This window comes from Sander vitreus, chromosome 1 (assembly GCF_031162955.1).
Source record: "Sander vitreus isolate 19-12246 chromosome 1, sanVit1, whole genome shotgun sequence".
Classification (NCBI taxonomy): Eukaryota; Metazoa; Chordata; class Actinopteri; order Perciformes; family Percidae; genus Sander; species Sander vitreus.
Genome location: NC_135855.1, coordinates 28,995,639 through 29,067,343, shown reverse-complemented (window position 1 = coordinate 29,067,343; position 71,705 = coordinate 28,995,639). Strand labels below are relative to the sequence as shown.

The 71,705-nt window shown below is 39.9% G+C and overlaps 4 protein-coding genes across 7 annotated transcripts; 1 reads left to right on the top strand and 3 right to left on the bottom strand.

The window, feature by feature from the left end:
* Positions 1-15,114: 15,114 nt before the first annotated feature.
* LOC144518912 (AN1-type zinc finger protein 3-like) lies at positions 15,115-33,085 on the bottom strand. 2 transcript variants are annotated; one of them, XM_078251803.1, is made up of 6 exons: positions 32,714-33,085; positions 26,244-26,284; positions 25,049-25,240; positions 23,404-23,466; positions 20,265-20,471; positions 15,115-17,213 (listed from the first exon to the last, which is right to left on the bottom strand). In XM_078251803.1, exons 1-6 carry the CDS (start codon positions 32,794-32,796, stop codon positions 17,059-17,061), a joined length of 741 nt encoding a protein of 246 aa, XP_078107929.1. In that variant the 5' UTR covers positions 32,797-33,085; the 3' UTR covers positions 15,115-17,058. The 2 variants fall into 2 exon arrangements, with proteins under 2 accessions (XP_078107929.1, XP_078107921.1); XM_078251795.1 differs by having other exon boundaries at positions 23,404-23,469; positions 32,714-33,084.
* A 10,217-nt stretch (positions 33,086-43,302) lies between these two features.
* On the bottom strand, positions 43,303-57,886 carry slc7a9 (solute carrier family 7 member 9). 2 transcript variants are annotated; one of them, XM_078257922.1, is made up of 13 exons: positions 57,786-57,886; positions 56,956-57,075; positions 52,456-52,603; positions 50,646-50,888; positions 48,325-48,450; positions 48,105-48,204; positions 46,641-46,685; positions 46,310-46,433; positions 45,960-46,063; positions 45,597-45,693; positions 45,146-45,295; positions 44,316-44,490; positions 43,303-44,115 (listed from the first exon to the last, which is right to left on the bottom strand). In XM_078257922.1, the coding sequence occupies exons 2-13, from the start codon at positions 57,067-57,069 to the stop codon at positions 44,054-44,056; spliced, it is 1,488 nt and encodes a 495-aa protein (XP_078114048.1). In that variant the 5' UTR covers positions 57,070-57,075; positions 57,786-57,886; the 3' UTR covers positions 43,303-44,053. The 2 variants fall into 2 exon arrangements, with proteins under 2 accessions (XP_078114048.1, XP_078114039.1); XM_078257913.1 differs by lacking the exon at positions 57,786-57,886 and having other exon boundaries at positions 56,956-57,087.
* Positions 57,887-60,083: 2,197 nt separating this feature from the next.
* nudt19 (nudix (nucleoside diphosphate linked moiety X)-type motif 19) lies at positions 60,084-67,038 on the top strand. Of its 2 annotated transcripts, none has more exons than XM_078251782.1 (3): positions 60,084-60,949; positions 62,662-62,869; positions 63,698-67,038. In XM_078251782.1, the coding sequence occupies exons 1-3, from the start codon at positions 60,182-60,184 to the stop codon at positions 63,913-63,915; spliced, it is 1,194 nt and encodes a 397-aa protein (XP_078107908.1). In that variant the 5' UTR covers positions 60,084-60,181; the 3' UTR covers positions 63,916-67,038. The 2 variants fall into 2 exon arrangements, with proteins under 2 accessions (XP_078107908.1, XP_078107901.1); XM_078251775.1 differs by having other exon boundaries at positions 62,662-62,941.
* Positions 67,039-69,377: 2,339 nt separating this feature from the next.
* On the bottom strand, positions 69,378-71,219 carry LOC144522653 (regulator of G-protein signaling 9-binding protein). Its single transcript, XM_078257899.1, has one exon. It carries the CDS (start codon positions 70,911-70,913, stop codon positions 70,173-70,175), a length of 741 nt encoding a protein of 246 aa, XP_078114025.1. The 5' UTR covers positions 70,914-71,219; the 3' UTR covers positions 69,378-70,172.
* Positions 71,220-71,705: the final 486 nt, after the last annotated feature.

The window sequence follows — 71,705 nt, the reverse complement described above, 5'->3', positions numbered from 1 at the left end:
TGGATGCAGCACTTTTTTTGTTGCATTTGTTTTCGGGGATTGTGTTCTTTTCTTTTTGCATCGTTTCTGTTTTCGGAGTTTGTGTGCTTTTCTTTTTGCATCGTTTCTGTATTTGCAGAGCATTCATGTATTTGGTTGTGTTGTGTGTATTTGCAGCGCATTTGCTAAATGCTGCGCATGTGTTGTCAAATTAATGAAGATGTTTTCTTAATTTGTGTGTGTTTCATTAAGTTGCAGTGTGTTTGCCCCTGTCGGCCACCGTACATTTGGGTTAAGTGGCATCGGCACATGCAGTTCAACATCACAGCTCCTTAAGTCCTAATATTTCCTCATTTATGTCATCAACACATCCTTGATTCATGGAAATGTTGTGTAAAACAAGGTCATATTTTCCTTGTATATGTATGGTTTGCAAAAATGGGAACTGCTGGGTCCGTGAGATGAGAGAAGCAAAGTGTATGCACGGTGTGCACACTCTACATTACAGCCAAGCATGCGTCCTTAAAATAGCATCTGAATAACGCACCACTGACTTTAGACTAGGTTTTTCCTTGTCTGTGGTGGAACTGTCTTCTGAAACTGCAAAATAGCACTAGGGAACGTTTGCGTCGGAACACGCCTCCTCTTTTTGCTGAACCGCCCCCGGGAACGCAAGTTCATTCCTTAATTTACCGACGTGAGTCTGTTGAAGGAAAAGTCTGCTGTACGTCGGGTGCAAAATAGGAATGATTCATGCGTCGGTGTACAAAGTCAATTGCGCTGGGTGCAAGATAGGGCCCTAACACTTAAACTGTGAAAATGTGTTTTTGTATTGTCTTTACTAAAAATAGAATGCGTCAAAGGATTGTGAAGAGAATGATCTGACCTTTATCTAACTAATAAACTAAACCTTTCTTTTAAAGAGGCTATAATCAACACTTGTATAATAATGTATCAAATGACGATGTGAAAGAAGTCGCTTATAGTGATGAACCTACAGTTTTACGGAGCTCCTTACTATATTTCCCAAAACAGAGCTAAAATAGAATCAATATTGGACTTACATTCACCACAGAAACATGACTCCAAATTAATTATGTTGCTCTGTAACAGCTGGTTATGTAAATAAGCAACCGATTGCTAAAAAGTTTGCCATATGAAATTGTTAATGTTGTGTTCATAAGTTGTTAATGATTCTCCCAAGTGGCTAAAAATCTGTTATTGCAGGTTTATACATAAGGAACCCAATCATTATATTTGGGCCATCTACATCAGACTTCCAAAATAGCCTGGAGTGTAATCTGCAGTGAAAGTGATTGCCAAAGGCATATTGCCAAAGCACATTATGCTTTGGCGATGATCAAGGGTCATAAATGTTACCTGCTCAGCAAGAGTGATTCCTGGGGTGATTACTGGGGTAGTATTATTCATGACCCTCAATCATTCTTGAGTACTTGCAGCTGATAGCAGAAGAAAATTATCTCAATGACAACAGCTGTTTTGATCAGCTTTAGTGAAAAAACAAAAACAAAACATCACTGAGTGATGAGGGGCTACAGGAAGATGACTTTGTGACATCACGGGTGATCAGTATGTTAGCCATGTTTGTTATAGCTTTATTACTTAAAATCAAACATCATCTTTTTCAGAAAGATGAAAAGCCAAAACAACGTGTTTTGTTTTCACATTTATATGCCTTAGAGTGGACATGATGGTACACACATACATACAGATCCGCACATACGTCTCTCCGTCCGATAAAGTTGCCAGATCAGCAGCAGATAAGGAGAGCAGTGTGAGAGAGAGATTATGGTGAATATAGAAGGTCAACAAGGGTAAAGAGGTAGGGAAGACATAAATACAGAGAGCAGAGAGAGTGAGTGAGTGAGTGAGTGAGTGAGTGAGTGTGTGTGTGTGTGTGTGTGTGTGTGTGTGTGTGTGTGTGTGTGTGTGTGTGTGTGTGAGAGAGAGAGAGAGAGAGAGAGAGAGAGAGAGAGAGAGAGAGAGAGAGAGAGAGAGAGAGAGAGAGAGAAAGATTTGAGAAAATCATAGATAGATAATTGTTAGATAATTACTGGTCAAATTTCCCTGGATGTGCAGGAGTGCAGGATGTTGATGGGACAGAGAAAAAGTTGTATAGGAAGATTTGTGTTTGTGTCTGTGTGCATGCATGTGTATAAGTGAGTTTAAACTCTATGAGGTGTAGTTTAAAGGCTATTTAACATTTAACAGCTTACACAATAAAATAACTAATCCAAAACCTGTGCAATGAAAAAGTTGAATTGAAAGAAAAATTCACCCAGGCTGACATTTACCACATAGACATACACACATACACACAAGGAGCAGATGCACATGCATAGACTGAGACAATACTCACACATACAGTACATGAACATGAACACACACACACACACACACACACACACCCACCCACCCCATGGGGTTTATCCTGGGTTATCTCGGTTATCCCATTTTAGGAGACAGGCCTCTGCTTGCATTGCTTTCCAACTTAAGAGAGAAAGAGAAGGAAATGGATCGTAGAGCCGTCCTCTGATTAATAAACCATGTATGCAGTTTCCTTGGCTTCACTAACCCTGTGTGTGTGTGTGTGTGTGTGTGTTTGTCTTACTATATTCGTGGGGTCCAAAAACCGGGGAATACAGTATACTTGTGGGGTCTGCACAGCCTTGTGGGGCCCAAAATGCTGGACCCCACAAGGTTAAAGGGCTGTTTGAGGGTTAGGCATTTAGTTGTGATGTTTAAGGTTAGGGTAAGGGGCTAGGGAATGTATTATGTCAATGACGGGTCCCCACAAAGATAGTGTGTGTGTGTGTGTGTGTGTGTGTGTGTGTGTGTGTGTGTGTGTGTGTGTGTGTGTGTGTGTGTGTGTGTTCATACACTTCTTTCATTCAGCTCTTTAGCTCTCTCTTCTATATTAAGAGGACGTAAAATTAGGAGTGCCACTCTGTTGTGTCTTGCATGTCAAACAAGGACATTAAGATACAATATTTTTATTTTGCTTTGCAAAAGGCTGGTACCCTATCATAGATCACACGGCACAAATACACAGCTTTAACACTTGTGACTTGACATGAACCAACATAATGTCAATGGAGCAATAACTGTTACTGTTCTCTTAGAATTATTATTTTAAAGTGTGTGCTCAAAAGTAACCACCCACATTAAATAAAAGAAAGAAAGAAAGAAAGAAAGAAAGGCAGAAAGAAAGAAAGAAAGAAAGAAAGTTATGGCCTCAATGGAACAGTGAGTTCTGGATATTGATGTGCTTGACATTTATGGGAATGGATCACAAGCACAGTCTCAAAAAAGAAAGATATTTTTTGGTTTAGCCCCATCAGAATAACAGGGTAACTCAGGACAAATGCTGCAGGTATTTTGCAGCCACTGTTACAACACACACCAGCTGTGCTTAGTTCAGTGAAAACAACAAAACAAAAACACTTCATGAGACTTCAATGTGACTGCAAATTCAAGCATCAACACCAGATCTTTTCTGTTTTGTTCCTTTATCTGCATCCCATTGGCCAAAATGTCTCTGACTGCAATACACAAAAAGCAATAAGGTGACTTCAACAGGAGTAACTATTCAGGTAATTTTCACAAGTGTGAATTACTAGCAGCATTCAAGACTCTACTCTTTCAATGTGAATTGCATTGTATGGCATTTAGAGGTACACTTGCAGACTGAAGATGTGACCAAATTATGTCACCCAGTACTGATATAACATTTTGTAGCCCTTTAAAAGTAAAAGAAAAAAAATAGTATCTATCATCAAAGGCCATGCGATTGTATAATGCACTAAGCTGGGAAAGACTGATAACATTATCTGTTCTTTCAGCAGCTGTTCTAAAGGAGCGGCATCCCCAACTGCTCCGCTCAGGTGCTAACAGTGGAGGATTGTGACTGAGCTGGATAAAAGCAATGTGTGAATGGCTGGATGCAAAACCTGGAGGACATTAGGAAACCTTGGCTAATGCGCACAGCTACTTTTTATATTAAAAAAGCAATGGTAAGAAATGATTCCTAAGTCCACTGTTGACCAGGGCATTTCTACTGGCGGCTTGTGATTTGCACATATAAATCACAGATGGAAGCTGGAACACACACAATGAAGAGTACCTCTATGAAAAAATAAACTCTTTAGTGGCAGCAACTAATTAAATAGAAAAATGTCTTCAATAGAATAAAGTTAGTTAGTTTTCATCTTCATTCAAAAAAAGTACACATTTATAAGTTAAATCTCTAAGAATGTAATTTTCCACAGAATATGTCGGTGTAGGTAACATTTTCTATGAAGCACATATGTATAATGTACTATGACTATTATATTACATGCAAAATATATCTCAATAATTTATATAATCAATTATTCATGATGCATTATAATGTCTTATTATAATAAGTCTTAAAGCATTGCCAACAAACAGAGATGGCAAAAGTACTCACTTCCCGTACTCAAGTAGAAGTGAAGATACTTGTGTTAAAAAATACTCTGGTAAAAGTAGAAGTACTGATTTAACTTATTTACTCAAGTAAAAGTAACAAAGTACATGCTTGGAAATTTACTTAAAGTATAAAAGTAAAAGTAGCCTTACGACTGACAACCATTTTTTTATGCAAAGCTACCTGGACCACACAAATGTTACTAGAATGCAAGCTGAGAAACTTCAGTGGACATGGAAAAAAGTCTCTTTATATGCCATTGCTTACATTTTAAATGGATGTCTGCCAATAGACCTAAAACATCACATATATGATTATTGTGACAGAGACTGGGACTCCAGGTTAAAGGTGTTGTAGGTAGGATTGTGAAGACCCAGGACTTAGCCAAAGAATTTCAACATCGACAACTCCTCAGTCCCTCTCCCCCTTTCTGCTAAAGCCCAAACGGTCTACAGTCTAAATGCTACTGGAACACGGGGTCAGTTTCAGCAAATAAGACAAAAAGTTAGTTTTATAAGTCTTACCTACTGCATCTTTAATACGATTCTGACTAAGTAGCAATACATGAATTCAATTGTGATTCTGTGAGAATTCAAACATGAGTCCTCTAACTTCCATCTGAGAGGTTGGAGACATTAACGTTAACATTAGCCCAAAATAAAGTCGATTTGAGACAAGACCAAGTAACGTTATTGTTAACTTAAGTGGTATCGAAAACAAGAACGGCCTTGAGTAACGTTAACGTTACTACAGCACTGTTACACTAAATCAAGTTACTGAATTTGTTTTTAATGTAAAGCTATACATGCAGATATTGTATCAGCTAGTATTAGATTATTTTCAAATAAACAACGCTCACTAACCTTAATGTTACTTGGGTTACTTAACTAAGCGAACCAAGGCATCGTCATTGCTAGCAGGAGAACAAATGTAACTGACCATTAACGTAAACTTAATAAAGTTACTGAAACAAACAACAAATAGCTTTTGATAACAACAAAAAGATGTATTTACCTCTATGTGTTTTATTTAATTCGATGGTAAATTCTTGAAAGCCAGCAGTTCGTGGTGTTTCGGTTGGCACAATTTGCAGCACATTATAACAATGTATATTCCCATCCAATTAGATTTAATTTGGTTTTGATGACGCGAAAAATAATAAGGGTAACTCCACTGAAATTATTTTGAAATAAAGTAACGAGCCAATTTTGTATAATTTAAGGAGTAGAAAGTACCGATATTCGTGTTAAAAATGTAAGGAGTAAAAGTAAAAAGTCGGCACAAAAATAAATAGTAAAGTAAAAATATCTGAAAAATCTACTTGAGTACAGGAACGATGTATTCTTCCCATCTCTGCCAACAAATAATACATATTTTGGTTGCTTCAAACTAACTAACTTCTGCTGTGCATGGCCTTTACAACACAGCACCAAATGTCAAGATCTAACATGTACATTTCATCATTAAAAATAAATTCCATTCGTCTGTAGGAATATGAGCCAAAGCAGAGTTAGAGAAAACCAGTCGCAGTATGAGTAGCTCTCCAATTCATTGACATTTATACTTGTATTTTTTAAAGTTATTCCCAAGGATGTGTCAGTTGGTGATGTTCTTTTGACAAGGCGGTGGCTCCGTTTGTGCCATCACTCTCCTGAGGTTATGAGTGTGGACTGTGGTGTTGGGGTCGACAAACAGCATGACGGTTGTGTCCTACCCGTCAGAGCCCTACAGCAAAGTGTGTTCACCGTGAAACCAACACAGCCTTTCTCAACATGAAGCAGAGAATGAGCTTTCACAACCACATTCTTCATCCATTATGACTACAGAAAGCACACTGATGACCACAAGACTAAATATAGTCTCGCATTGCCAGACCTTCCTCCACAGGGCTGCGGAGGAGGGTCTGGCTAGTCCACACAGCAATCCGGGATGGGAGAAAAACGTGCTCTGGTTTATTGCCATTTCGTTAAACCAATCACAATCGTCTTGGGCAGGAACTTGTTTTGGTGGAACGTGTACGTTCAAAGGTTGTTTTAGTCGTGCAACAGAAAACTCAGATTGGACAGATAGTCTAGCTAGCTGTCTGGATTTACCCTGCAGAGATCTGAGGAGCAGTTAACCACAGTTCTCATAAATCGCCCGGAGTGTAAAATTACAATACAAAGAAAGCCGAAGGTAACGGACATCCGAAAAGAGTGACATCCGGCGGAATTTCAGGCAGAACAGGAGCAATCCCGGAAGTTGAACATCATGGATATAGACTAGACTAAATGTAACAATTTATGGATGTCTTATAATTGATAATGCCTGTAATCCTAATACACTATGAAGGCTTAAAGCACATTTTATTAGTCCTTACACAAGTTTGTAACGCAGGGTTTCTGAGAATCCAAGTCAAGAGGTAATGCTGATGACATCATCAGGGTTATTTTTTCAGATTTTGAAAAGCTCAAGAGCCACAAAAGACATCATACAAATGTTTTCACGAGCAGAGTAGTCTTTCTTCAGGTGGAGTAAACAGATTTAGTGTGTAAAATTGTGCCCCTTTAATGTTGTATTTTCCATTGCATTGAAACACTTAATGCACATGTAATATTAACTGGACGTGTCAAATAGCACTAAATCCTAAAAACAGAGAAGCATTACGGTTACCATACTTCTAATCAGATGTCAGACAGTTGAAAAAGGGGGTATTTTGTCATAAACCAACAAACAAAAGCCAATGTGGTCTTTTAAATCCACTGAAGCACAAAGTGGGCAGCATGTTTTGCTGCAGCTGTCAAAGCTGTCAAACCAAACTGGATTCAACTTTTTTTAACCTCTTGGTCTTGGAAACAGAGCAAGCATACCAGTGACAGAAGTAGAGCAGAACATTACACCAATGAGTGAGAAAGAGGGGAAAGCTAAGACAGGACAGTTGAGAGATAAAGGTTCGGAAGATGAAGCATAGCTGAGAAAGACGGTGGAAGAGAAACAGAGAGGGGGGAGATCCATACGAGCTGCCCAGTTTGGCTTCTGCTTAGAGAATTGAGAAACAGGAAATCAATAGCGGCGGCCACCCAGGCAGCCAAATAAAGGAGGCTTTACTGTACAGTGGCACACAGCAAACGATGAGGACTACACATTAATAAGGAAAATGCTGTTTGGGGCAAAATGAGACGGTATAGTATGCCGTGGCCTGGTTGTGAACTGAGAAATAGACATAGAGAAGGTGCTGCAAAATTATAAAATGCAATGCAAACACAAAGCAAAAAATGCTCATGTTGATGATGGTTGCTTTGTGCAAGTAATTAAAAAGATGACAATGTGCCGTTTACCCTATGGCTTTATCTCAGAGTGGTCTAATGTGAAATCAATACTGTATGTGCAAGATTGAACAGCATGAAATGTTGCAAAGAAAACATTAAAGGTTGGACAGAAAGCCTTCAATATATCTGCAACCAGCATATAGTTTTCTGCTAAGTCTTGAACTATTTTTATTAAGGGTTCAATTAAATTGCTCTAGTGGGAGTGGTTTTGAATATGTTTTTGAGTGGGGGGGAGTGTTTAGCCTTCAGTTTCTTTAAACCATCACATAATGTGTAAAGCAGGACATCTATTTAGGTAAATAAGGATATACATCATCTCTATACTGAAGTTTCTTTTCAAAATTAACATAAATTTAAAGCATTAACATTTTACACACGCAGGTAAGGTTTTAGATGAATAATATAGCTACGTGAAACTGAGTTTGTCATTTTGCTATTTGAAACCTACAACCCTGTCCTTTTATATTTTACAGGCCTCTCTCACTGTAAAGTCTCACCCTTTCCACTGGTTTACCTCACTCTGTTGAAGTCTTCCAGTAATTGAAGAGAAATGTGCAGTCAGCTTCCTTCCTTAAAGGTCACATGGAGAAAGAAATTGTCCAGCTGACAGTAATGGCTACACTGGGATTGGATCTTCCACTGTTGCTGCTAATGTCTTCTTAAATCTGACCAAATGTCAGCAGCACGCCTGTTTGAGGCTCCTGCAGCAGTTTGTAGCGGATAAAGACGGTTGGGATGTTAATGAATAGTGCTATGGTATGAGGGGGAATTATGCCTTATGTGTCTCAGTATGGAGTTACACTCAAAGAATATTAAAGCTATAGTGCGTAGTTTCTATTGCCCCCATGAAGAATTCTAAGTAACGACAACAACACTGACATGGCGTCCACATGATACAAGCCTTACGTGATCGTGCACGTGCCCCCAGCCCTCCTGGATGCAGTTGCTAGTAGCTGAGGAGGACACGAGTTTCTGCGCGGGAAAGTCACTGGACGAAACAATCTTCTGAACATAGCCATACTGAGAAATACAGAGAGAGTTGTGTGGAGCTGATAGTCTTAATTAGCTTTGTAGCAACTCATTTGGCAATGGCTCGAATGTACCGGACGTTTATTAACATCAAAAAGTTACTCACTAAAGCTTTAAGGAATGCATCTCAACTCATGATGTATGCTAATTACATATAGGTAACGGAAGGCATGATGATGAATGCATTTGAAAGTGATTATTAATGATAGTTTAATTATTTTTTTTCCCCACAAGACACTTAGTTTTAGCAGTAAACAGCAGTGAAGAGGGCAAGTCACAAATGCTGAATTTTTCACAGAATTTTCTGTAGACACAGACAAATAAAAAAATATCTGGATCATCACTGAAAACTGTAAAAAGAAAAACGTTTGGGTCTGCAAATGACTGATGAGCTGGCACACAGTTTCCCAAACTTTCTACCTGCTTTGGAGGAGATGTACATGGTGGACCCACGGCTTGATGACATTTTCACATTTTGTGTTTTAGCGGAGCTATAACAAAACAAAGTTACCACAGTTTAAAATATGTGTGTATAAAGTAGTGCTGTCAAACGATTAAAAAATTAATGTCATAGTTAACTCGCAATTAATCGCACATTTTTATCTATTCTAAATGTCCCTAGATTTCTTTTTGTCCAATTATTTTTTCTCATTTTAATGCTCTTAACATGGAAAAGTGGATCGGCCTGGCTTTGTGCTTTTGTCGCCTAGCTTTGACGTGGGGGTGGAGAATTCGCATCAGCTCAAAACGTAACGGTAGCCTACTACTCTTTGGCCGGCGTGTAAGCCCAACAGGCACGTGTGCGGCGTGCCTGTTGTTTTGTTTCCGGTCTAGCTAGATCCGGTGTGGTGTTGTAGTTTTTCTAACGTTACTAGTTGTTGCAACAGCAAGTGAAAAAAACTACAAAGTTTGCTATGCCAAAAAGAACGTTAATCTTGCGATAAAAAAAATGGACGCCGTTAAAATGGGTTTGCGTTAATGCCGTTAATAACGCGTTTAACTGACAGCACTAGTATAAAGCTGATGTAACTTTGTATCCACTTGGGGGCAGCAGAAACAAGCTGTGAACACAATGTCGACATAAAGGTTGATATGGTGAACTTACAAACAGTTGCTTATTCCACATTCAACAGCTACGGAGCAGCTTTATCGTTCATTTTGGAGTCGTGCTTATGGAAACTTAAAGTATAATATTCATTCTCTTTCAGCTCCTAAGGGACCTTTTTGGCACTTTAGCTGCTAAATGCTACACCATAGTGTTCACCAGCTAGGCGCTAACTTTGTCGGTCTGCCATTTGGTGCTGGGCAAGTGTACAGTGGGTGCATCAAAACTAAAAGCAGCTGCCGAATGCACCTGGACACAACGCTGTAAGAGTGAACTAATATAACAGAAAACATTTTTAGATTAACCTTTTGATCCCCACCATAGATTGTTGGTTTTGTTTGTTACTCTCTCTCTACTTTCCCAATATGAAATAATATTCAGTCTTCTTGAATAAATGTATTGAAATATAACCAAAAAGCAACACAGCCTCTTACTTATACGGTATATTCATTGCTAAATTCATATTTTTAACACATTTGAAGCATAGTATTACCGTATTAAATCTTTTTTACTCAAGTACATATGCTGTGTTGTGAAAATTTGACGTCTGTTGTCCAGAGGCCTGTACTACGAAGCAAGATTTGGCGTTAACGAGCTAACTTCATGGTTCAACCCAGGATTTTCTGTACCACGAAAGTGAATTAGTTGTTATCGGGTTCAATCGCCGTGGTAACTCATGCTGAACACCTAACCTGTATCTGCTCGGGAGCAGGTTAAGTTGGAGATTAGAGATCAACCGGTGTTAAAGCACCGCCTACTGACCAATCAATACTCGGTTGATAACGGCGTCACCGTTATTAGAAGATCAGGCGGAGCTCGGCGCGCAAAGAGAGAGAGAGAGAGATTTGAGAAAACCATAGATAATTAAAGGTTAAAACATTTAGAGACCAACAACCCCGTTAACATTCACTGATGGGTATCTTTATGAAAGATTTAGATTTTTAAGCGGAGGGAATTACGTATAGGCTATTTGTCGGCTTCTTCAGCTGTGCATTGCCAATGCGCACATCGGTTAGAATTATGTTTTGATATTTTTTTTTATTTTCTCTCACGATCGCTTACCGCTGCCAGGGTTTCAACTGAAATAAAAGGCTAAAGCAACGACAGTTCATGAAAAGCAAAAGTGTAATAATGGTCAGATATTGTGCCTGACTGATGGGGAAGTGACCAGTGTAGTCTAATGTATACTATTATAGTGGGTGTACTGTAGCCTACTGTATATTGGCCAGAATCTGCCTTTGGGGGAGGAAGGGGGCATATCATAGTGGGGGGGCCTGGGTGTCCTCCCCCAGGAAAGTTTTAAGCATCAACGACTTCATTTCCTGCATTCCGATACACTTTAATGCACCAATTTACGGTATAAAAAAAAAAAAAACCTTTATTCAGCCTCTAGATGTTAAGAAAAAAGCACGGATGACAATTCAAAATGTATCAAAAATATAATGGAAAGTAGCCTGTGTTGTTACGTGTCATTGGGCATTTTTAAGTGGGTAGCCTATATAGAAATCCTGGAGCTTACTATCACGTAGACTACACCACTGGAAGTGATATTGATAGGATAAGCGTTGTGATTTACGTAAAACAGCGTCAGCTTTTTTGCCAGCTTTCCTTCCTGCATTTTGCCTGTAAAACGTGTTTGTGTTCTTCATATTTATGTAGAATTATAGTTAGCTCTTCTTGTTTAAAATATGCGGCTCTGGTAGGTGTTTGCGATTGGTCGTGGTGCGCAAACACGCCTCTTTTATGTGAACGCGCACGCTGCTGGATTGGGAAACCCTGGGTTGACTGAACTAGTTGTTAACCAGCGTAATGACACAGGTTATGCGGGACCGCGGTTGTTAGGGTTAGTGAAGCCGGATAACTGAAATAAATCCAGGAAATGTTGATCTTGATTCGTAGTACAGGCCTCTGGTCTGTCATTTATTTGCATAATAAATGTGGAAGGAACATCATCTGTCTTAAGTGGATGTAATGCATCCGATGTAATTACAGACATGCTTTCATACTGACAAGTGCTCAACAAATTGAATAAGACTAATAACTTGACTTTACCATTACACTGGGTTACACCAGCGCTGCCTGGAAAATAGACCATGACACATGAGATCGTGAAACTGAGCCTGTGATTACTTTGGACATTGTTTCCTTCCATTGTGTTTAGTGCCTATCTGAGATCATTCTTTCTCTAATGTAGGATTCAAAGTGATGCCTGTTTTTTGTTTTTTTAAGTAGGAACTAAAACATCACTGCTTCCCTCACTCTTGTACAGTACAAAATAATAGTTTCAACAATCGAAACATGAAGGCAAAATCCAATACAATGATGGTGTACTGTATATAACTGATGTTAGCCAATCAAGGCAGTAAGAATGGCAGGCTTCCTGAGCTGTAAGGAGATTACTTACCACTGGCCATGAGATCTTATTCCCCAAATCCCTCTCTAAAACTAGGCAGCTCCATCAAATACAGATCTCATGCTCCTTGTTGCCACCCAACCCTGGCACTGTGCTTCATCCTGTGTGTCAGGATATAATCAAGACAACATAAAAAGCAATAGAGTGCAGACACTGACAACTTAAACAATGAGAGGGCTCTAAAAAGCCAGAGGGGGACTTAAAAGATTAGAAGAAACCCAAATGTATTCCAGCCAAATTCAAAAGAATGAAAAACAGAAACATATGTACTCATTAGAAATAACAGAGTCAGTGTCGGAAAAAATATTTCAGCATTAAGAGTTATCATAAATTGTATTTCAACATATGACATGCTTTTGTACAAACAAAAGCATAGAGGGAGCCCTGAATGGATCATACAGAAATTGTATTTTTCCAAGTCTATTTGTTGATCAAAAAATGTCAAACAAATACCAGTTTATCAGCTTGGAGAACTCCTTTGATACTGTCTGCATGTCAAATGAACCAATGCGGGGTCCCACACCAAGGCTGAGAAACTCTGACGAAAAAAAAAATCAACAAAGGATGTAAAATGAGAATTACACAAGGACGTGCGGGCAGGTTTTAAGAGATCTAAATGATCAGTGAACCCAGCAGAGTTGTTCAAAGTTTCAACCACCTTGACAAAGGAGAAACTTATAATACTACTACTTCACATTTGGGTAACTAACTAAGCTAACTTCCTTAGTTTTGGCTCAGTTTGGGTGAGGAGGAGGGTGAGAGATTATGCTCAAGTTGGCGGCCGGCCAACTTCAACGTTTGAAGATGCTATTTGATCATGGCTACATAAGTTTTCTTTTTTCTTAAAATTAATTAGTGCAGTCAGCCCACAAGGCTCATCGCTGCCATTAGCGAGCACGTTTGCGCGCGCACACACACACACACACACACACATTTGTTAAGTAAATGAGAGTAGCTTTAAGGCAGCCCTCTGTGAGCAGTAAACAGATGTTTACAGCACTGTAAAAATTAGCAGCATGTCTGGACATGGCAGAGAGCCAGCATCATGGTGCAAGAAGGCTTGGACATGTACAGTGGTGTGAAAAAAGTGTTTGCCCCCTTCCTCATTTCCTGTTCCTTTGCATGTTTGTCACACTTAAGTGTTTGAACATCAAACCAATTTAAACAATAGTCAAGGACAACACAAGTAAACACAAAATGCAATTTGTAAATGAAGGTGTTAATTATTAAAGGTGAAAAAAAATCCAAACCATCATGGCCCTGTGTGAAAAAAGTGATTGCCCCCTAAACCTAATAACTGGTTGGGCCACCCTTAGCAGCAACAACTGCAACCAAGCGTTTGCGATAACGTGCAATGAGGCTTTTACAGCGTCCTGGAGGAATTTTGGCCCACTCATCTTTGCAGAATTGTCCTAATTCAGTTACATTAGAGGGTTTTCGAGCATGAGCGGCCTTTTTAAGGTCATACCACAACATCTCAATAGGATTCAGGTCAGGACTTTGGCTAGGCCACTCCAAAGTCTTCATTTAGTTTTTCTTCAGCCATTCGGTGGTGGACTTGCTGGTGTGTTTAGGATCATTGTCCTGCTGCAGAACCCAAGTTCGTTTCAGCTTGAGTACACGAACAGATGGTCGGACATTCTCCTTCAGGATCTCTTGGTAGACAGCAGAAGTCATAGTTCCTTTTATCACGGCAAGTCTTCCAGGTCCTGAAGCAGCAAAACAGCCCCAGACCATCACACTACCACCACCATATTTTACAGTTGGTATAATGTTCTTTTATGAAATGCAGTGTTCCTTCTACGCCAGATATACTTGGACACACACCTTCCAAAGAGTTCCACTTTTGTCTCATCGGTCCACAGAATGTTGTCCCAAAAGTCTTGGGGATCATCAAGATGTGTTCTGGAGAAATTGAGACAAGCTTTGATGTTCTTTTTGCTCAGCAGTGGTTTTCTCCTTGGAACTCTGCCATGCAGGCCATTTTTTGCCCAGTCTTTTTCCTGATGGTGGAGGCATGAGCGCTGACCTTAACTGAGGCAAGTGAGGCCTGCAGTTCTTTGGACGTTGTTGTGGGGGTCTTTTGTGACCTCTTGGATGAGTCGTCGCTGCGCTCTTGGGGGGTAATTTTGGGCGGCCGGCCACTCCTGGGAAGGTTCACCACTGTTCCATGTCTTCGCCATTTGTGGATAATGGCTCTCACTGTGGTTCGCTGGATTCCCAAAGCTTTGGAAATGGCTTTATAACCCTTTCCAGACTGATAGATCTCAATTACTTTCTTTCTCAATTGTTCCTGAATTTCTTTGGGTCTCGGCATGATGTGTAGCTTTTAAGGATCTTCTGGTGGACCTTACTGTGTCAAGCAGCTCCTATTTAAGTGATGCCTTGATTGTGAACAGGTGTGGCAATAATCAGGCCTGGGTGTGGCTAGAGAAATTGAACTCAGGTGTGGACAACCACAGTTATAGTATGTTTTAACAAGGGGGGCAATCACTTTTTCACACAGGGCCATGATGGTTTGGATTTTTTTTCTCCTTTAATAATAAACACCTTCATTTACAAATTGCATTTTGTGTTTACTTGTGTTGTCCTTGACTTTTGTTTAAATTGGTTTGATGTTCGAAACACTTAAGTGTGACAAACATGCAAAGGAACAGGAAATGAGGAAGGGGGCAAACACTTTTTCACACCACTGTATATAAGTTAATTCCACCCCTACATTTCCTCTTGCAGAGTGCAACTGCAAAATCAAACCAGAGTGGGTTCATCTTTTCATCCATCATGTCAATAAGCACACTAGAGATGTTCACACTTATTCTTATCCAGTTTATTCTTTCTCAGTAAAAGAAAACGTTGGAACGGGGAATCATAAAGTAAAACAATGGAAACAAAAATATAGAATTTTCCACGTTTATCTTCCCATTTTATAACCACATTACAACCAAAAAAAAAGCAGCTCTGAACTTAAGTGTAAGTGAGAAGCAAAAAGGGGTTAAATAAGGTTTTTTTTTTTAAGATACAGAATATTCATTCATTCATTATGCATTTTCTGTTCATTCCTTCTATAGTCCACCAGGAAAACGTTATACCAGGAAAGTTATTTGCTGATTTTAACTTTCAGCACTCTGCTCACCCCAGCCACCACCTCCCTCCTCTAAATCAAGAAAGAAGGGGGGGGGGCAGAGAGGTTGAAATAAGGAAAAATAGAGCAATCAATAAGGGGAAAGATGAGAAAAGGAAAATGAAAGGCAGGAGAATGGAAGGAGGAGAATGCATGTGAGCTCATCGTGCAAGCTGGAAATGAAAACATGGGGCATTAAAGGAAATAAGGACATTAAAGTACTGAAAACCAAAGAATAGTCTTTTATCAAGGTACCTTTAAGATGTGGAGATTTGAAATGAAGGTCTTAAACAGTATGAGAAACCTGAACTATAACAACCATCATTCATCTTAAGCAGGAACCTCTGAGTGACACTCTGCCGTCTCAGCTTTAGTCCAAACTCAAGTTGTACAGCAATGGTTGATCTTGCCTGCTTGTGCTCAAGGTGAACAGCTGAGCACATATAACAACATAAAAGGTGTGAGAGAGAGTATGTTCATTTGCATTGCCCACAAATCTCTAGACTTGTACAGACATTTCAGGTCCAGTCACAAATCATACACACACTTTGATGTACGTCATGCCCTGTAAATATCGTCTTCCTGAAGTTTGGAAGCATCCAGCACACATAAGCCACGTTGCTAAAAACAGATGTGTGGAGAGGGAATAAGGGGATGAAGAAAGGAAGACAGCGAAAATCTGTGACTAATTAAGTCTCGATCAATTACATCCCAAAGTTGAAGACAGATCTGTGCGAGATCCAGGGCCTATCCATGGACAACCGGCTCGCTCCCATCAGCATAATGTGTTCGAGTCCAGCTCACACTGCAAGTTCTGAATTTGGACTTACAGGATCACCCCAGTTTCATTGTCCACAATGGCCACCTCATTCTTAAAACAAACAAAAGAGTAAAAAGGGGTCCTGTACAGGGAAAAAGAAGGATGCAAGTTGGTGAGGGGAGGGGTGAAGATTGTATTTTGATATCCTGATAACCTGAGGTGGATGATTAACAGGTGTTTCTAAAGGATTAGGGGTAGTGGACGGCCAGGGGGGTTAGAGACACTGACTTAAACTGAGGCTGGCTTGCTCGTTTTGCTTCACAAAATCCATGCTTGGCGCAGTGTACAAAGGAGCTCTGTCTGATTTTGAGGTAAAGAGCACAGTCTATAAACAGCGTGTACACAAAGGATAAGCATCCTTTTCTCCTCCTCGTCTTTCTTTTTTGAGGTAAAGAGTATAGTCTTAGACTGGCTTCCGGGATAAACATTTGTATAAAGCATTGTATTTCTTCTCGCCATCCTTTTATTCGTTCTTACTCTGCTCACACTTGTGTAGTCAGGAGCTTGCAAAAAAAGTGAAGAAATTGTATATTTCCTTTGTTCTTTATTGTTCTGTCATTTCTGGGTGTGGATTTTCCAAAAGGCATCTTAGCAGCAGGGATATGATCAAGCCAACAGAAGCTGAAAACAACCAGGATATGGGTAACAGTGGGATTTAAAAGAGCGAGCATAATTTAAAAGAAAAAGGATGGAGGTTTGTATCCAAAAAAACCTGCAAAAAATCTTGAAAAAAGAAAACAAAATAAAAAAAATCGGATCCCTGTTGGTGCTAAGACACCGTCTGAAAGCCGAGATTCTTCGGAGGGAACGGCCGCTCAGGAGCACTCTTCTCCGATGCGCTGGCATGAGCGGCCCACCTTGCGGTCGAGCTTGACCATCTTTAGGACAGCCTCCTGGCGACCACGGCCCAGGTGGTCAAACAGACACTCATGTTGCTCTGGGAGCCGATGGAGCATGCAGAAGACATAACCTGGAGAGTGGGTGAGGGGTATGGGTGCACGAGAGGGAGAGTGGTTAATTTGCCAAGATCAGCAAATGTACAAATATCACTGGGACTGTTGAAACTTATAACAACCTGAATAAAAACACAGGACACAGAATGCAAAAGAACGTAGTAAAATAGATGCACAGTAGACTAATCATCTCTAGAGGCCGATTACTTGAAAATCTTTGAACACTATAGAAGCCAATACAGGTGGATAAAGATTTCTTTAAATATACAAGTCTTTTTAAATGGCCAAGAGCAGATAATATTTAATGCTTTGCAACCATGCCTTTGTAAAAGGTCTTGTTACCAGAGAAGACATTCTAGTCAATAGCTTCCTCCTTTGACTCCATTCAACAAAGGCAGACAACCCTCATCTCTCTCATTGACTCTCTGTCTCTACTGTAGCGCTCTCAACAAAAGGCCCTGCCACTGTAGGAGGCTCGTTAAGCTCAGAGAAGCTCGTTAGCTCTCATCGTCTTAAATTCATTCATTAATACACATAATAACACTGCTGGCATTCAATGAGCGCTGATTAAAAGCCCAGTTTGACAGCTGGTTGCTACGCAATTAAAACCTCTGTGATTACAGCACACACAAATGGAGTGGAACGGAGAAAGTGGTGTAATATGTGTAGGCTTTTAAAATGGATGGACCGCTAGTCACTGCCCAAAAGAGGGGGGGGGGAAGGAACCCCATATCAAAATGTTTCCACGTAGTTGACTTGTTTTTGTAACTGAACTGTGAATCGAGCTGAGTGTTCAAACATCAATGAGCTGGGAGGAAAAAAATGTATTCTACCCAAGGTAAAATTGAAAAAAAAAAAAGAAGCAATTTTATGAGTAGCTTAAAAAGGCAGACACACACACACACACCAGATATCCTTTAAACATAACCAGTTGTTGTAGTAAAGACGTTAATTAACAGGCTAATTATGTTAATAATGTTAGAGTGCTTTTTACTATCCCTGCTGCTGCACAACGTGCACACAACAGCATGCTGGCAAGGCCAAATAGATTGCAGCCATTGTGTGATTATAATGTACCGTATGACTGAATGGTTACTTACTCAACCTATGGTAGCTTCCTGGATCAGCAAAAAAGGTTTCTGGTACTGGAAAAGGTATTGTAGTGTTTCTCTAATATTAGGACCATTGCTTGCAGAGTGAAAGACAGGGGAACGTGCCAGGCAGGAATAAGGTTGTGGCACAACAGAGGAGAACCTGTATGATCTAATTAGCTTTTTAAAGTTCCTGTGCCTTCACTTCGTGTCATACTAACACCTAGTCAGATGAATATTATATATTATTAACTTCTACTGTGTAACAGCAGAAGTCTACAGAGTCAGTGCATTTACATGCACAGCAGTAAACCAGGGTATAACCCAGTTAGTGAATAACCTGGTTATGCCAGTTCTCCCCGTATACATGAGCGGGGAGGAATGGGGAGAATGACAGGAGTAACTCTACCTCCAGTACCGTAGGTGACGCTCTGCCAACACACAACTGGCTTTTTATTCCAGTTGACCTATGTCAACATTACACGTATTGGCCTTTCAATAAGTACAATTTAACACCTTAATGTTTCATTTACACATTCTTGTCACAGCGTAGGAACGCATAGTGTTCACGCCAGACGACTGACAACTTGTTCGGCTGATTATAACGTTATCTGTAACCAGTGTCGGGTGGAATGCTAGCTAACTAACATTAACGTTGGCCAGCAGCCGCTGCTCGGGTTGCTCGGCCCCTCCACTTTTTTGCCGAGACACAGCGTTGACAGCCCCATACAATCCGGCAATCGGTTTAGCCATCTACCGGACTTCACTGCTGCCTCGGCGGGCATCGGCATCTTTCTGCCGATTTCTGTTTTGTTGTATGGTGTCATAGCAACGACAGCTACTCGCAGCGGTGACTGATTATTTCCGGTTCAAAAACCACTCAAGCGGAATGGGGAGAGGCAGTAAAACAGGTCATAGCCCAGTTAAGGTGTATGCATGCAGGGATACTCCGGTTACTCTCTACTTACCTCTGTTAACCGGGTTATGAGAACTACGATTTTAACCGGGGTAAGGTGTTTACATGGCGTTTGAGAACTCAGGGTATTGCCTTAACCCGAATATAATCGTTTTTTTTAAACTGCATGTAAACGCACTGAGTGTGACGACAATGGATCAGATCATCCACCGGAACTCTATTTTCTCCCCCATTTACTATCTGAAAAGCATTTATGCTTTCAGCTAATTATCAGACCTTCTTGGCTTACACTGTAAAACATTCTGCAGAACCATTAGTAAAGTAATCTGCAATTACAGCAGTAGTCAGAAATCACTGTAATTGCCACCATTTCCCCTTCAGTCTGTGTAAAGCTTGTTTTCATTGTAAACATTGGACTATTAAGGATGGATGGCCCATGCATTAAGCAGCGCCTGGTGGAAAAAAAAAGGCAAGTCAATTTCCAATTTAGAAATTATTGTGTGGGTTTAAGCAGATGGTCTTTAAGCAGCGAAGAGCTGTGACTTTTTAAGTTCTTTAATTTGTATGCAAACAAGTTAATTAGCAAGCCAAGTATTGCTTTAAACTGCATTAGTGTTTGTGGTAATTGGCTTATGTTTTATGTGCAATGTGAAACATTCAGGCTTTCTGTAATGGTCCCCAAAGGCTAGCAAAGGCACTCTGGTCATCGCCATTTCCGAACACATGCTCAGGTAGTAAATGCATGCTCAGGTAGTAAATGCATTTCACTGCACTGGATGTAAAATTAAGATAACCAACATGCTTTTATGTATTTAGGAGGCCATTAAAAACTTGTTAAACAACACAAAAAAACATGTATTGTATTAAACAATGACAAAGTCATTTATTTCCTCATGCACATGCAGGACAAAGGTCTTAAATAATAGCTACCACTACTTAATGCGTATGGCCTTGTGTATGTGAGTGGGCCTTTGCGTGTATAGTTATTGGCATATATCTGGTTGTGGGTTAAATTATATGTTCTTGTGTACGTTTATGTGTGTAGAGTTGTATCATCGTACCACAGCGACAGGAACCAAGCTCTTGCTGAACCAGCTCCAGTTTGGTTTGGCAGCGATGGCAACGTTTGCGGCTCCGCTGTTTAGAGCCGCTGCGAGACGAGGATGATGGTGATGCAGACAAAGACGACGATGAAGACTCCTCACCCTCTGGCATATCACCCACTCTTGCTCGCTTCTCGGGTGAAACATCGCTTTCTGACTCTGAGGCTGGAGACACGTATAAGCAACAATAAAGAGAAAAAAAGAGGCTGTGAGTTGCAGTCGCTGTGCTCCATAACTCCAACTCCATAAATTATTTTTCATATTTAACATTTTTCACAAAATTGAGAAAACGCACAGCAGGAGTTCCTGGATGTACTGTTAATGCGGTAAACAACTGTAAGTCTGGAGCCAAAAATGTAAAAATAAAACCTTGATAGCTCAACAGACATTTATTCTATTTCTATTAGGCAAATAGATAACTATGAAGAAATCTGTTGTGGACAGACACAAAAGCATGTGAAGGTTAATAGACTTGCAAGAAATGGTTTTAAAATAATAAATCTACCAATATACTTACAGCCAAACCTTCTCTACCTTTTATTAGTCCCCCCCGCCCACAGATTAATCCAAAAAGCATTCATCTCCTGTGAGTCAAGGACAGCAGCGTTGACTAGAATTTCAAGAGAAAACATAAGACCTCCAATAATAAGCTCCATAACAACTTTGATTTAAATTGGGAGAGAACAGATGATGGCCCGCTGAAACAAAAAAAAAAACTCTTTGTGTTAAATAGAAAGGTGCTCTGGAGATTAACGATTCTCCTGCATTAGATTACATTCAGTCCAGCACCTGAGACAGGGAGAGCATGTAGCGAGTTCCACTGGTCGGCTAGAATTTCAACTCAGCTTTTCTCATCAATCCTGCAGACTTCTTCCCTGGCCCGGCCGAATGCTGATCAGTGCTCAATAAATCTCTGAGAACTAGGCCAAGCTGAGCAGCCAGATCCCCCTAACCTGCCCCATCGATCCCTATATGTGCGAGAGCATGTGTGTCTGTACATGTGCAAGTGCATGTTGTGCCAGCCTTTTGTTATCCTGATAAATCTCTGTGGCCAATTTACTCCGGCTGAACCGTTAACAACTTGCAATGTTTTATTTATTTTTCATTAAATAAAAAATGTGAACAATGAACTGATTTAAGAGTGTAATTAGTTGCACAAAAGTGTATCCAGGCTTTATACTTAAATAAATACATTTAGAGAGACTAAAAAGTGAAATGTCAACTTAGCCATAGCACAAGGTTTAAAGGTTTAAATGATGCTGTCCGTGCTCACATGAGCATTAGGGAAGGAATCAACATGTTCACATACCATCGCTGAGCTTTGCCTACTCTGCAATTGTCATGTGCTAGTTTTCACCTGTGTGAGTGCAGCATGTTGTGTCACCTAAGGGCGAAAGCACAATAAAAGGAGAGTGTGCAGTGTTTTAGACAATCGTTCAGATTAAATTAATCAGTGCTGCTTATAATGTAAGCCCATAGGGTCTACACCAGCTCCACGCATGCTCCATGTTTCATCTCTGTCAGAAGGGCGTCATTGTGACCCATGCATGCATGTCTATTTCTTAAATTTGTAGAGTCAAACACTGGCCCTTCTTGTTGTGATGTGACTAGGGTTGGGTACCGTTCACATTTTTATCGGTACCGGTACCGATACTGGTACCTGAAATTCGATTATGGTAACCAACAGTACCTTTTTCGGTACTTTCGCCCTGATAAGAAAAAAATGATTTCAGTTTTAAAAATAATTCCAAACCTATTTATCCCATTTACTTTTTATTTAGAACATTTTACACTCAAAACAAGATAAACAAAACTAGATAAAAATAAAACCCCTCCCTCTCCCTTCCCAAACCCGTCTATATTGAATCAAATAATTATTCTTTTCTTACACTGCACTGTAACTTTTATTCTTGCATTTGTATATTGTTCTATTCTAGCCTGTTTTATTGTCATGACCGTTTTTAATTGCTCTTGTGTTAGTGGTATTTTTCAACAGATAACGGACATATTTCTGAGAATTTCTCCAACGTGGGTGTGACATAGATTTTATGATAAATTCTAAAGGAAAACAGTTGAAACTGTTTAGGATTTTGCAAAGTTTGCCTGATTAAACTAAGCCTTATAGCGATGGCTATATTGTAGGTAAAGAGAAGTACTTCCACTCTTGTTATGGGTAACAAGAGTACAAAGTCATAGTACAATGTCCCTGCGGGGCCCGTGGTGGATGAGATGGTAAAGAAATATGGTCCTGCCTGTTTTTTTTATTTATTTATTTTTTTCATCATTTTTAACTGCTCTTAATGTTTTATGTAAAGCATTTTGAATTGCCCTATTGCTGAAATGTGCTATACAAATAAAGCTGCCTTGCCTTTTATGTAAATCACTTTGAACTACCTTGTTGCTGAAATGTGCTGTAGAAATAAAAGTTGCCTTGCCTTACAACCTCAGCCTGTCAGTCAGTCACCAGGGCATACAAACCACTGTTGTGCCTGCTTGTCTCAGAGGAAGTGTAATGTCAACAGCACCGCGACCGCTTTTGGCTCGCCATAAATGTCATATTGCAGCGAACGCTGTCTGCTGGAAATTTGAAAAGTGTAACCACACTTGCAACCGCTTTACGGGCATTGCTGTGACTCACTGTGACTTAAACAAAACTGCAAAAAACAACGTAGTTTGCTCTGTCCGCACCTCTGCGTGTGTAGGACCCCGCTCTCTATCAACATGCAGAGAGGACAGATAAACTTGCGCTTACTCGCTCTCAGGTACCGAAATTTGGCACTGTCTGAGTTAGCGTGAATCGGTCCACGGTAGCACCAACGTAATTCGGTCGGTACCCAAAAAAGTACAGAGTTCGGTACCCAACCCTAGATGTGACAGTGGTAATTACTGAGCTACACTGCTCCTTTCTGTGTGACATTTACCATTTTGATCCTTCCCTCTGCCGTTTCCACTGGAAGTAAAATTAACCTGGCTATTTTGGATCAATCCAATGGTGTTGATGCTAATGGTTCCCACTCTCCAAGTCCTTAGGTGGACATGACAAGCACGCAGTGCAAAACACAATTATGGACATTGCAATGGTAGAGCTGAGGCATACCTGACTCAAAGGAGCGTTTTGTGGGAGTGGAGAGTGAACTGAAGGCCGTGTCTGTGCTGGATACTTCTGAAAAGAGATACAGTGATAAAATCAAACTAAATACGGAAGCCAAACAACTGTATAAAAAACTGGTAAACTGCAACTGATTGACAGATTAGGTCATGTGTTAGGTTGGCCTAAATCATAACCGCCTGAGGACAGAAGCTGTTGAAGAGTGTTCTGGTGGTTGCCCGGTTACTGTGGTACCACATGGTAGCAAGATAAAGATCGTGACTGGGGTGTGTGGTATCCTTTATTATGCTGTGAGCTTTTTTTTTTTTTTTTTTTTTTTACAGAAACTGTGATAGATATTTGTGAAGGAGAGACTGCAGTGAGCATGTGTGCAGACTGAAACCAGCCAAGACACGGCTAACTGAAGATACCATCTACCAAAACAAAAAACATAAAATGTAGAGCTACAACAAAAAAAAAAAATTACTTTCATTATCAATTAATCTACTAACTGTGTTCTTGATTAATTGATTAATCCATTGGTCTATAAAATGTCAATATCAATGTAACAATGTTCTAAACTCCAGTGGTGAGGTCTTGAGATTTCTTGTTTGGTCCATCCAACAGAAGATTTTCAGTTTTCAATGTTACAAAAACAGAGAAAAGAGAAAAACCATAACAATTAAAAATAGCTGTTGCCATTTTTGCTAGCAAAAAATCTGTTCATCAATTTCAAAATAGTTGCAGATTAATTTTCAATTAAAAATGTCATTGTTTCAGTGCTAGTAACGTGAAATGTATTAGCATCAGTCTAACAGTCAACTGAGGGAGATGGGTATTCAGTCATTAATTTTATAGGATTCTTTACTAAACTTAATTGTTGGATTTAAGATTAAGTTTTAACTAGGTTGATGGTGCGTGAATGAATAAATATGAACGAATGAGTTTGTCAGTTTGTGGGTGAATTAAGAGCCAGTTCCATGAGGGGCTTCTTTTTTTAAATCTAAAAAAATCAGCAATAATCAGGTACTTGTGTATTGTACTAAAAAGCTCCTGGCTGCTGTAACAGAGGACCAGGATAGTTCCACACATCTATTTGATAGCACCTTTTTTTGTCCTGTCCTGGATCGGCCTCCACAAATAACCTTGTCACTGTATAGCAATGACCGATGAACTGGCAATTGTAGGTGTCCTCTTAAAACCTTCACTTCTGAATGGATACCCTTTTCTATCATACTCTCTATCTGTGCCATGGGGACAAATATAGCCAGGGAAGGGGCACCGCAGCTGCTGCTGGTAGAAGCTAGTAGCAGTCTTCTGCAGAAAGGTGCTCTGGACGAGAAGCTATAATACTCTTGTTTTAACTACTCAATTTAGAGATTGTACATTCAAACACACGTCTTAATTTGCAGAACATTATGCATAAATTACTTCAACGTGTAGGGCAAGCATTACAAACCAAACACGACCACATTACGTAGACTTTAAGTTCTACACTTTCGAGTGGGAGAGCTCCACTAGGTTATAATAGGTTCAAAGAAAAAACGAGATAGATATAGAGATATACTCATCTGAAATAATAGAGACCCTGGCCCTAAATCATATGATCTGAAAAGAAAACATTTCATTTCTTACTGGTTAACTGCTGTCTTACCGTCCTGAGCAGAGAGGGATGGCACTCCCGTCTCTCCTGGTGAAGGGTCTTCTGATGTGTTAGGCATCGACATCAGTGAGTGACTAATGCTGCCGTTTGTTTCATTACAGAAGATGTCTGCTTGGCTGCTGCTGCTGGAGCTTGAGGAGGCCTTTGGGGCACAATCATTGTCTGTCTGTTTCTTCTGAATGTCTATGGAAAAACAAAGTCAAATGGTTTGACATGTGTGTACATCCATCAGGTACATTATTGTATGATGCACAATTTCATTTAGAAACGGTGGTACACTAACATTTGGTCTGAATCTTTTTTTTAAATGGACATAGTTTTCTACTCCTATCTCTGGCACTGATTTTGACAGATGATGAACTAGAGTGAACTGAGTGAGAGGGGACAAAATATGATGATGAGACTTGAGCTAAGCTCCCACAAGGTTTCTAAAAAGTAGAGTATTAGGAAGTTAGGGGTGAACATAACACTGCACTTTCTTTCTCAGACTTTCTCCACTTTTTGTCACTTCCAAGGCCTTTCCAGCTACACAGCTACAGGAGTGGAGACATTTTTTAACCCCCCCGACACAAATGGGGTATGTTAAGGTCATTTCAGGCGAGTAAACGCCAGGCGAATAATACGTGGTAACCACGGGGATTATGTGCACTACTGTATCAACTGAGTGACATTAGTTGACTGTGGTATGATATATCCCTAATCACAGGTCTATTTATAGCAAAGAATGGCAATCCTAGTCTTTATTAACCACAGACTGTTATTATTGATAGCTAAAGTTAGCTAAATTAGCATAGTCGTAATTCTATAGCCTCATTTAAGTTCAAACGTGACGTTACCCGATAAATCCAGTCTTGTGCCGTCTGACAAGCAAAAGCCCCACTGTCTATGTCCTGTTTAGAAAACATTTTAGGGAAATCACAAACCGCAAGAATCAGTCTCTTGTTGACGTGCACTGCGCGTCGCTCGCGTAGGGAAACGTTCAAGACAATTCAACTGTTGCAGTGGGGGGGCGTGTGCGTGTGACGAGCATGAACGCAACAGTTTCACGGGTCAGATTTCTACCAGCCCGCTCGCCTCTCATTGAAAATGAATACCGAGGCCGGTGCGACAATCACTCCCCCTCTGAAAAGACCTTTAGACACAAGATAAGTCGAATAAACAAGCACACAGAAGAACAACCACCTACCTGCAAAACATTTTGAGCAGAGATTCATAGTTTTGCTAGACCTGAGGAAAAGAACACAGAGAAAGCAAATGTGTTAATCAAAAGGTTTGTATAAGAGTTTCAAAAAAAAACATTGAGTGGGATGCAACAACAAAGCCTTTTGCTGGTGGGTATCCACGCAGCAAGAGTAGCAACATGTTTCCATGAACCCAAGTCCCATGCTGAGACTTTATTTCTCATTTGGGATGCTGGTGAGGAAACAATTCAAGATAAAGAGTGTGACAGGCTACAGTATTAAATTACTCACCCAAAGCTGCCATGCTATGTACGGTCAAGGTCTAAATAGCAGACTAGCTAGGAGCCATTTTTTCAATATTACCATTCAATCAGATGAGTCTTATTGTTACCGGTAACTAACTGTAGAGCAACATGGTAACCATGGACACTTGATAAACTAATGTTGTGTCGGAGCTGTGTTTCTGTGTCTTTGAACTTTTCGAAACACAGAGAATCTTTGGAGACTGCGTTTTGGATTCTTTGTGCCACTCTGCTTATATGAGCTGAATGAAAGTCACCTGTTGGTGCCTGTCTGTTAAATATAATTACAACCATTCTATTGATTTAAAGTTAGCTTTTCATTTATTCTTTTTGTGACTTTTTTTAGGGTTGGGTATCGTTTGGATTTTTACAATTCCGATGCCGAAACGGTACTTTTAAAACAATTCTGATTCCTAAACCGATTCTTCAAAAACTGAAAAATGACATCAAAGAAAAGCTCTTTTATAGAAATTTTTTTTTAATTGAAAATGATTTAAATTTAAGAATATATAAACATTTACGGTAGCTAGCTAACGGTAGACTACAGAGAAAGTGTGATATTTTTACATCCGTTTCGGCGCGACAGAGGGAAAATATTTATATACAAACACATTAAGTGGAACAAAAATGAGGAATCGAAATTTGCGTTCTAATCCGGTCCAATTCCTACCAGTTGCGTAGGAACCGGTTCCATAGTGGAACCGGGTTTCGGTACCCAACCCTAGACTTTTTACATAGAAAAGTCAGGAATTTAATTAGACCTATAGTTTAGTTATCGGTAGAAGTAACGTAATTAAATAGTTATAGGTTATGGTTGTTTTTGACCAACAAACATTGATTCTGTACAATGTAGTAGCAGTGGGGTTGAAAATGTCAGTATGGTGGAACAAGTTGGCTCAGTTTTGCAAACAAACTGTTGATTTCCAAAAAAGAAATGCGTGGCCTCTCGCCGGTGTATGTACATGTATGTAACGTACACACAGCTAACATGACAACCACTCAGCTGGACTGATGAAGTTGAGCAAGAGGCACAACTGGAGACAAATTTAAAACCGCATTAACTTGCCCTTTTTACCAGCTACAAAAGCTTCTAAACATACTTTATCTTAACATGGATTAAGATCTTTGATATAGCTGTTGTTATGGAACTGATCACCGAAGCCTTGCCGATTTCAGTGGCACAACTCTATCACAACAGATGGCTCTAGCAGTCCTGTGACAGGGCTACTCTCATTTCCTCTCCAGTCCTCGTCCTTACTGTCTGTGCATCGAGCGTGACGGTCGCTGCTATCAGTCACATTCTATTTATTTTGGGTACTTCGTTGCACACCGTTGTCCTCATTTCTAAATGTAGGGTCAGCTACAGTCAACCTGAGAATTGTCTGTCAGTATTCTGGTGTGTGGTCTTGGGTATAAAAGAGAAAGGAGGAAGCAAGAAGCAAGGATAGAGAAGAAACCTCATCATGAGACACAGCCAGGGGAGGAAGCCAATACTAGGTAAACAAGTCATATCCTGTTGTCAACCTTATTAATCAGAAGGTAGGCCTAATCAAATCACAGATTAATTAGGAACTAAAAGAGGTGAGAAAGGATGAGAAAAGCACATACAGAAAATAAACTGCTGCATGCTTGTTAGGCTAGAGGGAATTTTGAACAGAGTGCACACAATCAGTGTATCTCATAGTTGGCCCACTGCTGTTACTAATGAGAATATCTGATTGGAACAGACAGACAGATGGGCTCCGTCGCCTTGGTAATGCAAATTGAGAGACACAAAAGAGCAAAAGTATGGATGGGTGATAAATGTTTTAAGGGAATTGAGTTCAACTAAATACTACTGACATGAGCTGTAAAGTGCAAAATAACTTCACAATTAGAGATAGAAGTCTGTTCATAGAGAGCATTCACAAGCATTTAGTTGCAAGTATCTATGTGGAACAAAACAAACAGAAGGGCTCAGCTGTGCTCTATGTAACAAGGGAAAGATTGTACATTACAGTTCTACATTTGCACCTGGAACATGTAGTTTTGCTTTGCTTATGGGCCCTTTAATAGAAACTGTAAGGGCAGCACAAGCTCATTCCATCCATCAAGGATTCAAAATGGCAACTTCCATGTTCAAATCCATGCATTCAATACTTTTGTTAATCTAAAACAGTTTTGTTATGAATAGCAATATAGGGCTGATTAATAAACTAATAACGCAATTGCTTGACTAATCCTGAAATTCTCTATAGCCTTGGCAACAGCAATCGTCATTACTTTTCAGCGGTATACATCTTTTGTGCTAATATTAAATCATTACAATAGTTTGGTAATGTAGTAGTATGGATTTAAGAAATCAATTTCTTTCTCATGTATCCCACACAGTGTACTTCAGACAGAAAACACAGCACATGATGCACAGCATGTTTGGGCAATATAACGCATATATATCATGAGGGGAGCCACGGTCAGTACAACTCTCCTAAATTACTTTCTAAATTTCGATTTGACTAAAGCACACAAGATAATTGATCATCAATCCATGACATGATCATCATTAAGAGATGCAGAGAACCTCTCTGATACTAGAAAAAGTGATCAAAAGGAGGTGAATAAACCGTTGCTTTCCCCTTCTTTCTTTGCCTCCTCTGTCAGCCTTCATCTCTCAGGGACAAATAACAAAAGGAAGAACAAGCATTAATCGCTTGCTAAATGTCAGATGCAATTATGGCTTATGAGCCACAGAGCACCAATCACAACCATACACGGCAGGACGGTGGACCAGTGGATAGCACTTCACCCTCACTGCAGGGCCTTTCTGTGTGGAGTTTGCAGGTTCTCCCCGTGTTTGCGTAACTAGGACTACAGTTGGAAATTAGCCGTCTGGCTAACACTGGCGCATTTACAGAAATGTTGATTAATGTGCATTGTCCTAATCAAATAAATAAACATAGTGCACCTCAATGTGCCCCTTCAAAGATTGAGGTAGTGCTGGGCGATATGGAGAAAATCAAATATCACGATATTTTTGACCAAATACCTCGATATCGATAACGCAACGATATTGTAGTGTTGACTATTGGTGCTTCCACAAAATATTTACACAATGACATTTTTGATAAATAATCATCAGTAATGTGGATATAATGACTAAGTGGGTAAAGGCAAATAATAGAACAGTTACAACAGTCTGGTAAGTTCAGAAAATGACAAAACTTTACTGTAATGCAGCCTTTAAAACCAGGAAAAGACAACACTTATGTCATATTACGATATTACGATATCCAAAATCTAAGACGATATCTAGTCTCATATCATGATATTGATATACAGCTGAAGTTATCTTTATTATGATAGATGCAACGAAACTGCAAAGAGGATTCTAAATGAGCCGTGTTTGTCATGATCCATCACAGTGACGGCAAGTGGACTTTTAAGCGGAAATAACGAGTGGATTAACCATGCTGTTTCAATCAGCAAGAGAGGAATAACCTGGATGTATTTTACCAGCCTTCTTGGCAAGGAGGTTGGATTATATCATCATGGCCAGGCACAGGGGAGAAGGCTACTAACGTTACATTAGGTAAGACTCAAAGTTTTGTTTTGACAACATTTAAATTAACATTAACTTGTTAATAGCAATCAGCTGTCAAATCCGTGCCGATCTGGTCCGACATTTCTCGGTTCTCGGTTCTGTGTCCAGGTCCCAGCTTTCAAATAATAGATGGGACCAGTTCCATTCGGGGTTGTATATTTCTGGGTCTTTTTGGGTTTGGGCACAAATGGTTGGACCTGTTAAGACCTCTAATGTGAAAGTCAAAAAGAGCCACACGAGAAGTGAGTGCAATGATGCTATAACACAACCTAAAGGAACTTTCAAATGTTATCATCATGCCTGCTGACAAGTCTGAAGCATACAAAACAACTCAAAGGTGATTCCAACCAAAGCCTACTTTTTCCATCCCAAACACAGTGACATAATGTAATAGTCCTCCTGCCCTATCAGTGATCCAAGGACTCACAAACTGTTCACAACAAAGCCTATAAGCAGGATAATCTAATTCAGGGGCTGGATTTCTATATGAAATCCATCATAACCAGGCAACATGGCCTGCCCCATTTCAAAGATCCCTCCTAATACCGCTGAGAAATTCAGCTTTCTTTTGCCAAAATCTGAGGGCACCGTCAGTGCCCATGGGCGTGCTGGTCTTACAGGGAGGTGTGTTCAGGTGAATTCTTGGCATATTGCTATCTTGAGGCAGAGGGAAGTGATCGCGCCATTGACCAACAAAAACCTGGTCTAAAGTCAATAGCGCAGCATTTCATTGTTATTTTAACAGCGAATTAGTAAAATGGGTCTAGGCTCGTGCACAGCGTGCGCACACTATGCTTGTTACACACACACACACACACACACACACACACACACACACACACACACACACAAGCGCAGCAGTACACAAACATGCAAAAGATTACAAATAAAAATATTACGGTGCAAATCCACCATCATAATAGCAATGTGCCATGGTACAAACGCGCCTGGCTTTTAAAGGAAATGGGAGATGACACTCTGATTGGTTTATTGCATGTTATGCCCAAAACACACCTATGAATTAATGAAGACACTAAGTACAACCCTTTTGAACCATGCACCCGGAGCACGGACCCTTTTTTCCGCCGTCAAACTAGCAAAAGTGGTTTGGACACGCCCTAAACGCACCTGCGCCAGGCGCTTCACGCCGTGCTCTTAGATCGTTAAAATAGGGCCCTCTGTGTCCTTTAATTTCCGTCAGTGCTGGCCCTAAACTTTGAAATATTTGACTTCATGTGTTGACAGGGGCTGCAGGACTGCATCATTAGTGTTAAAAGATCTAAAACACAAAAAAAATGTTGACGATTCATTTTCTGGTGATCACAATAATATAATATTTTGTAAGCAAATGTGGAACTTTTAGTGCTTAGTTTTGATACTGTAACAAGACGCAGAGATGCCATGATTTTGGTGCAGACACAAATATTTGGAACCCCGGTGAACTCTGATCAAGTGGGTCATTATCACAAATACTGTCTCTGGTGATTGACATTGCAGTCAGTGGGTGAGCTGTCAACTCCAAGCAGATCACTTCTTAAATAATGCAAATAGTTAAATAGGTACTTTAGTGCACTAGGACAGCTCCTGTAACTAATATAAATAATTATGGGGAAAGAAAACAAACAATTCTATTCCTATACTAGACCAAAAAAAGAAGTCTTCAATGGCCTGGTTGCTTCTACTCCTTTACAACTCAGCTGAAAATTGAAGACCCAATGTGTACTTGTAAACATACTAGAACAGCAAACCCTATCTAGAGTGGGATATTTGTACCAAACATTGTAAACAAAATGTAAATGAATCTCAATTAATGCACCATTATGTATTAATAACTGTATATTTCTGATATGTATATGTTATACTTTTTAAGTGCCATATTAAATCAGGTTTACCACTGCAAATGTGCCCTATGGGCCTGTGTTAATTAACCTCACATTTATTTCGGCAGACTAAAATGATATTGATTGGTAACAGAAACACCTGTCTTTGAAGTGCATGTCATGTCACGTCACTAAACCTTACGAGCTTGGGTTCATATGACTTTGTTGAGCGGAGCAAAGTTAACATGTGTCCCCCAATACACTTGACAAAATCAAATGTTCTCATGATGATTGATGTGCTTAAGAAAATTAACATACCGTGTCAATGTGTGCAACTATTTGTCAGTATATAAGCACATATCCTGCTTTACAGCTAATTTGAACGGATGACACCATCGGTGCCTAGTTTACACCCAGGTTCAGATGGTTTAACAACTGTCATGTGTGGTATCTCTAGCCAACTGCTTTATTTCATTACTAAGTACTTTATATCTAGCCCGTTTATTAGCGCTGTAGCAGCTGTTACGTTACCTGGAGGGCTTATCCTACACTCCTACGCTGCTCTCTAACTCTACCAGAGAAGGTTACCTAGGCCAGCTGGTGTTAGCTAGCAGCTAATGCTACAAAACAATGGGGAGGGGGTAATAACAAGAAAAGCAGCTCATCCCTGTTTGAGCTGCTAACGCTAACGTTAGTGGCTAGCGACTCTGCTAGCTGTTGGCAGAGAAAGAAAGCATCTGCAAGGAAGACATTTGAGAGGTTTTTCGCCTTACCCCCAGAAACCACATGGGCAGCGCGGGGGCACAACGTTAACGTTACTCGGAGGCTTGCTGCCCTCGCTGCCCGTGTCCCCCATGTCGGTCTTCCGCGTGAGGCTCTTCACGTAGCAGGTGAATCCGGGGATGGAGTGAGGGCCTGGTATTTGCGTTCAGATCCCCTGTCTTTGACAAGTACAGAGTCAATAACCCGTCCAGATTATCCCTCAGGGTTTCACTGGACGAGGAACGATTTGCCGACACGAGCGGCCACTGACTCCTTAAAATTAAAGCAGTTTAAATCGACGTTGAAACATTGGAGCCGTCAAAGCTAACGACGGGCAGAGTCACCGGGGAATCCTGGGCCGATCAGCTGGAGTGAGGAGCAAACCACTGCCAGAGAGGGGAGGTGTGTCAATAACTGGACAGCAAAAAGTTAAACTGATGACAGAAAGTGACAAAAAAATACAATTGTATAAATTATTAATTGCTAAAATGCCATTTGAACTCAGCAAATAGTTAATTTTAAAGGGTTGATTTTGAGAAGTTCTTGAGTTAACATGGTATGATCCATACAAACTATCTTCCTACAGCTAAGCCCTCAACACCGTGATGCAGTATTCAGTGCTGTTACCAGGTATGTTTTAGTAGGAAGTATTAAATGTAGTCCTTATTTCCTTTATTTTCCACGATAATATCTGCTTTTGTTAAACTGGACCCACATTTTCGTTGTAATGACTTGCCACCCTTGTCATTGTGGACGTCTGGTGCTTTGAAACACGTGAATCTTAATGAAAAGCATGTTTTCTGCTTCCTAAAAGCAGAATTATGGTGAAAATATGCAATCATACCTGCATTATCATTTTTTGTATGTGGGCTGACGAAATTCAATACTCCTTTGTTATGCAATGCATATTAATTTGACTTGTCACAATAGAAAAAGCACAAGTGTAACCAACGAAGTTAACGATGGCCGAATTCCATTTAGCTGCTTCGGTTTTAGGATTCTGTTATTGTGCATGCTGCCTGATTGTCACAGTGTTATAATTTACTTGTGCTGTGACAGTCAGCAATGTAATGTTTTAAGTAACACCTGTGCTTTTCCTACTATGACAAGTCAAAATGTCTGCCATGAAAAAGGTCTGATGTATCGCCAGGCCCCAAAAAGGACGGTCAGCCTTGCAGCCTCTCTTTTCCAGTGGCCACTTGCGTATTGCAACGAAAAAATCCCCTAGGACTCGTCAAACTGCAAACAAGTTTTGTTTTTTTTGATTCCATGGATTTTAATATTTGAAAAACTTGAGCAGAGAATGGCGATTTAAAAACCTGTGACGTCACCACAATGTAAAGTCTATGGGCCAAGCGTGAGAAACACTTCTGCGCATGTTCACTGGGCCTTTTTTGGCATACGCACCAGGCAAGCAACTCCATTAAACTGAAAATGCGCCATTTTGGGATCTGTCATCCAGTTATTATTATACATCCATGTGTATTGCACATTGTGACTTTTAGGAGTAAGTGGAATGCAGCCTTTACACAACACGCATGCCTTCAATAGGGACTATTTTTGCAAGTTATTATTAAATGCATTTTCACCTTAAATTAAACCGTGAAAGACTGCTTTACCAGTTGTTGTTTTTTTTATCCTTGATGACTTTAAAATTAGAATTAGGTTTATTGGACAAGTGTGCTTTTGCATTGAATTTGAATAACACTCAAACATAAAAAGAGTACTTACATATATCACTAAAAACTAAAAGAGAGCAATTAAATAAGAATAATAAATAAAATACTGGAGGTAAGTATGTATGCACAACAAGGTGCGTTGCAACTGCAATACAGTGTAGAGTGTTATTATGGCTCAACATATTATAACCAGTGTACCAGTTCAATGTCGGCCGGTCGTTCAGGATGTCTTTCAGTCTGTTTGTCCAACACTTATTGCCCTGGCACTGTGCATGCTGGCTCACTGACACAACTTACTAATATACCTAAATAGAACAGAGCCATTATTATTTTTTTATTAAGATTTTTCTGTTTTGACAAGTCAAAAATTCCTTAATTATTATCATGCATGTTGTCTCGCTTTGTCAGACCTTCCTCCACAACCCTGCGGAGCTGCAGAGGAAGATCTGGCTAGTCCACACAGCATTCTGGGATGGGGAAAAAAAGTGCTCAGGTTTATTGGCATTTCTTTAAACCAATCACAATCATAAAGGGTGGCGCTAAGCGATGCACGGAGCCCCGGTGCTGCTGGAAAATAGCCTCGGTAAGGAACTTGTTTTGGTGTTGCAAAAGTTGTTTCAGTCGTGCAACAGAAAACTCAGATTGGACAGATAGTCTAGCTAGCTGTCTGGATTCACCCTGCAGAGATCTGAGGAGCAGTTAACCATAGTCCTCAGAAATCCACAGGAGTTTAGAATTCCAACACAAAGGAAGCGGAAGGTAACGGAAATCCAGTTTGAAAAATAAGAACATACGGCGCAATTTCCAGCGGCAACGGGGTAATCCCGGAAGTGAAAGGTCATGGATATAGACCTATATAGAATATCATGCATGTTAAAATGTTATCTATAGGTGTGTTAACCTGCATGACAATAACACCAAAATAAAATCACCCCAATAATGTGATTGTGAAATGGGTCTATATTTTTCACTCAATGCTACTTGCTGACATGTTTGTCCGACACTTATCCCATCTGGTATGCACTGGACACCTTTGTCTTGGGTATCTCTACAGTTTACCTTGCATGGCAGCTGGATTCTTGCGATATCACAAGATCACGCGAGAATCGCGGGATCGCATATCACCATAGAATGCAATGCATAATACACGAAAATCCATCTCGCCAGGCTTCAAGTAATACGTCTGCGTCCGAACAGCAGCGAACCGAACCAATCAGCGTCCGGTGAGGAGCTCCTGGTAGCTATTGGTGTGGTTTTGGTGTGTGTGTGTGTGATGGCCGCAACGGTTTGTTCAAAACAACAACGGCGAACATGATAGACAGATGGTTCATTTGAAAGTGCCTGCCCTTTCCAAACAGTTTCCACTGACAGCTTCTCAGGTGGTTCTGTGTAAAAAATAATTAGCACCATTGCACTCTACAGTATGGATGGCTTCCCAATTGATATATTATTTTTCCTTTGACACAATGTACCCTAATCATGAAACGTCAGTTCTGAAAAGAGAAGTTAAATACATTGTGTCATTAACAGTGTATCTTGTTGGTCTTGAATTGGGGACAAGTCAACCAAAACTAGTGCCAAGATTTGTGCTGCTCAATTAATTACCAATCAGTAGCTTCCCATGTGGGATTAATCTCGAGAAATAATTTACTCCGCAAAACGTCTGCAACTTGTTATGACCGAAGAAACCCTAGTTTAATTTAGTATTTTGCTGACATCACAGATGACTGCAGCTGTCTGGTTTCTAGCTTGGGGATGAGGTTGTTTCATGTTCACAAATATTGATGGTACTGTCTGCGACAACAGAAATAGCATCAATGCATTCTGTATTTCGCCTTAAAATGACTTTCAGAATAATGCAACACTTTACTTTAGAGCCAGGAGGTTTGGATTCCCCTCAGCAAGACCTGCCAAGAAGTAGCTTCTGTCTGCAGGGAAGGACAAGTGGGCCCTGGGTGGAATGGAGATAGATAGCTGATAGTTCATTAGCTAGTTAGTCACAGGGAGGGGTATACCGCAGAGGATTGCAGAATCTCGTTTTTCAGTGTTGCTAAGAGTGGGTATTCCAGTGCAGGGCCAAACAATGCTAGCAAAGGCTTAGTTGTTATTTGCCTCTCAGTCTCAATTAAAGCGGACTTTTCTCTGTTGACCTTTTGCCACCTTAAGACTTTGTATTTCTGATGGGATATATTGTTTCAAATAAACAGATGACAATGGTAATTCGGTGGGGAAAACACGGCCATGGCAAGCCACAATTTTGGCCCTGCAGTGGAAAAGTAGTTGTTGCTTCTCTCCCCACAGCCTGAGTCCAGCCTCAGGCTTGGTTATCCTCTAGAGATTTGCAGAACACCACTTCAAAGACAGATCCCCTCTCCTTACGTACCATATACCCTCTCTCCCCTCTACTGCTATAAACACAAGAACTTAAGGAATTAATTAGACACTGGATCAAACACGGGTTAGTAAATTCAGCTCAATGAAGATAACCAAGAATAGTGTAATCACATGTTGAGTGCTGTATAACTTGTTATGTGGGGTATCTTTGATATGTATGTGGAAGCCTGTATTTCATTTCAGATCCAGCATGACAGCTTACACTGGCAGTCTCTTGACCCCTCTCTTATTCCCTGAGAGATACGGTTAGGGATATTTTGCAGGCTTTTCCCCTCACACTAAGGGACAGCACCGTATCTCTGTAAAAATGCAAATATAAATAGTTCGATACAGCTATTGCTCCTTGAAGGCGTGTTCTTTTTTTCTCTCTTTCTCTTTCTAAACTTTCTGCCACAAGGGCAGCTCCCAAATATTTTTTTTTTCCATGGCTCACATCAAATATGCAATAGTTATGATCATCGGTGAAACATAACATAATTATGTTTATGTTAAAGGTGGAGTGGCTTTGCAGCACATTTTATTTATGTTTGGGGTAACCCAGTATGGCTATCCAAGGTGTTACTTCTCCATCCATCTAACCAATGTAATATCTTTATTTATAGGTACAGTAACAAATCACAGCCGGCTATGTGCATGCTGATTACCCAGCTACACTTGCATTTCTCCATGTATCGATAATAAGGGTTGATTCATGGCTGCAAATATGAGAGGCAGGTTCTCTCTCAAGCTATAGATGAATTGTATGGGAAATCTATGTAAACACATTTATCCATAAATGAGAGTCTTTCTTATCTTTTAATGCCTTACCCAGATAGGCAGGTTGGGTGTTATTGACTGGAGGACAAGCAACATGTCACAGCGTGTAGATTTGCTCTGAGGGTGTGTATCAGAAAACAGGATTACCTTCTTTAGTCAGATAACTTTGAAAGCAGTATTATTGAATACATGTATAGTATTACTAACAGTGGTATTTACTGATGGCCAGGTTTTAGGGAAAATAATTACAAATTGACACAGCAATCCTGCTAATGAAAAAAACAATCTGGAGTGGAAGGCGGCCAGTGCAGACTGCCTAAAATTATTATTCAAGTTCAGTGTCTAACGACATTCCTCTTGCTGCATTTTTGCAACACTTGGCAATGCAGCGTAATGTATTGCACTTCAAATGATGCTAAGTGTAATTCTTTTTATCAATATGACGTTTTCAGGTGCAAAAATGCTCACTGACAGACGAGGAAAACCATCTTTGACGAGCTGAGAGATCATAGCTTGGCTGTGAAGCAGAAGTGGCTGTAGGTAATGTTTAGACGTACACACAGGCAGGATACACATCAGAGAGGACCCTGCCAGGCAAGTGCAAACAGCAAGTGCAAATGACCCCGCACCTAATTATTCCCTCTCATTCTCTTACTCTCTCTGTCTCCTCGTCTCTCCTTTCCTCTCTTTCACCACAAACACTATCTTTCTTCACACATTTCTGCCTAAGTACCTCTTCCACTCTCTTTTTCTGTCTCTCTTTCACTCTTTTACACACACATATACACACACACACACACACACATACACCCCAACCATCCAGCTTCCCACTGTGTGTAGAATGTGTAGTGATGCCACCCGTGCATCAAGCGGGGGAGCCAGCATAACCAGCCTCCCTACCATCTCACTATCTGCTGATCAAAGAGCCGCTAAACAGCCAGAAACTACAGCGGGGAGCGGAGCAGAGCATGCACAGAAACACAGTTTGCAAGCACCACTTTTTTTAAATGCTAAATTTCACTCCCGATCCCTGACATTTTCACACACAAACACAGGCATGCATATATGTGCATACAAATTTCGGAAGTATAAATACAAACATGCAGTTATCTCTACTTGTATTAAATACATATTAGTACATGTGTGTGTGTATATGTGTGTATATATATATATATATATATATATATATATATATGTGTGTATGTATGTATGTATGTATGTTCTGGGCATATATCTGTATTTCGGGTCTTTGTGTAATGTGTGTAATAACTAACAACAGATTGAAAAAATGAAATTTCCCTTTGTGGGATCAATAAAGTATGTTTTAATCTCAATCTCCATCTTAATATATGATGTGTATACAAAATAAAATGCACTGTGGTTTCACCTGTGAGTGACTGTTCATGGCATCAGCCACTGATCTCTAAGTTGCTCAATTAAAGTTAGTGAAGAGCCTTAACAGGGCGAGGAGAGGGGAGGAGGAGGAAGATCAAAGGGAATACAGAGAAAATTCTGGCAGGATAAAGAGAGAGAGAGGAAGAGTATGTATGAGGCAGTGCACAGAGAGACCGAGTGACAGAAAGGCAGGGGGGGAGGAAGACATTGAAAGAGATGGGTAGTAGAGGAAGAGAGAAAGAATGTGTACTAAATGAGAAAAAGAAGGGATGGCATCATAGACAAAAAGAAGTCACCCTGATATTTGGGTTTCTGTAGCAATTACTTGTCTCTCCAAGTGATTTAGGAGCCATTGCGAAAATCATTTTTAGCTGTCAGCTGTTTGTGAGAAAACAGAGGTCAACTCATGTAATTCACAATTTAATAGCAGCAGTATCCACCGCCTTGGGCGTAGCTTTCCCACACCTGAAAATGGTTGAAACAAATCCACACTTTTTAAGATTGGTGAGCAACTGTGTGTGTGTGTGTGTGTGTGTGTGTGCGTGTGTGTCTAACAGAGTGAGACAAACGGCAACTCAAGGTGCCAAATTAATAAATAAATGAATCTGTGGCCTTTTTGGACGTTTCTCCCAAACAATGCTTGGGAATTAAATCAACACTATGGAAATTTCGCAATACAAAAGAACACATTCATCTCACAAATGAAAAGTTGAATTCATAAGCAACTAGAGACGATCTTGCAATGGGTTCACGCCAGCCGTTACGCCAAATCAGGCCAGCCAGGGGCGTAAAATGGGGGGGCCAATGGCCCCTTCCTACTCTCTACCCCTCTACTTCTGGCGCCCTTGCTTGGACCAAATACATCTTCGAATTAGCCTTGATTTTGATCTTCACTACACACCTGTAAAGTTTCGTGGCTGCATCTTACACAGTTGTGACACTAGAACTGTAACAAAAAAATCTGTCCACAGACAGACAGAAAGACAGACAGACAGACAGACAGGTTAGGTGAAAATTATACCAGCATCGCTGTTGCAGCTGGTAATAAAACACAACTTTGCTTGATTCAGTACACTGCTACAGCCTGACTTGGGAAGGATTAATAGCTCATGGTGGCTAAAGTTAGCTACCGCAAACATTAGCAAAGTTTAGATAGATATTGCTATACTGAGCTGATTTCAAGACTCTTTTCTACTTTTGCTACTGTTACACTACATTTTAGCAATCGCCATTATGGCTATCCCATAAATGCCACAAGTGACGTCATTCAGCAAACGTTACATAACCCCACTTCAGCAGTAGGCCTATCTTCTAGGTGTAAAATAGAGAGACAAACAGGCATTAATGGTGGCAAGAGAAAGGCTGTCAAACAAAGTTATTAATGAGACATTTGTGAGAGAACAGTCATTTGAAACATAATTCAAATGAAGAGCATTCTTTCATAATGTTCTTAACACTAAAGGCAATGCAAGGACATTTCTGGGAGCAGTGCCAGGTGGGGGTGAGCCACAAATCTGGGGAATGTGTCAGGGAAAAACGGATGTGGATCCTGTACTGTAAGAAGATCACAGTGTACATGAAATGGCTCTGCTCACTTCACCCCCACTGCTTATTCAAGTGTGCCCTCCAATGGAGGAAAACAGGTCATGATGACAAAACAGACTCCTCAGCTTGATGTTGAAGTGATTCTTGGTTCGTTTTCCCCGCCTGTGTTTGAGCACTATGAAAATGTTATTTATCACTGTGACTTAATTTTCTCTGCCCTCAGGTGCCAAAACCAGTGAGCTGAGTGCATTTACAGTTAAACTCTGAAATTGCAGGCACTTCTAACCACTAAGTCTAATTTACAGTAATATTGCAAAATATACAGTGGAGCAAACAAAGAATATGTCAAATATCAAGGATGTCAGATAAACCCTGAGCTAGCCTTACAAACTCAAAGGTTAGCAACATTGAATACTTTTTTTTTCTCTGAGGTCTTCAAGCATTATTTCAAAAACAATCAGAACAAGCACATACTTCATTTGTAACATATGTTCATTAGTGACACATTATAATTCAGTTTTTGGAAAGGTCGCTGAATGATTGCAAGGTTCTTATCCAAATGCTAATTCAGTAACTGATTGGAAAAGCACAGTAATGTGATGATAATAATATGCAGATGAGTTCTCATCAGAGCTGTCTGTCCATTAATGAGACGATATTTGAGTGTACTGTACATGTGTGTGTGTGTGTGTGTGTGTGTGTGTGTGTGTGTGTGTGTGTGTGTGTGTGTGTGTGTGTCAATGAAGGCAAGGCTGCATGCATTTGTACAAAGTGTGTGTATGAATGTGCATTCACTTTCATCAAAATATTTAGCATATTAATGTTCAATTAATCTACCACTGCACTGATGCAAAGTTTAATTAAGACAAGCCAGTTGGTAATAAACTGACAGGAAGCAACTGAACTTAAATCACAGCCAGCTTATAGAAAAGTTTTGAAATGAAGATATACAGCCTGGAAAACTTATGTGAGTTGTGAAGATTTTGTATGTTCAGAATGGGTTGTAATGCAGGTTAGCATCAGATACTGTATAGCATTTCTGATTACGTCCTTTGCCTGCTATAAAGATTTGGGTTCAGTTCATTCTAATAGCAAAATATGCTGGTTAGTATTACAGTAAACTTCTAAATGTGAATTCAAAGCAGTGGTGAAAAGTAATATTCTTATTCAAGAACTGTACTTAAGTGAAATGTTGAGGTACTTGTACTTTTATACATTCTGTTACTTAATACTTCTAATCCATTTCAGAGCAAAATATAGTGTTTTTTACTCCACTACATTTATTTGACATATATAGTTAGAAGTTGCAATATAAGTTAAAATATTTTTACAATTCTTATCTAAGCTTATAAAATGGAACATATTGTTAAAGATAAAATTGGTGGTTTAAACAACAGTTTGAGGCCAAAAGAGGTCAAATTATCCCACATTTCACACAAAAAGGCAAACATTGGAGTAGGGTCCAAACAATTAATACATTGTTGTATTGGTACTTTTAGTGCTTTCTTCCACCAGAGATCCAAAGTAACGGAATATCAAAAACAGATTTATGTGCTTTTTGAAAGGTGACAATGTCAAACATGTTAAATACAATTTGTATGCACCTTATCAATTTTAGCAGCACCTTATAAAGACACACCATAACGTTTTTTTCAGGGTGGTTTTACTTTTTTCTTCCCAGGACCCAAATGAAAAATGCTGCTTCTTTCATCCTGGAACCCAATGTAATGTCCATTAAAGAGTGATGAAATACAATGCAACTGCTCGTCTCTGCTCAATGCAACATATCAAAAAGCCAAAAGTGTATAGGAGGAGGAGATATGATACAGTAAGCCAGAGCATTTGTGTTACAGCCACTGTATGTGCATTGAATAACAACTCCATCTTGGAGCTGGCCATTGCCAAGAGAGTCCTGCATCTTTTACTCAGTCTTCATGTGGGACCTTTTGCCTTGATTCTGTAGGACAACAGCATACTCTGACAAAAGCACCATGAACATTTATAAACAGAGCCAAATGCAACAGGCTAAATAACCAACATGTTGCTTCTCAGGAACCGTTCCATCCTAATTTGGCATCAGTTGCTTAGCAGCTTCTCTGCAAAGGCCCTCTCATTTAGCACATCCAATGCAGATTTAGTGACACCTACTGTAGAAAACCTTCACTTTTACACCAGGGGATTGCACATGGGTGAACCTAGTTTGACTGTCTATGGTAGAGAGAGACTGTATGCCCCTAGAGGGCAACAAAGACCATATGCAGTTTCTGCAAAGCCTGTGTTTTTTATGAAACTACATAGTGTTGAATGTGTACTTGGCCAGGGACATGTTACCTTTACTCATTCTGGTGTCCAAGTTAAGGTGGTCACATATTATGACAATAATGACGACAACAACCATGAAGACTACTGCTCCCCATCTTTTCCCTTTGACTACTACTACTGCTACCACTACTGCATTTAATCACAATAACATTAGTAGTATTACATATTATTAGAAATATTAAATATGCATACATTAATGCATAATATAGTAATATTACTACTATAGAAATATGATAATGATAGCACAGACCCTCCATGCCTTTGCAGTTCCATTCAACAGTGCTGTTCTGACATCTGGTGTACAATTGTGACCAAATCACAAATGTTATTGCTCTCACTAATAACTGTGGGAACAAACATAATCACCCAGTCTTTTCCATAAAAAAAAAAAAAAGTTCTGAACGTTTCACGTTTTACACATAGCCCACAAATACATGAACAGACCACTAAATTAATTGTTACCACAAGAGAAGTATGAGATATTTGTATTTTTTGTCAACTTGGTGTAGATCATGTTATTTAGACAGACTTATTTATCAGAAGTAGAAGCAACTCCAACATATTTGTTGGGATACAGTTTGTGGTGTCTAGTCAAGAGCACTCAGGTCAGGAAGACACAGTAGGGATATCTGCTGATGTCCACTTTATGCTCAAAAAGATTGATACATTTGATAACCATCAACTAACACAATGCAGCACTGTTCCAGTATGTTCCAGTGTTAAAGATATGAGTGAGACTATTATTAAATAATGTGATGAAACTCTGATGTATCAGTTTACAACCACAGAAGCATAAATGCATGTTTCCACATCTTCTTGCATAATCTACTGAGCCTTCACGTTGTCTCAACCATTTACTTCGTTGCTCAAGTGCAGATTCATGCATATCTAAATCCTCTAGAAGCTCTACGTCAAGTGATCTTTGGCCCAGTAAAAACTTTATTGCACATTAACTACATGAAGAAATGTTTACCATGGTTGCTTAGTGATTCCTAAGTGCTGGTTATATTCATAGAAAAAGTTGTTTTTGTCAATGATTTATTTCTTTATGTGAAAAGATACTTTGCAGTGTGCAGATGGACACAGTGCACTGCATCCCCTTATACTTTTGTCATGCAGCTATTCAGCAGAGGTGAGATCTGATTTTTGGCTCTGATCCACTCTGGGCATCAGATTTGAAACATGCATTTTCCGAAACCAGCCTCGACATGTTTAACGACAAGCAGCAGAAGTTGACCTGGTTGTCAGCTCTGTCCCTTCTCATTCGCTTTTCTCAGGAGGAACTACTTCCATCAGCAGTTGGAGATGCATGGTAATGGGCCCTATAGGGGGATGGAAGTCATATGGACTCAATGACGTCAGCACAACATAACACTGTATTTCATATGTTTGTTTTTGACCATTTGATCACATTATTTTCCATGTATTCAATACTGATGGCCAAGAACTAATATTAATATTTCAATAGCTGACATTTTGAGAAAAACTCCTGATTTTCAGTAAGAATTAAAAATAAACTTACTCATGAGTTTGCGTGCCCAGTTGACCTTCCGGTGGACAAAAGGGTAGTAAAGTAGAAGTCCACTGAAGATGAAGATAGTACAGTAGAGGTACTCCAGCTCTGGCTTATCAATGATGGGAGCCAGGACTAAGTAGCAGGACACCACGACCATTAGGCCTGCTATGACAATCGGCACCTTTGAGTAATCACACAATTACACTGTTTAGAGTTGTATTTCTGCCCTGTATTCACAACCCCAAATCTCTTAAAAGTATGTAATGTTGTTGTTATAGTTGCAGGGTTATGTATATGGAGGTATATTTCCCTCAAAACAAAATATAGCTTCAGATGGATACTTTTACAATTTCTGCAACTGCAAACAAATATTGCATTAGCCTCAAGAGATTCAAAAATCAACTTGGTTCTATTTCATTTACAACCAATAAAACATACGAGAAGAATAACACTAAAATATGATCTATTGCATAGGGGTGAGACAAATAAAACAGTGCATTTGCAAAAGCTTGTTAAACTTTCAAAAAGTAAGCCTATATTGGGGTTTCTATTAGGAAATGTTGACCAGGTCACACCTGTCCAGTGGACAATGCAGATGTTGTCTAGATTCACCACTTCCGTATATATTATATTCACTGTCTTGCTACCTAATCAGTTAATAGCAATTCCACTGCATAACAACATCTAATAACTTGAAACAATCTCAGAAACATGGCACCAGACTCATCCGATTTTGTGTTTTGGTGTAAAGTTACAGATTGTAGTGTCAAGTTAGCGATGCACCAGACCAGAACACTAGCCTGGAAACCAGAATCAGCCAGCCCAGCGAGCCTCACCTTTACTGGTCTATGAAGCTCCTTCCTGGTGAAACGCATGACTATGAGAGCTAGTGCTGTGAGACCATAAAACACCCACTGAGCAAAGCTGAAGTAGTTAATGAGGGTGTTAATGTCTGCTGGGATTATGTAGAAAATAGCCAACATACCCTGAAACAGAAAGAAACCAAACATTGTATCCAAATATCTTGTTGACTTTACATGGCAGTAAATATACTATTTATCTAAACTTACATGAGATATTGTAATACTGATAAGACTTTTCAAAATATGTTTTAGGTTCATGTCCTGTATAAACTATACACAACGTTTATGTTCAGCTTTAAATAGTCACAATCTGTACACAACACATATTGAAAGACCATGCAAATGTTTAAACATTTAACATTCTGATGTACATTGACCAAATTGAAATGTATACAGGGGAACTCATTAAATATGCAGGACTCACATTTAATATGAGAGCAGGGGCTGGAGTGTAGCGCTTCAGGCTAATATAAGATAAAATTTTCACCATGTGACCCTCTCTACCAGATACATAGGCCAGTCTGTGAGAAGAGAGAGAGATAGAAATATGTTTTGTGCCGTTGTATTCTTGTTGTACTGTACTTCTATCTTTTTCCTCTCGTCTGTCAAAGTCTTTCCACCTCACGCCCGTCAGTATGCTCACTTTTACTTTCAAACTGTTTACTTGTGCTTTATTTCTCATACACATATGCACACCACATAGTTTAACACACACAAACAGAACAATGAATTATTTTGCATCTGTATTTTATAAATAATGTGACAGTTGTCACATTGTCTCTTTTACCTGCCAGCAGTGAAGCAGCTTCCATTGGCAGAGCCGAATGTAGAGAAGACAACAAAGAGAGGAATGATCCAAGACAAAGGGTGAAGGACTCTGTCTCCAAAAGTCTAAAGAGGCACAAACAAACGTTTCAGAAAAGACAAGGGAGCAGAGTAAATGAATTCTGAGCTGTTCAGTGAGGTTTCATATAAAATTATCTGGACTGAACAAAAACTGTCCACACATTAAAAAAAATGATTGGCTACTAATAGGCAGTTCTCATTACTGTAAATTCATTTCACAACACCAAGTCATTACAAACTAATTTAAAAACTCTGATCTCTATAACCATGTCAATCGTCTATGCCTCTTACCACAGCAACAGCTGGAGACAACAGCAGTTCAGTGCTGGTCATAACAGAAAAGTAAGCGATGTTGACCAACACGTAGCACACAGATACCAAAGGGATCCCAATGAGGATGGCCAGTGGCAAATTCCTGAGATGAATTGACAGAAAATCTATTTACTCAAGTGCACTTTGTGCAGCCTACCCTGTCAGACATGCTGCTCTGAATTTGTATAATGACCATTACATAATTACAATAAAAACATTTCAGATTTCACATGTAAAGAGCCCTCTTAAACATTACTGAGTAGTAAAAGAACCTCTTAAACATGGAAAAATGAGTTTTAGTTTGTCTTACCTGAATGGGTTTTTCAGCTCTTCTGTAATGAAATTCAGTTGATTCCTAAGAAAACAAGGACAATGTGTCATTTCTTAAGGTAGCATATTGCCATAAAATAAGAAATACAAACAACTATAGTTATTCAATCACAGATATAAAAAACATAAATGATTGACCACTCTCCTCTGCAGAGCACCACACTGAAATGTGCATGGATTTGCTCAGCCACTATGTAAGAAATCCCTGCAACCCCTTCAATATTCAATTCAATTTTATTTATAGGGTCAAATCACAACAGGAGTTATCTCAGGACACTTTGAAGATAGAGTAGGTCTAGACCACACTCTATAATTAACAAAGACCCAACCATTTCAATTTCCCACAAGCAAGCATTTGGTTCGACAGTGGCCAGGAAAAACATCCTTTTTACAGGCAGAAACCTCAGACAGACCCTGACTCTTGGTGGGGGGGCATCTGCCGTTGCCGGTTGGGACACAAAGACTCATGAAAGAATATCATGGTATTTCTGTATTCTATGTGGTATTTCCCTCTAATTGGCCTTTTTGACAAAGCCTGACACTTGTACATGCTGTGATCCCAACATGACATACAAATGAAAGTGTATCAAATGAGGCCACCTTTGAAAAAATGACTGGAATGGAGAATGAACCCCAAATTGACCTTACACATTACAAAGACAGGGACCTTATTCAGGCTACAATGCTCTGCCACACACTCCAGTGCCAGGAGGAGATGGAAGGAGGCCAGCTAAAATCTCCCAGGTGGTCACAGCATAGTGGACAGAGGCGTTGGTGTGGTAACCCCAATGAGTGCAGACACAGGCATAGGAAAACGACTTGCTCCTGAAGAGGAGAATCTAACTCAAAACGGCTGACTTAAACATTGTAAACCATTCAATGAATGCATTCTTTAAGTACAACCAGAGGTGCAAACACAGCGACCAACGGCTGACTGGTGGAATGGAGGAATAGTAAAATGCTGCACATAAACCGCCCCTGCAGGTGCACAAGACCTGAGTAAATAGCTGGGGAAGTTGCTGCCACGCACTGGGCCCCACAGCACTGCCATGTTTCTGCAATCCAACAACAGGGTATCTTATCGTCATGTGGATATAGAATTCATATACCTGTTGACCATGCTAGAGAGTTTTTCTATCAGTAGATGGCAAACCCTACCTTGGTTAACTGTTGTAATTGCACTATGTGAAACATGGTCTTTTCTGGAGATAATAATAAAGTTGTCCGAGGGTTCAATCCACACCTTTGGAGAAAGGGCACAAGGCTCGAGAGCAGTTGAAAGGCTAGTCACAGTGCTTGTTATATAAAGTCAGTATAGCAGGAAAAGGCTCATCGCTCATCATATTGGTTGAAAAAGTACACTTCAGTGCATTGCTTTAGAGATCAGTGTGGTCACTCCTATACATCATGTTAAAGGGAAATAAAAGTGACATATAACTGTTACCATCCATCATAAGCCCAAAGCCCATTATAGAATGCAAGTCCGATTGCTCCAAAAGACGATGACGTGCCTTCAAATGCATTTGAGAATGTCTCAGTGTTTCCTGGACACAAATACACAACAATACATACATAAATATCAATGGTTACTATCAAACATTTCATCAAGTTTTTTTTAAAGAGGAGTTGTATATCAAAGACACAGATAGTGCAAGCAGGCCCACCTTGTGCCAACATATTCATGCCAGCAACCACAATGACAAGGATGATGAAAAGTTTGGCTGCAGTGAAGAAGTTCTGCACGTAGCTTGCCAGTTTTACACTTAAACAGTTGACGGTGACGATCAAAACTGAGAAGACACAAGAAACTGAAGATTATACAGTATAACATTCTTACTTAGACATTTTAAATGAATTGTCTCCCTCAACGAAGATTATTTCTATATTTGTATTACTCAAAAATGTCCCTTCCCCTTTGACATAAATGTAGACAATTTTATAAAAATTCACAATTGGTTTCCTTTGTCTTGTTCGCTGCTGTCAAGCCATTAGTGAACTGCATTGCCTCGTATTTCCCAGAGTCACAAGACAAGCTAATTGCAAACTGTACTGAACACCATTCACCAGGTTAGCTGTTTTGTTTTTACTTTTCTTTGAGTCTGCAAATTGCAAGTTCATTTTAAAATGACTAGCCAATGTTTTTGGCAGGGAAACTCATTTTAACCTACAATACAATTGTTGGCCACTAGGGGGTAGTAGAAACAAGCTGTAAATACATTACATATTATCACATAAACTTGTTATCCTGTGTTCACACCAAACACAAAGAAAATGTTTCACGTGGCGAGATTACATACAAAGTCAACGCAAAGACGCAACTAGACTATTCAATAGAAATGTGGGTGCTGCTGTGTCACAAAAGCCTATCAGCGTTAAAATTCTCGTGACATCGCTGACGTTGTCAAATCAGAAATGGATTAAATAATGAATGTACTGTCTTACTTGTCTGTGGGTGGGGAAACCAAGTTGTGTGCACCTCATGATGATGTTATGAATTCAGACGCAACGACGTTTCCAACATATCTGGGAGTTCCACAACATCGTACAAAGCAGCAATAGTGGTTATTTCAGCCATGGCTGATAACTGAAAGGAATGGTGAAAAGAACAGTGGTATCTACATGGAGCCCCTCCTCCTTTTCGATGAGTAGACTAATGCGACTTAAACGTGCAGTAGGTAAGATTTATAAAACTAACTTTCTGTCATATTTGCTGAAACAGACCCTATGTTTGAGTAGAACTACATGAAGCAGGTCATTTAAAAAAAATCTGACTCCTCTGGCACCACCTACAGCCTGTAATGTGCAAAAATCCACACCTCTCTGTTCAGATGCACCAATCAGGGCCAGGGGGGGGGGTGTCTAACTGCGTGTCAATCACTGCTCATGCACACACATTCATTAGCGGAAAGGCTCAATGGTGTTTTAAGCCCACAACGTCTCCTTCCAGGCAGCGCTGCGACCGTTGACTTCAAGGCACCTAACCCTAACCCTACCCTAACCATTGCCTAATCCTGCCTTCCAATCAGCCCTGCCTGGAAGGAGACGTTGGGGGCTTAAAACACCGATAAACAGCGCAAAGGGGGGGAAGGACTGAGAAGTTGTTGATGTTCACATTTTTTGGCTAAGTCCTGGATCTTCGCAATCCTACCTACGGCACCTTTAATACAAATGATCCTTCGGTCAACACGAGTAATGCAAGGTCAAAATTCATTGTGAACTGTGGCCGGGTTGGCTCAGTTGGTGGAGCAGGCGCACATATATGGAGGTGTATGCCTCAACGCAGAAGGTCCAGGGTCTGGGTCCGGCCTGGGATGGTTTCCTGCATGTCACCCCCATCTCTCTCCCCTTTCATATCTAGCTGTTCTTTCCATTAGGGGCTGAAATGCCCCAAAAAAATCGTAAAAAAATAAATAAAAAAAATTCGGTGTGAACACAGCATTAGGAAACACTTGCTTATTGATACGTCCAGTCCAGCAGATGTAAAGCAGCATTAGGATTTATTTGGCGTTATGTTTTGGCCACCTGACAAAGTAAGCCCAACTTTCACTGTAGCTTTAGCTCTCTTTTGGTCTCCACCAACTCCTGAGGGTAATGTCTGTCTCTTTAGCTGCTAAATGCTCCAGCTAGTCACCAACTTTGTCTGTCTGCTGTCATGTGATTGAGTAGGTAGTGAACAAGGGGTTTATAAGATCCTTTAGCTAAAACAACTTCCCTGTTGGCTGAAAATGATGCTGTAACTCAATCCAAACGGTTAACAGGATGTAAAACCTAAACAATGCTAAAACTTGCTAAAATGTGGTGGAATTGCAGAGCCAGTAATTCTCTTGGGGTTTATCATTATAAGTCACTCATTTCACATTACATGTAGTTATTTGATCCGCTGTTAAAAACATTTATTACAACAGCTTTAAATATGTGATCAACAAGTTATGTGTGTTAAATTGCTTTTTACCATTAAGTCACAAGGCTCAAAAGTAAAACTTACATATAGCTGCTGCTGAAAGACACTTGGTAACAACAAGAGGAGGCGTACAGCCGGGGTAGAAAGGAGCAGAGGCATATTCTGCAAAGCTCAGAGTGATGATGGCAAAAGAGGAGGGCTTCAGCACCATGACAGTGGTCCAGGAGTAAAGGTAGGCTATGACGGAGCCAAAAGCCTCCGATAAATATGAATACTCTCCGCCCGACTTGGTGATCATGGTGCCAAGCTCAGCATAGCACAGTGCTCCTGTAGAGACACATACAAATAAATACAAAAACAGAGACAGAGAGAAGAGGACAGATGCAAAAATTAAAAAAATTTAAAAAAATCATAGGGAACTTTTATAATTTCTTCTGGTAGACAATTAAAGGAAAATTTTGAAATTTCTCCTACCAAGAAACATTTGGTTTGAACAAACCCTCTGCAAACCCTCAAAGCCAAAGACAGTAACAAAAAATCTGTGTTATGATCCAGATCCAGTGTTTTCCTTGGGATTTGGGAGTGGTCAAGCGTGCCAAGACCATAGTGACCACAAAAACTATGGTCAAATAACATGTTTAACTGTCATAAAGGTTCAAAGTCGTTTAAAGACAAACCACTGAAGCTTATATTTTCTTTACACAGACCTTCTCAGTGTGTCAGTGATGCTGCTCTTTGTGAAACTTGCAAACCAACCGTTTATAGTGCAGATAAACATTTACGACCTCCACACTTAACCCTTGTGTTGTCTTCCCGTCGACCATGCAACTTTTTTGTTTTTTCTGGGTCAACGTTTTGACGTTTTTTGTCACTTTTATCTAAGTTTTTAGTCATGTTTTCCGATGTTTTTATCAACTTTTTTCTGTGCCTTTTGGCATTTTTGTGGAATTTGTCCTGCCTTTTTGAAGCCTTTTCCGACATTTTTGTCACTTTTTTCAACGTTCATTTATCTTTTTTTTCTTCAAATGCTATAAAATTGAATAAAACACCCAAATTCCATGAAAGTAGCAAACTGATAATTTATTTTACTTGTGAAGAGTGTTGTAGTGAACCATCCACGGTACTTTTTTTTGTTGAAAATTTGGTTGAAAGAAACCCAAATGGATCAAATTTGACCCAAGGACAACAGGAGGGTTAAGAGCAAAGTCCTGTTTATCTAAATTCTGCAAGATTTAATAGATTAGAATAGATTTAACAGACTAACACAAATTATTTTACAAGCCCCATAAAGAGCAGCATTGTTATTTGGAAATCTTAGCATGTTTCCATTACAAAAAAACAACAGCATGACTAATACATAAGCGTACAATACAAAAACAGTTACTGAATTGTAGCAGCAATCAAAGTCTCCTTACCAAGCAATTCATTTTCGTTGTTGACAGTTTATTGTGTCGGTTTCTTTGTGTGTACTTTCAGTGACATCATTCTGCCCATTGTGACCCTTTAGTCAGAACCTTATATTATTTAGTTTACAAAGACAGAAAGATCGCGAGCAAACACCAACTGACATTTTAAACTAGTTTCTGATGTTCTCTCTAGAGTATGTTACCATACACATACATAAATATAGCATTAAGCAGGATAAGAGTTAGATTTAGAATCAAGTAAAATAACCCATAAGAAGATGCCAAGCAGTGGCAAAATAATATCTTAATATCTTAACAATATCGTATACCATTGACTTCAACGACAGAAAAAGATCTTACAGATAATATGTGTATTACATCAAAAACTCTGTTGTCAGTATTGTGTCCACGTTATAGATATCAAAATAGAGAGACATAGATCTCTGATCTGCTTAAAGTTATGTATTGGTTTTGGTTGCCGTTCTCACCCAGAGTGGCTAACACACCACAGGCAGCCCAGATGAGGAGGCAGGGTCCCACAGCTCCAGAGTACAGCAGAACTGACTTAGGAGAAATAAAGATGCCTGAGCCAATCATCGTCCCCACAATCAGACAGATGCCACTTAACAGACCAACCTGAGCACACAGATGAAAACACAACGGTGGAGGGGTTACTTCAATGCTCACAGTTGAATTTCTTGAATGCTTCTGTGAAATGAATCCAGAAATTGTTGAAAAGAAACCTTCCTTTTTACATACTGTAACTGTCTGAGGGACAGTGTTACTGAGTTTTCATGTTTAAGTCTATATTTTGCTTATTTCATTAGTGTTTGAATTCATACAGTAATTAAAAACATAAAAAATGTAATACGTTTTGTAAGAGTTTAAAAAGGGATGTTGGATTTAGAATTGTACTAAAATATTTTACCTAAAAAATATTTTTTGTTTAAATTTGTTGTCCTTTATTACAAATGTAATGTCCTCTAACCTGTTGCATTGTGGGTTAGAGGAATACAGAGACAGAGCCAACATGGCTGCAGAGAAATAATGTACGGCCTCAAACAAAGATTTTGCACGGTCCAAGAGGCGCACACGGTAATTGTGCTTTTCGTATTTCAGCCTTGTCATATTTGTGTTTAATACTTGTTGTAATTTCTTTGCATTTAATGCACTTTCTGTACTGTTGTGATGCTAACATTGTGGGGCCCGTCTACTTAAGGAAACGTGCTTAAGAGACTGTAAAATGACTGAAAGAAGTATATTGACTCATTGTATTTTATGTGTTTATTTTTCTTGTAGTTTTCACAGTGTCTTACGACGAAAAGGTGGAAATAAATGATCAAAGGACATCTGTATGATGTGTGGCCTTATTTAATTGGACCAGTGTAATTACACATACTCTCTGATGTTTAATGTCAATAGTGTTTAAAACATTCTGGGATTGAGGTTGTGATTAAATGTTATTTATGATAAGGACAACCTGTAATTAGGGTCAATCCTCACTTTGATTAATACTTATCACCAAGAAGGTGAAGGCCAACCAAAGCTAAATGCAAGTGAATATTGGACATGTTGCTGTACTGGATGTGTTTGTAATATTGCAAACACTGCAGCAATAAGCACTTGATGAACCAATAGTACTTAAACTAGAGACCATCTTGCGATGGGTCAACACCAGCTGCAACGCCAAATCGCAGTCTATCACAATCACAATCTACTTTGTACCCCCCTACTTCCGGCCCCCCTTGCTCAGACCACACCTATCAAACTCAGCCTTCATTTTGATCTCAAGTACTGTCATGAAACAATCCGATCACGATTGTTTTGTGATTCATGTCCTATCATCTACTGACTGGACCTCTGTAAGTTGATGCTAAAAGCCGTTACGAGCGCTTGGGAAAAAAATATGAAACGGAGCAGGGAAAAGTTCAACAATAATATATACACATATACAGGTGCTGGTCATATAATTAGAATATCATGAAAAAGTTGATCTATTTCAGTAATTCCATTCAAAAAGTGAAATTTGTATAATATAGTCATTCATCACACAGAGTGATATATTTCAAATGTTCATTTCTTTTACTTGTGATGATTATAACTGACAACTAATGAAAATCCCAAATTCAGTATCTCCGAAAATTAGAATATTAAGACCAATACAAAAAAGGACTTTTAGAAATGTTGGCCAACTGAAAAGTATGAACATGAAAAGTATGAGCATGTACAGCACTCAATACTTAGTTGGGGCTCCTTTTGCATGAATTACTGCAGCAATGCGGCCTTGTGGAATGGAGTCGATCAGTCTGTGGCACTGCTCAGGTGTTATGAGAGCCCAGGTTGCTCCAATAGTGGCCTTCAGCTCTTCTGCATTGTTGGGTCTGGCGCATCGCATCATCCTCTTCACAATACCCCATAGATTTTCTATAGGGTTAAGGTCAGGCGAGTTTACTGGCCAATTAAGAACAGGGATACCATGGTCCTTGAACCAGGTACTGGTAGCTTTGGCACTGTGTGCAGGTGCCAAGTCCTGTTGGAAAATGAAATCTGCATCTCCATAAAGTTGGTCAGCAGCAGGAAGCATGAAGTGCTCTAAAACTTCCTGGTAGACGGCTGCGTTGACCCTGGACCTCAGAAAACAGTGGACCAACACCAGCAGATGACATGGCACCCCAAACATCACTGACTGTGGAAACTTTACACTGGACTTCAAGCAACGTGGATTCTGTGCCTCTCCTCTCTTCCTCCAGACTCTGGGACCTTGATTCCCAAAGGAAATGCAAAATTTGCTTTAATCAGAGAACATAACTTTGGACCACTCAGCAGCAGTCCAGTCCTTTTTGTCTTTAGCCCAGGCAAGACGCTTCTGACGCTGTGTCTTGTTCAGGAGTGGCTTGACACAAGGAATGCAACAGCTGAAACCCATGTCTTGCATACGTCTGTGTGTGGTGGTTCTTGAAGCACTGACTCCAGCTGCAGTCCACTCTTTGTGAATCTCCCCCACATTTTTTAATGAGTTTTTTTTCACAATCCTCTCCAGGGTGCGGTTATCCCTATTGCTTGTACACTTTTTTCTACCACATCTTTTCCTTCCCTTCGCCTCTCTATTAATGTGCTTGGACACAGAGCTCTGTGAACAGCCAGCCTCTTTAGCAATGACCTTTCGTGTCTTGCCCTCCTTGTGCAAGGTGTCAATGGTTGTCTTTTGGACAGCTGTCCAGTCAGCAGTCTTCCCCATGATTATGTAGCCTACAGAACTGGACTGAGAGACCATTTAAAGGCCTTTGCAGGTGTTTTGAGTTAATTAGCTGATTAGAGTGTGGCACCAGGTGTCTTCAATATTGAACCTTGTCACAATATTCTAATTTTCTGAGATACTGAATTTGGGGTTTTCATTAGTTGTCAGTTCTAATCATCAAAATTAAAAGAAATAAACACTTGAAATATATCAGTCTGTGTGGAATGAATGTATACATTATACAAGTTTCACATTTTGAATGGAATTACTGAAATAAATCAACTTTTTCATGATATTCTAATTATATGACCAGCACCTGTGTACACTCAATAACTCGCTCTATTCATTTTAATGATGTGAGAGCAGATAGATAAGAAAGGATCAGCAGAGGAAAGGAGGATTGGTTCAAGGTAGGTTCCTGCAGATCATTCTTCAGGGAGTAAAACTGTGTAACAATTTATGACACTAATTAAGTCAGAAGATGAAGGCTTGGTTCAGAGTTTTCACTGAATGGAATGAAACATTCACAAGAACTTCACACATTTAAAGTCTCGTGACTCTATCTTGTAAGGTCGTAACGCTATCGCGGTAACATAATCTGTCCGCAGACAGAGAATTATAAACACCTGGAAAAGTACTCAAATCCAAACTGTATATTTGTACTGAAGTCCTATCTCCGTTTGTTATTATGCTAATGCAATTTTTAATATCTAATTTTCTATTGACTTTTATAATTACTGACATTAAGCTAACTTTTTAGCCATGCTAGTGGGTCCAATTATGGGGATCAATCAGTTGGTTCAGATGTTTGATTCAGACTGAAATATTTCAACAACTATTGGAGGGTTGTGGTGATTGCTTTTACATACATTCATGGTCCCCAGAGGATGAAGCCTCCTGACTTTGGTGATTCACTGACTTTTCCACCATAAGGTTGAAATGTTTGGTGTTACTGTAAGTAAAAGGTTGCAAGAACTAATTAATGGATTCCCATTAAATTTGGTACACACATCCATTGTGACCTCCATGTATTCTAATGACTTTAGTGGGCCACTGGCTTTTCATGTGTAGCAGCACTACCAGCAGGTCAATAATGACCACATACTTTCAAAACTAATTATATTTCCACCAGTCTCAGCAGTATTTTGTGTTGAGTACGAATTAGCAAATGTTACCATTTTAAAACACTAATGAATAAACATTACCTGCAAAATCTAAGCATGTTAGTATGTTGACATTAGAATTTAGATTACTGTCCAGCCTTACCCAGCTGATCCTATGGCTGTAGACTCAGTCTTATTTTATCTGAGCACACAAACCTAATAATTACCACTATCATGTGATTATTGTCCATTTGCACATGGAATGAATGCTTAGGAAGAATACAAATTACTCCCCCACAAGCATGCAGACATGTCAAAAGATTTTTTTTATCTCAAGTAACCAGATATCGGAAATGAGGTATTCATTTGCCATAATAATCCTAATTTATCCAGTGAGATTTATCCTTTCAGTCACCCTAAATTCACTTTAGGGTTTAAGGAGCTTAGGGGGCCTGGACAGCACCACTAAGTGGATCATTGTGGAGTTAATATGTAGAGACGGTTGTTGAGGTACTGCCTGGTACTCAGTTCCAGCCCACCCCCCATTACAAAAAGGTACTGATGGTGGGATCATACTGTGTGAACATATAATGAGACTTGTTCTCAGGAACACACACACAAAGTCAGGCAAACAGATACACACTCACATCTTTTTGAAGCACAGTAGCTTTCGGCTGCTTCTCTTTATTCTGAAAGTCCACGCTGTGGCCAGTGGAACCATTCTGCGACTCTTTCCTCTTCGTGATGTTGCCTTCCTCCATTTCTGTCTGATGGTGCATGAGAAAACCCAAATGTATCTCAGAGAGGAATAACCAGTTACATTAACTATTACAAGAGAAGTTGCGTACGTTTATGTTGCTTAAGTTATCTAATTTAATGGTATGGTTCAATTGTGATAAACCTCTGCTCTTATCTAGCTAAATAATAAGGCTCACACAAGTAAAACAAGTACAACATCCACTTAAAAACAAATGTATTTAAAATGTAAAAGATTTTGCAGATTGTATTACCATAAAATGCCATTATCCAGATTTTGACTTTAAGTTGTACTTTGCACAACATTTCGTTAGGTTCCTAGATGATGACAATATGTCACTGTGGCACAGTGGTTCTGAGCCACAAATCTAGCCACACCAAGAGATATCTTACAACAACTGTTAGTGGAGCAGCTCACAAAAGGGTTGACAGGTGTAGTATTTTAGAGACTTCATCTACTGATAAGCAGCTAAATTCCTTTATTTTGGTTTAGGGTGGATTATCGCTTTGCTGTAAGAGGACCACCATTATTACCAAGAAGTCATGCACCTTGTATAAACATGTTTGTGCAAAGATTTTAAGTCAATTCACTGCAGTTCAGTACAAGTATCATGAGGCTTTTTTACTAGTATATAGATAGATTATTGTATTATATATTATATAGATATATGGATAGATAGATAGATAAAAAAATAAATATTTCAACAAGTGTTTTACTTACATATAATACTGATGTAAACCACCTCAGTGATGCTCCATGAACCTTGAATGTTTCAGACCAGGTAGTGATATGAACCTACAAATTCTACTGGGTTGAGTTAAATGAAGGAGAGCAGGAATGTTTAATGCAAATGAAAACCTGGGGCTCCCTGTGAGCACACTCCTTCAGTGGGAGGTTCCCAGATCTGATTGGACATCCTGGATAGCCCTGGACGAATGGGAGGTGGGTAAAGACAGGGAAGCAGAGGTAACTCTGTAGACACTTTCAGCAAAAGTTTCAATTTTCAACAGAAAAATCTGAAACACCTCCTCCCCTCTGAGCTGACCTAACCTGACTTTCTTCACAATGCTTCTTTGATAAGGATATATGACACCTTATGTGTGTGTGTGTGTGTGTGTGTGTGTGTGTGTGTGTGTGTGTGTGTGTGTGTGTGTGTGTGTGTGTGTGTGTGTGTATACGTGTATGTGTTTGTGTGTTACATTCCCTTTCTACCCTGCCTCTCCGTCTCTCTCTGTCGGACAACTTTTACACTGTAATGTTCTTTCTGTTTATTTCACAAATAGACTTTTTTATCTGTGTATTATCGGATTGTTTTATGAACATGTCTTCACTTCAGCATCAATTGTGATAAAATTAAAGTCAAGCTTTTGCTTCACTGACCCAAGTACCCCCTTGACTCCAACCTTTGGTTGCAGACCTTATAGCCTTCAAAATGAGAATGGGTTGAGCTGAATATGAGAAGAACTTGTCCATATCGTTGGACAAAAACAAGAAAGGTGTACACTAACTTTCTTGTCTTTCTTCTTGTGATTTTTTTCAGTACACTCTATATTTGCACTATTTATAATATTGTCAATGTAAGTCTAACTGGATTCAGTTATCTTTGGATTCAATTTCTGTGTTTAGGCACTTAATCTCAAAGATGACATCCTCAAAAAAAGGATACAGGACATGCACGAATATCTGCAAGTTCTACTAATCTATTGATTTGTATCACTGACTTCCTCTGGTGGCTGCAGCTCTTGAGGCACTTGCTGAAATACAAAGGACATGTTCTCAATGAAACAATTGAACAGTTGCCTCAGACAGACTGCCTCGCCTGCACGTGGTAATCAGCTAATACATTAGCATATGAACTCAGTAACCCTGAGAACAATAATATATGACTAATAACAGAGTGCAAGTTTCAGACACGTTCACTGAGGCTTAGGATCTGACTAAGTGCATTTACAGAAAGAATTCAGGCTTTTGAGCCTGTGTACTTTCGGCACTGCATATCAATTATAACTGGGGAAGAAAACAATCCCTAAAAATTAGAAAATAGATAGTGAGAAAGCAGGAATCAGTCATAGGCTGTATTTATTTACTGAATTGTGATATTTCAGTTAAACAGTTTTGCAGGTAGCTGAGACTGTATACTGTGTATAGACAGTGAGATCATTTTAACACTGAGACAATTTGCCATTTTTGACTCACTTAAGTTTGAACTGCCAGAAAGCAGAAAGAGTTCAAATGTTACACATTTCAGTTACAGAAAAGGTTGGAATGCTGTGCAATCCTAATTATCTAAATAATGTTGAATTTTGAAGACAGTAAAACATCAACGCCAAAAACAATAAAAAAGCACAATGTCCATATTACATATTTTATTCAAAATATGGGCTATACACTTTGTATTGTTGTAGCCTTGGTAAATTAAACAACTTTACCAAATTGATAGGAGAGCTTTTTTCACCATGTTAGATTCACACCGGTGTAAAGATTGTCTTGTAGACCATCAAAGCAGTTTGGAGAGGAACTAAGTGATACTTTGATACAAAAAACACATACTCTGTTTAAATGGAATGTGTTTTTTGTTTGTTAATGAACCAAATTAGAAAATGGAACACATATTTTAATCAGGTCTAGGTTTATCAAACTTGAGCCATGTTATAATGTAGCACAGTTGTTTGTTTGTGTGGGCAAGTACCTATGTTGTACAGGTACTTTGCAAAAAAAAAAGAAAAAAAATGTACATCATAAGTTCAGAAGTTTTATTGCCAGTCTCTTCTCTGTTAACTCAATAGCTATTGGGATTTTTGGGCTTTCAGATTTATCCAGCATGTGCAAAATATAATTTATTTTAATATATTGAGGAAACATAATCAAATCCATCAGTTCCATAAAATACAACGAGAATGACAGATATTAATTTGAGATGTTATTGCCTTCTGGGGGGCACCTGTATGTTTGCATCTCTGTAGGTCATCCAGCCTGCAGGTGGCGATAGCAGCTCGGGTCCTCCCCGAATCACGTCACTTCAAAGAAATATCGCGAGGCAGCAGGTTGAGTTACCAAAACACATCCATGTTCCGAGAGCGTTTAGCGAAAATTAAGAAAACACAGGTAGTTTTAGGATGAATACCAATTTGAAGCACTGGAAGGAGGCGGCCACTCTTATTTTAGCCGCAGGCCACAGGCTCGGTGCAGACTGTTTATCGGCAAGGACACCGCTGGGCAGCAGCTACGGACGGTCACACCTGCCGCACAAGTCCTGCTTTGATTACGACGTTTTACTGCTTAAGCGAAGCAGTAAAAGTGGATTCATGCCTAATGCGTATGTGTTTCCCGGCGGCATGGTGGACTCTTCGGACTTTTCGAGTGAATGGCTGGACATTTTTAAATCTTTCAGGAACTTAACTAATTTTGGTTTGAGAAGTGTCACCCAGCCATTGGAGACTAGACCTCCAATGTTCGCCACAGACCGACTGAAACTGGGCTCTCCCATCGCGGGAGAGGTCGCCTTCCGGATCTGCGCCTTGAGGGAGACGTTTGAGGAGTCCGGTGTGCTCCTGGTTGTGCCTAAAGTGGAAGAGAAACGTTTGTTAAAAAGCATAGAGGACAGGTGTGCCACTGATCAAGTACCACACAACAATGTAAGCGAACTGTGCGGTAGTGAACTCGCCAAGTGGAGGGCTCTGGTGAACCAGAACCCCTCCAACTTCATCAGGATGTGCAGAGAGTTGGAGGTGTTGCCCAACATCTGGGCTTTACATGAGTGGGGCAACTGGCTGACTCCCACAGGCCGATACGGTGTGACGAGGTTTGACACAGCTTTCTTCATCTGCTGCCTGCAGGAGATCCCACACACACTTCATGATGAAAAGGAAATAGTGCGCTTTCAGGTGATGCATACATCAAGTAAATGTATAGAACACATGACCAAAGTGCTTTACAGGGAAGTAAATAAATAAAATGACGTCATTAGAGTAGGGCTGAAACGATTCCTCGAATAATTCGATTACAAAAAATTCTCGATGCAAAATTATTTGCCTCGAAGCTTCGTTAAATCAATGTTACCAACGTTGTATTGCTGACGGACGGTGTTTCCACACGGATCATTATTATTGTCGCATACATGGCGGCACATGCCAGAGCGTAAATAGTGAGGGGCTAGGAGAAGAGACAGGCTGGAGAAAACGACAGAAAGTGTCCAAAGTTTGGAATCAGTTCAAACGTAGTTAAAACGAGAACTCTGTACAGTGTGTCTACTGAAAAACCGAACTAGCTTACCACAGTAATAGCACGACGTCAATGCTTCAGCATCTCAACAGAAAACATTTCTCATCCATTCCACGAAGAGGACCCGACTAAAGTAAATCACGGAGTTGTATGGATGATGAAACTACACCAAACACACCAACTACCAAAAACAAAAACAAAGACAAGAAAATACGTAGCAGTGACCACAATTTGATCTAAAGAGCCGACTTGTTGACTATCCCGTCAAAGAAACAGCAGATTGTTGCGCACCATTTTCTCTCACTTTCTCTCTTCACGGAGAAACAGCTGATCTACTAGCATAAGTGTAACAGAACTCAATCTATTTTAATTTATATAGAGTATAATTAATATTTACATATACATATATTTACATATAGGCCTATATATAGGTCATTCTCAGGATGGAACTTGTAGTTCCGAAAGTTAAGTTGACTATGCCTTAGTGTGAGGATGATGTCATTTCAGAAAATGTTTTCTTTTATTTTACAATATAATATGGCACTTAAATGCACTTCATATGTTTAGTTTTTTGAGAGATGATATTGTAAGCAATGTAGGCAACAACAATGTTGCTTTTTCTGAAAATTTAACCAAACTGTTGTTTATTATTGCTCTTCAATAAAACAAAAGTATTTCTTATCCGATTAATCGATGGAATAATTGGTAGAATACTCGATTACTAAAATAATCGATAGCTGCAGCCCTACATTACAGCTATAACAATGAATTGATAAATCAAGCAACAGAAAATTAATCGCATCCATTCTGATGATCAACCAAACATTCAGTCATTTTCTTCCAGCAAAAATGCCCATAGTTTGTCCACCATAGAGCACTTAAAAGTAGACTTTTTTTCAACTGTCTGTTACACATATGGTTCAGTATCTATTACAATAAAAAAGAAAATTGAAGGCGTCAAAATGACTTGTTTATGTTATGTGTTTTTTTAAATTACTGTCAGTCAATATATCTTATTATCTTTATCAGCAAACTCCCAAATATTGTTGTCAGTATCGGCTTCAAAGATCCAGTATCGGTCGGGCTTTACTGAATATCTTTGGGACAGTTGGTCAAAACAAGTAATGTGAAAATGTCACTTTGGACACTCTCACTTAGGAAATTGTGCCAGGCACTTTTCATTGACTATGAAAGCAGGTACAAGACTGTGTACATAACTTAACAGTGGCGCTGGTTGGTGTCTTCTCCATAGCAACAGCTGATCAAGTGAAGGGATACTACAGTATTTAGTGGAGAGGGAAAACACACTTGTACAGTTGTTAAACACTATCTCTCTCTCTCTGTGTGTGTGTGTGTGTGTGTGTGTGTTTTTCAGTGGTCCACACCCTCAGAGGTCCTCCAGAGCTACCAGGCACGGGAGTTGTGGATCGCCCCTCCACAGTTCTATGAGCTCAGCCGCATGTGCCGCCTCCCTTTGCTATATGACATCCACAACTTCTCCAGCCAGCGTGCCACTGAGGGCTGCGAACAGTGGCTGCCTGTTGTTTCCCTAAAAGATGAACACTACATATCACTGCTGCCAGGTGCCGATTGGCTATTGCGTCTAAGTTACATCCAAACCAACATTGAAGCATGCCAAATGAATGTTTCATTAAGTAAATTATATCTTTAGTTCAGCTTTATAATACGATGAATGAATGTGAAAGTGATATTATTCCTCTGTGCCATTAGACTCTGTTGTTGTCCAAAAACTATGAAATACACACCAGTGTGCCACAATGTTGACACATCATTTAATAAACATGGGCACTGTAGTTTATTTTGGGTCATACCCACATACGTACATCCTGAAGCCGTAAGTACTGACTATCACTCCAAATCTGTTGCTGATAATAGTCTCCAACAAATGTACTCCTGTTCAAGTAATGTTTGCTAAAAATTAAAGTGCCCAATACTACAGTAAAGATTATATATATATATATATATATATATATATATATATATATATATATATATATATATATATATATATATATATATATATATTTTGCAGTACGAAGGAATTAGCTTACCAGGTGAGGAAGTTGGAAAGTATTGAGAAAGTGATGTATTGTTGGCTTTGGTCTTTGTTTGTTAAAAGTAAAATATACAATATCCTCAATCAATTTTTTTTTTAAGAATTGGCCATAGTAAAAAAAAATAACGGATCGGTAGTTTAGCAGTAGTGGCTGGACTCTAACGGCTGCTATTGCTATTATTTAGCTGTTCTACTGTTATCATCATCTTGCTTATGAGGATAATGTTAGTGATGAAACAGTAATGTGAATGCTTATGATAGCTTAACCATTTGTTTTTGTTTTCCATCTCTGTCTGCTATTTTCTCTTTCTCTTGGGCTCTCCACTCTTTCCAGGTGACAAACGCTACCCGTTGGACACTTCAGGAGAGGCTGAGGTGGGTGCGAGCGCAGACCCTCAGCTGGAGGATCCTCAGGACGACTCTGCACTGCACCGCATTGTGATCGTAGATCCCTCCACTATAACTCTACAGATCACCATCACACCCAAGTACAAACATCTGCTCCCCGTTGTAGAGCAAACGTTCCCACGTGACTCAAAAAGTCAGCTTTGACTTGCCCTACCTGCTGGACAAGCCCCAAAACTGGTTAGTTTAGCTTGGTCGCTAATTCTATTCTGAATTCACACAGTTAATTCAGAAGACGTATTTGTACCACAGGCTCCTATCTCATAACTGTCTTCTAACCATTGCCTTTTTTGTGGAAGAGTTTTTACTCCGATAGAGGAGGTTAAGTAAAAGTGAATGGTGCAACACAGCTTTAAGCTGTGTCTCCGTCCCCTCAAAGGTCAGCACTGTCTCAAGACAGCTTGCTGTTGTTTAACAGAGCAAATTTGCCCGTCACCAAGGTTGAACTCTGTGTGGACCATTCTCCTGGATTCATTTCGCCTCCGCAAAATATTACTGTTTTGTATCCTGGCGTGTCCAGGCCTTAAAGCTGTGACATTGTGACACATGTACAATACCAGGACTCTGAAACTGAAGCAGCTAAATGGAATTCCGCCATCATTAATTTTACCCATGCTTTTCCTACTGTGACGTGTCAAAATGTATTCAGTGTCCTTGTCAATGACAAACAATACCTCTTTTCTTTGGGGAATACTCCTGGTCTTAACCAGACTGTATTAATGACTCCATGTCCATGTTATGTCACAGTCGTTGCCATCAGACCTAGAGAGATTTTAAATACATTTTGTTTGATTTATTGGGATCTCCATTAGCTTGGGCCATAGCCACAGCTATTCTTCCTGGAGTCCGTACAGAGATCTGTCCCTCCGGAGTTTTGTTCGATCAGTGGAGCTCATTTCTTATGAAATGTGCTGATTACAACAAATAGGACATTTACATATGATATTATGTATTGTGTCAAAGCTGTTGCCAGGCAGGGGGCCCACAATTACAAGGGAAAACACTAGCCTACTCCTAGTGAAATATTAAGAATTATGTCAATAGCTTTTTTCAAGAACTTCTTGGCCGAACCTAGTCTTTACATTTTAAGGCTGTTTTATGCTCCTGCGTCAACTCCACGCTGTAGCTACGCCGTCGCTCCTACGGCGTCGTGACCCTTTCGGAGTTCTGCGTCGGGGTTGCTTTGCATCACGGTGCATTTCACCGCCATAACGCTAGGGGGTGATAAGTCTGAGGTTATTTGCGAGGTGTCTGCCAGCCAGTTTATGTTATGTTAGCAAGCAAACTTTAGCACAACTGCCCACAAAGTACTGCTTGCTGGCAAAGTGCTAATTTCAAAACGTTACTTGCATATAGACACTTTACAAACGGATATGTCTGAGTATATTTGCAAAGCTTATGTCAGTGAACTAGTATGTTGCTACTCCCCACAGTAGGCTGCTTGAAACACCGACTATCAACACACAGGACGAGTTGACCAATCACAGCCGTTGCGGTCTGCATCGCCTCAACGCGAAGTTACACATTTTTGGAGGTGCACGTCGAGCTACGGGGAAGGGCTCGGAGAGGGGCTCGGAGAGGGGTTCGCAGCGACGCAGAGGGGTGCAGGGGTACGCCGTCGTTTCGACAATCAGCCTTAAGTGTGCTCCACACTATAAAGGAAAGTGCGTGTGTGTGTGTGTGTGTGTGTGTGTGTGTGTGTTGGGGGGGCAGGTACACTGCAGGGCTTCACCTTTGGGTGTCTTACCTCCCTCATGGCAAATTGATAACTCATAGGAAATAATCTGTCGAATGGATTGTTCCCTGTGGTTGCCATTTATAAATTAATTTATTATTAAACGTATCAATGTATTCATTATTAATTTGATCTTTTAACTGATGCTGTCTCACACTGCTTTTAGGTGATTTGTGCTGATGATGTTGTGTGATGCACATGTGAGCACATAGTGAGTGAGCTGAATAAAACAGAATAATAAGTCTAATGGGTGCTTGACAAAATTTCCACTATCGCAATGCCTGCTCTAAAAGGCAATTTATATGAAGTATCTGTAACAATATGGCCATAAGTCCTCATCTTTTTGGCCCAGAAACATAAAGTGCACTTTACATGTGACAGGCCAGTGGGCTGTGAGAGAGGAAGAGATGAAAAGATCTATATATAGTGTTTAAATGTATTGATTTTGGATTTGTCTCAGGCTCTACATCAAAAAGAAATGTGTATCATAATGTTGTTGCTTGTTTTATCCAGCAAGAGTACACTTAAGGGGATGGTTCAATACTTATCCATAGTCAGTGTGTTACAGATGGAGATCAAGCAAGTCCCCAGTTTGTAGAAGTAAGCAATGTACCGATGATGACTTGGGCAGCACAGGCAGCAGCAAAAAGTATCCACCTTTTAGTGCTTTAAAGTGTTAGTTTGGATTCACTAAAGTCGCACAATAACACAGACAAACTAACCGATCGAGGTAGCGATAGACCAGCAACTCTCGTGTTCTGCGAGTTAAAATTACTGTTTTTGTCAAATGAGTCTGGTGTCTATGACAAAGGCAAAGGATATAACGGCTTCAGTTCCCTGTTGGAAAGGGCTGCCTGGCGGCAAGGTAAAGTGGTGGAAAATGTTCTAAATATAGCGACACTTAAACCGATATTGATTTCTTTTTTTGGTGGGCCTTTTTTTAGGTGTCTAAAATATGTTTAGCTGCTGCCCTCGTCAACAGCAGTACATTGCTTAGCTTCCTTGTCGGTACCTGATTGGAACATTTTCTTCTAGAATGTTGAGACACACTAGAACAGGTCAGCACGGCTCAATCTTGCTGACCTTTTGTGGAATTATTTTTTTTGGCACATTTCATTTGTCAGCGTGGCGGTGGGGATGCTGAGGTTTGGTCCCATGTTCAGCTCTGTCCTCTGTCCTCACACAACATCTCCTGCTAGAGTGCTGTGTGTGCGTAGGATGGTGGTGGCAAAAAGGAGGCGAGTTGAAATAACACTACTCAACCTTCTGTGCTGTTTGCGGTGGAGAGTCCGTTGAGGGTTTCTATGGCAACCCACAGCCTTGGAAACCAACCATCTTCATCCAGATGAGGTGATGATACAGGGGTCTGTCTGCCAAGTGTGTAGCTCGCCTCTCGGTCTGTGAACCAGTCTGCTTATACTATACATAATATATTTATATGCATACAGTACATATATATGTGTTTGTTTCCAAGCGACGGAGTGAAGCAAATAAATGGCTCATGCTTAAGTTTAAATAAAATGCCTCCAAACGACTGTAAAGAAAGTTGATTTATTCACCTGTAAAGAGCCATTTTATATCTAATGAAGCATGTACTCTAAAACTGATGTTGTGGCTATTTTCAGAAGCAGCTTGCGTAACAAAGATTGCAAAGTCATTTCAGCATGCATGAAAACGGTCTCAAAGTTGCATAAAAGTAGACTTTTACTTGAAACACGAGGAGGCTTTCTCTGCCCTACTATTTGAATCCCCCATGTTTAATTAATCACCTTTTATATTTTTAGGACTCCGGATGACAATCTAAGTCTGTCGTGAGTTTCAAAGATGTTCATGACACACTGTTAGCAGAGCTTAGTGCCTCCGTCAGATGACAACAAGGAGCAACAAGATGTCAGAAAGCCTTGTGTGAATTGGCTGTGAGCATATAGCAACCCACTGATTTTCATGCATCACAGTCTGCCAAAAATGCTCTCCCCACTGTGGTATCAGTGTTTTGAAGAAGTTGAGTTGTGTTGCATTTCAGCTTTTTTATATTCCATTAATGTTTCTCCACAGGTTTCTAACCTCGAGAGGCTAAGCAGAGACGAGACAGCCTGCAATAAGAGATAAAACAGAAAAAGGCTTTTTAAGTAGTCTGCTGAATGAACATTCAATGTCCCAAATGATTGCTATCTTAATCTGCAACTTGAATATTTTACACTTGCCAGGTTTTTTTTTAATATAAGAAAAAAATTATTTTGTTCCATTACTCCCACAAGGAGTCAGGCCTCTGAAGGGGAGAGTAGCTTTAATTAAATTTGATCCTTTGAGATTATTAACATACTTCCAACGCCGGCAACTAAGGCTGAATGGTCTTTAAATGCCAGGGGTCTATTTACCTTGTACAATTATCAGAGAACCCCCTCAGGAATGGGGGAGGAGATCATTAAAGTCATTTCAGAGTTCATTGTGCAACCGTTGAACTGTGAGCAATTATAACAGACTTTTCATTAGAATTCACATTGAAGCATGTGAATAAGTACGAATTACTGAAGTTGTCCATCACCTGTACTATGGATGATGAATAGACATTGATTTATTTATCCTGAGGTGACTCTGTTTTTCTGCCTGAAAGCACCACTGGTAAGTGACAAACTAGCTGATGTCAAAGGGTCTTTGTGAATTTGTAACAGAGGAGAGACACAGAATGCTTAGATACTGTGGACTAACCCTTCTCTTTAAGAGTAGTTGTTAGTAACACATCCTTTTGACGTACTGCCTATATATTTTAATCTTACTGTTCCATTTTTACCTGAAAAGATTCTGATACAATATATCCTCCGCTTTTTAATTCAGCCCCTGCCTCGTAAACAGTGATGCACTCACTGATGCATTTCCTTACGATAATGTGCCATAAACTATATAATTTACCATGAACTTGGAGATGTTATAGTTTTTGTTTTGTTTTCAATTGTGGATTAATCACCTTAATTTCATTTGTGAAAAATCTACTTAAAACTATTTTTGCAACCGCTTAGACCCACAGAGAGATTTGTTTCAGATAAATAACTAATACAGTTTGGAGGAAGAAATGAAGTGTTGAACTTAACATCCACAATTTATTTATAATTCAATATTTTAAATATTTAGATTTTAGAGAAAAGGAGTGAAAACAAAATGTGTCTGCCCAGTGAGATTGGATCTTTTTAATTAAACCTTTCTACAATTCTAATAAAGTAAGGGAAACATGATATTCCATATAAGAGCATTATATCATTTCCTATTCTTGTTTCTTATTAGATAAAACCATAGCTAAATAGCAAATGCTGTTAGACTCATGTTGTGTAACTAACATCTCTCGGCTTGGGTTTTTCTCAGCTATCAACCCAGTTTTTGCTCTTAGACACCATGTGATTAAGATTTCTGACTTGAAACTATTTCTGAGCCCCCCCTTCACTAACAGTCGAAAATAAAGGCTTTGGCTCTGGCAGCCATCCACTCTCAGTTCACCTTGGACCTTCAAATACTCTTATAACTAAAACCATTAGGGAGTTAAAGAATCTGTTTTAGTCTCCTTTCCATTTTAAATAGAACACTATTTTAAAACCAGTGTGGTTACGTCTAAGATACTTAATCCTCTGCTTAAAATACATCTGTACATCTATGTATGCGTGTCAAGCTTTGCAGTCATTAAAAACTAAATGTTCAAAACAAATGTTCCATATTATATGACATTCAACTCATGCGTGCATGCAAAAACTGCTCTAGTCTTGCTTGAGCTATATTTCTTCGAACTGCACGTTTCTCAAAAGTGTGTTTCAAAATTTTATTAGAATAAATATACTTATGTATGTACATTATCTGACACAGCAGTCTGTATCTACAAACTCTCCTTTCACATGTTGCAATGTATACATTCAACACTGTTTGCAAGAAAACCCTGAAAAGGAACATGAACAGGCTTACAGTGAATGGGTGCATTATTGTCTCTCAGGTCCCCAAGGCTCTCATGGAGAACGTTGTGATTTGATGCAATTACTACAATATATAGATATTATGGTGTAATAAAACTGTGCGCGTGGAACAGTGCGGATTTGATCACATCCAACTGGGACACTGGCTCTTTTAGTTCCCATAAACTCGACCCCACTTCTCTGATGCGCCATGCTCGTTTGAACACGTCTGACTTTTGCTGGATTGAATTCATACATTTAAAACATCAATCAGCAGAACATCAAGGGGAATACTTAACAGTAGGCTACATTTACGTCTGATCTTTTCCACTAATCCACTTGGATTACGTGTTGTTGGTTGGCCTATCATCCTGATGGCCAGACACTGTCACGTAATTTCATGATTTTTTTTTTCCTCCTCTTCCAAAAATAGGCTACACGACCCTTTTGGCCCTTTAAAAGATATAGCTTACTTAACCTCAAATTGTGCTCGACGTCCATTCTATTGTTCTACATTATAGGCTATCTAGTGCAACTCCTGAACTCCACCGAATACTATAATAACTTCACGTGTCCCCAATTTTGTCAGCTCCCTCAAAAAAATTAAATAAAAAAAAAAAAAAAAAAAAAACTCTTTTCTCTCTGTTGTGGAGCTGCTGGCTCTTGTAACCACGGTGACGCGCCCGTGGGCAGCCGCTCGGGGTGTCCATCAGGGTGGGCTGTTGGTTATAGACAGTTCAGGACATGTTAATGACCAAATATCCTAGAACCACAGCCACGGTAACGATAACTAAGAATACAACCACAGCGCAGGTCGACGCGAAGCCAGTATCCCTGCTGCCGCCTCTTTCCTCTTCTTTGGGCTCCTCTTCGCAGATGGAGATCACACCCACGGAGGAATTCCCCACACTCATGTTGGACTTGAGCTCCGCGCCTGCTTCCTGCTTCGCCTCGACGGCCCACGGCGCCACCTGCACCTTCATCTCCATCTCCTCCATCATCTGGCTCACCTGGGAGATCTCGCACTGCAGGTCCCGGAGGTCCGCCGTGTCGATGTTGCTGTCCGCCTCGTACTTCATGTTCTGCACGCTCATGGCCCGGGCCGCCACCGTGGTGGTGCTGCCGGTCATCCCCGTCTGGATCAGGTGTCTCGTCGGCACCTTGAGGGGGAAATCCTGCCCTATCTCCAGGGACCTTTTCATGTCCACCTCCAGGAGCTCCATGCTGCTCGAGAACAGCACCCATAGGCGCTCGTACTCAGCCCGGTCCTCTTTGCTGATGCTCTTGTCTTTGAGCAGAGAGGTTAGTTTAGTCCTGTTGGCCACGGCCAGCTCCTGGGCCTTTTTGCGGGTCCTCTTCAGCTCCTCCCGTAGGTTTTGCGAGTCCGAGGTGCTTCCCAGGGCGATGACCAAATGCCTGTAGCAAGCGGTCACTTTGTTCAAAGCGTCCAGCATTGTTTTACACTCATCTTTCCCCATGGCTGATTAAAAAAAAATATATATATATATATATTTATCTACTCGCCAAAAAATATGAAATAATAAACCAAAGAAGGCTCAAAGAGAAATGGCGAGCTGTTAGTGACTGTGCTTCATCCACTGTCCTTAGCTTAGTTTCAACAGGAGCACACCCCCAGCTCTACAAATCCCTTCAACGCACTAGTCAGAGCAAATTCCTCTCTATCCATGCTCCTTCCTGTCTAAGCAGGCACAGAGAGCGGCTTAGATATTAATGCGTCTGTAAATGGCTTTAGGCTATACACCTTTGCGCTGCCCCACTGGAGATCAGACAGCGCCGGAGCACCTCTCCTGCACGGCGGATGCAGAACGGATGTGAAACAATCCAACCTCTCGTTTCAGGAGATTGAGATCCAGGTTCAGCTACAGGTGTCACAACATCCGCTTTAAACTGCCGTTTGTAGAGAGAACACGGCGCCGTTCTCGTCAGCGGCTTAAAAATAAAGTCCTTTAATTTTCAAAGATGATGCGCGGCTGGGGAAATGGAGATCTTCACTGAGAGTTAAAGATAGAAAAAGGCTTCAACGCGTCCATAACGGGGAGCCAAACGAGCCATTGTGTTTAGGTTTTGGTTTGTTTATCTGTATGAGGAGCTGTCCGCTTCAGCACCCTGTCGATGATGTTTAAATGCCAGTAAGCGCCTTCTGAGGTCACATGTGCGCACTAAACAGAGCCATGCAGTCAGGGAAACAAAGCAGCTGCGCTCTCATTGGCCTGGTCACATCGGCGTCTGGTTTAAATGCGTCCTGCCAT

What these genes read in the sequence shown, in the direction of transcription:
- LOC144522653 (XM_078257899.1), bottom strand. Translation starts at nt 70,913, where the DNA reads ATGGGGAAAGATGAGTGTAAAACAATGCTGGACGCTTTGAACAAAGTG.
- nudt19 (XM_078251775.1), top strand. Translation starts at nt 60,182, where the DNA reads ATGAATACCAATTTGAAGCACTGGAAGGAGGCGGCCACTCTTATTTTA. An exon ending in AGGAAATAGTGCGCTTTCAG is followed by an intron (nt 60,950 to 62,661) that starts GTGATGCATACA and finishes TGTGTTTTTCAG; the next exon opens with TGGTCCACACCCTCAGAGGT. An exon ending in CCAAATGAATGTTTCATTAA is followed by an intron (nt 62,942 to 63,697) that starts GTAAATTATATC and finishes CACTCTTTCCAG; the next exon opens with GTGACAAACGCTACCCGTTG.
- LOC144518912 (XM_078251795.1), bottom strand. Translation starts at nt 32,796, where the DNA reads ATGGGGGACACGGGCAGCGAGGGCAGCAAGCCTCCGAGTAACGTTAAC. An exon ending in TGCCCATGTGGTTTCTGGGG is followed by an intron (nt 26,285 to 32,713) that starts GTAAGGCGAAAA and finishes TCTTTTCCTCAG; the next exon opens with GTCTAGCAAAACTATGAATC. An exon ending in ATCCCTCTCTGCTCAGGACG is followed by an intron (nt 23,470 to 25,048) that starts GTAAGACAGCAG and finishes ATCTCTTTTCAG; the next exon opens with AAGTATCCAGCACAGACACG.
- slc7a9 (XM_078257913.1), bottom strand. Translation starts at nt 57,087, where the DNA reads ATGCACCATCAGACAGAAATGGAGGAAGGCAACATCACGAAGAGGAAA. An exon ending in CTACTGTGCTTCAAAAAGAT is followed by an intron (nt 52,604 to 56,955) that starts GTGAGTGTGTAT and finishes CTGTGTGCTCAG; the next exon opens with GTTGGTCTGTTAAGTGGCAT. An exon ending in TCTTTCAGCAGCAGCTATAT is followed by an intron (nt 48,451 to 50,645) that starts GTAAGTTTTACT and finishes GTGTCTTCTCAG; the next exon opens with TTTTGATCGTCACCGTCAAC.